At 47.3% G+C, this 60,948-nt stretch overlaps 2 protein-coding genes across 5 annotated transcripts; one reads left to right on the top strand and one right to left on the bottom strand.

The window, feature by feature from the left end:
• Window positions 1–1,921: 1,921 nt before the first annotated feature.
• On the top strand, window positions 1,922–17,453 carry pik3r1 (phosphoinositide-3-kinase, regulatory subunit 1 (alpha)). Of its 3 annotated transcripts, XM_037484107.2 has the most exons (15): window positions 1,922–2,149; window positions 3,047–3,630; window positions 10,381–10,473; window positions 10,562–10,636; window positions 10,820–10,951; window positions 11,586–11,787; window positions 11,894–11,976; window positions 15,412–15,613; window positions 15,703–15,883; window positions 15,990–16,115; window positions 16,196–16,338; window positions 16,415–16,591; window positions 16,681–16,755; window positions 16,833–17,003; window positions 17,102–17,453. In XM_037484107.2, exons 2-15 carry the CDS (start codon window positions 3,294–3,296, stop codon window positions 17,289–17,291), a joined length of 2,187 nt encoding a protein of 728 aa, XP_037340004.2. In that variant the 5' UTR covers window positions 1,922–2,149; window positions 3,047–3,293; the 3' UTR covers window positions 17,292–17,453. The 3 variants fall into 3 exon arrangements, with proteins under 3 accessions (XP_037340004.2, XP_037340005.2, XP_062414709.1); XM_037484108.2 differs by lacking the exons at window positions 1,922–2,149; window positions 3,047–3,630; window positions 10,381–10,473; ... (2 more) ...; window positions 11,586–11,787; window positions 11,894–11,976 and adding an exon at window positions 13,108–13,445 and having other exon boundaries at window positions 17,102–17,450; XM_062558725.1 differs by lacking the exons at window positions 1,922–2,149; window positions 3,047–3,630; window positions 10,381–10,473; ... (2 more) ...; window positions 11,586–11,787; window positions 11,894–11,976 and adding an exon at window positions 14,159–14,424 and having other exon boundaries at window positions 17,102–17,449.
• A 10,232-nt stretch (window positions 17,454–27,685) lies between these two features.
• LOC119227046 (tenascin-like) lies at window positions 27,686–46,472 on the bottom strand. 2 transcript variants are annotated; one of them, XM_037485492.2, is made up of 29 exons: window positions 46,136–46,472; window positions 42,308–42,848; window positions 41,043–42,170; window positions 40,513–40,776; window positions 40,290–40,405; window positions 39,708–39,861; window positions 38,769–39,038; window positions 37,514–37,699; window positions 37,321–37,410; window positions 36,938–37,213; window positions 36,292–36,693; window positions 35,494–35,730; window positions 34,786–35,064; window positions 33,469–33,741; window positions 33,056–33,337; window positions 32,698–32,970; window positions 31,935–32,252; window positions 31,118–31,390; window positions 30,803–30,922; window positions 30,573–30,716; window positions 30,352–30,471; window positions 29,899–30,042; window positions 29,689–29,819; window positions 29,465–29,597; window positions 29,232–29,383; window positions 29,051–29,147; window positions 28,820–28,981; window positions 28,465–28,628; window positions 27,686–28,348 (listed from the first exon to the last, which is right to left on the bottom strand). In XM_037485492.2, the coding sequence occupies exons 2-29, from the start codon at window positions 42,789–42,791 to the stop codon at window positions 28,238–28,240; spliced, it is 6,783 nt and encodes a 2,260-aa protein (XP_037341389.2). In that variant the 5' UTR covers window positions 42,792–42,848; window positions 46,136–46,472; the 3' UTR covers window positions 27,686–28,237. The 2 variants fall into 2 exon arrangements, with proteins under 2 accessions (XP_037341389.2, XP_062414882.1); XM_062558898.1 differs by lacking the exons at window positions 31,118–31,390; window positions 31,935–32,252; window positions 32,698–32,970; ... (3 more) ...; window positions 35,494–35,730; window positions 36,292–36,693 and having other exon boundaries at window positions 27,691–28,348.
• Between the last annotated feature and the right edge of the window lie 14,476 nt (window positions 46,473–60,948).

Below are 60,948 nucleotides of genomic sequence, written 5' to 3'. Positions count from 1 at the left end.
GAATAGAAAGAGGAGGCCGGGGGGGGGGGGGGGGGGGGGTGTATAAAGCTTGGAGCCGAAGAGCTCTACACTAAAGTTAGCCATTCTTAAAGCCTTGAAAACACTGCATAGATTAATGGTTTAGGGGGCCCGATGCAGGCAGAATGAATTCTTTGAAGAGTGGGTCCTGCTGCTGTAACATGAAAGGATTCCTCTGCCATGTACCTGCAGCTTTAGTTCAGCGTCTGAGGGGGTCGCATTCTGATGCCTTTTCTCTGCAAATTCTTCAAAGAGGTTGCAATGTTGTTCAGAAATGTAAATCACATTGCATAATTACATGAATACAAACACAGAAATCCATTCCTGCATAAATGCACTTTCTGCCTGCTTATGCATTTTAATTATTTTACATTTGTACAAGAGTTATTATTTGACTTGAAGGCCAGATTTGAACTACATTTGCGACATGATTCCGCATTTTTTGACCTATATTTTGGGATGCTGTATGTAGCACAGCAGGAGGTCCATGATAGAAGCTAAGGACGTCTCTCAGTATGGTGGACCTCCTAAGTGCTGTTCAATGTAATGTAAGCCAACTAAAAGTACTTGTAGGGAATAATTCAAAAAGCCTACCAAAACAGCTCCACAATAGTTACTTAGAAATAAATAAATGTCTGATTAGGAAGTCAAATGATGTTCAGTTGCAGTACAGAAAACAGCAAATATGTCAAATCGGAGAGCTTTTTCACGTTCTTTGCCAAGAGTATGAAATATGCAACGCTTCCTCCATAGAATATTAATGATGGATCAAGCTATTTTGACATGACAAAAAAAGAACATTCATGAAAATATTGATAAATAATTCTGTGGTTCTGGAATAAGGGAAATTTCACATTTTAAACAACGTATTTAGTGGGGGTTGGAGGGAGGGATTATGTGTGGTGGGCAGGGTTCAAATATCAATTTCAATGCTCTGCAGCCGTTATTTTACACTTTTCTTGTGCAGTTCTTTAGGGGAAGAAATGCTAACGTTGCTAAAACAAATACCTCAAACGTGCATTTCAATGTAAGCTTCCCCACGGCACAGTTTGAATTTCCTGGTTGCTATAGATTTCACATATGCCGCGTATTCTCTGTTTTCTACACTTCTTCCTCTTTTCTGGATGGTGTTGGTCACTGATGCCTATCTAACTGACAAACACTCAGACCGGCCTGCCCTCTTCCAAAGCCGCTTACGGCCTCTTTTAGCACAGCCGAGACAGTCGGGTTTATGCTTGATAGGGGATTTCTGCCAGCAGCCAACCATAATTAGGCCACCCACATTCACAGTCATGCGCCTGTGGGAGATTTTGGATCCTTCCACACTGAGAACATGTAATGATTTATAAAAAAAGCAACACAAAAACTGATAACTTACGGGCTGAATAAATATCCTAAAAAAAGGGCAATGCTTTCCTGGCTGTGACAGAAAACTCCTTTGTATGTTTAATTTTCCACTTTGTTATGGATATGGGGTTTTTCTCACATGATACAATACATCACTTGTTGTTTTTTTTAGTATTGATTCTGAAAACAAACACATAAACCTATTGAATGGTAGTTTTTGTTCTGCAGATGTCTGCATATCTTTGCTTGGGTTGCCAACAGCGTGATATCTTTACATCACCCCTCATTGCTACGGATGCTGCGAAAGTAAACCTCCTAAAGCTGATAACATGAACCAAAAGTACTGGCGTGCAGAAAGTTATGTAATTTCGAAGGCTGTTTCGCGTCGCCCCGCATGAATACATGATCGGGGGCGCGCCCGCCATCAGTGCATATCCGATTGGTCTGCCCGAGTGCCGTCAATGATTGACACAGCCACGGACCAATGGGCGCCCTCGCTTTGTCTCGCCTCTTCTCGGTATCAAAGCCAGCGTTCAGTGCAGGGGAGAGAAGTTTTTTTTTTTTTTTCTGGACGGAGACATTGTGCCGTTATGTCGACGGGCTGCAGTCTGTAACAGTGTGTACTATTCCGTCTAATCCGGATTCTGATGCAAGTGGACCGTTTTATTGAAGCCGTTCTGGTTAACGACATGTTTAGGTTTACCGAAAGTACCCGCGACTCCGAAGTTAACCGACGGGACCGCGTTTAGAGGACTCGTTCTCCGTGTAGATTCTTGCAGACTCGGTGAGTAACGTCGGGCTTAACTTACTCCTGTCTACTCTCACGAAGGTGAACTGCCGAGTGTTATTAAAGGGCAAAAGTAAAAAATCCGCGCTTCGCGTGAGGCCTCTGCGTTCTTTCTAGAAGTTCGTTTGGTCAGAATTAACTTTTAGCTTTTTCCTTTTTTTTTCTCCTCCTCTTTATCTGCCATGTTCTTAAACTACTTTTTAAACAACGTTTCATCACACGACGCGATAAACAATGCCAACCGTTGGTTAATTCTTGTGGTATTCAACTGTTCTAGTAAAAAAAAAAAGAAGAAAAAAAAGCTAGTCGACGCTAACCGATGATTACGTTAGCGAGCTGGCATAAGCTAGTTATCGTAAGCTAACTTAGCTAACGTAGCTAAGGTTAACCACCCTGAGCCCTCGGCAATTTTTCGCTGACATTTCTGCGTCGCATTATCTGACAACTTGATAAAATGTGTTCCCAGTCCGCGAGGAAATGTCTCATAAGGCTCCTGTGTATTTTTTTGTATAGCATTCGCTGGCTTGAATGAAGTTGTAGCGGATGCTAATGTTAGCACCGGAGTGAGCCAGAAGCGGATCCCGCACAGTCCGCTCACCGCTAATCGAGTTTGCGCACGTTACGTAGTGGACGCAGGTGTCGTTTTGCACCCAGGTGAACGGTTTCATCGTTAATTCATAGTGCTGAAGGGGGACCGTAACCACAGTTAATACAACTCATTACAAACCGTTATCTAAAGACAATGCGATCTGTCACCAACTTGCCAAGCGGCATAATACAACTTGGCCATTCTTATCTTGCAAATGTCAGTGTAGGTGCCAGCTGTTGATGTGACTTGTGCTGTAGGCGTCTCGTGCAATGTGTTTTCAAATGGCCTCTTATCTCGTCTTACAGGTCTGGATACTGCTCTCCAGTCTGCAAGCTGCAGGCCATTTTCTGATGGGTACATACTGCGAGGCAGCGCACCAAGAAAACCATAAATCATTCAGAACCGACGGGAACTGTGAAAGAATGAAGAAAAGCTAGATAGTGGCGTCCCCGAAGAGCTGCGGACCGAGCAAGCGTGTAACTGGACTCACAAACAAAAAAGTACTGTGGCTTATTAAATCCCCAAAAGGCAACTTGACGCAAAGTGATCAACATGAGTGCCGAGGGGTATCAGTACAGAGCGCTGTACGAATACAAGAAGGAGCGGGAGGAGGACATCAGTCTCCATGTGGGGGACATACTGCTGGTGAGCAAAGGAGAGCTGGTGGCTCTCGGGTACACCGACGGCCTGGAGCAGAGGCCAGATGAGATCGGCTGGCTACCGGGCTTCAACGAAACCACTAAGGAGAAAGGGGACTTCCCGGGGACGTACGTTGAGTTCATCGGGAGGAAGAGGATCTCCCCCCCCACGCCCAAGCCGAGGCCCCTGCGACCCTTACCTGAAGCTCCAGGTGGCTACAGGGCGGACGCCGACTCTGACTCGGAGCAAGGTGAGCGTGGAACAACTCCACGGGACTTTTTCCCCAATTAGACATCGAACTTAGAACAGTGTTGGACAATCTGACCCTCATCTTCTTGAAGCTGTTTCTTAAAAAAAAACCATCTTGAAAGCCGGATTGTAATCCTTGATATGTCAGAAACCAGACCACAACCCTGTGCTGATATCTCAAATGCCACCTTTTTGAACGTAGGTTCAGAATTCATGTTGCCTGAAAAGTCGAAATGTGATCGCCACACAGCTGGGCCCAATCCGCTTAAATAGGTTGAAATGATTTTTGCTCCCTCACGGGGCTCTTTTAAGCCGTCCTTTAGACTGCCTAGATTCGGCCGCGAGAGAAAAATGCTGATTTTTTTTTGCGGAACAGTTGGGTTCTCTTGACAACAAGTGGCCGTGCCCCCCGAGCTGTACAGCTGTGCTGGATGAGAACCAGCTCGGACCCAGAGGACAATGCTGGCGTTCATCCAGGGCCCGGTACACCGGAGCGTATCGGCCCTGCCTTATGTTACCAGTGGATATCATCTGTGTAGCTCCGCAAAGGCATGTCTTAAGGGAACGTTTTCCCTCCACCAGTGTCTGGAAAGATCATTAGATCTCTATAAAGTGGTGATAAGGGCAAATGGCTCTGAAAGCCTTTGGGGGAGAAGTCAAGATAGGTCGGAAAAAAGAAAAATGGGCCACACCACATCTTCAAAGCTTTCTTGGTTTAGTTTCTTTGCTGGTCATCAAAATCCTTGAGTCACTTTTTATCTACTTTCTATGACTCACCAACTGACCAGAAGCTCGTGATATTCAATCTTTTTTTTTCTTCTCCTGACAAACCATTTCCATTAACAAAATAGTGTAAAGATGATACTTCTTCTTAAGAAGCACTTCCTTAAGTTGTGACGCATGCAAACAGTGCAACACGACTCGCCATGTAACATAACACTAAATACAAGAATACATGTATTTAGCATGTTTTTTTTTTTTTCTTCTTCGTGTTAAGCACATCTAAATATGGCCGTGTAAAAAATAATTACCACAACTCCAATTAGAACGTGCATCTTTTTTCCTACAGAGCAGTTTCTAGTTTCTGCCCCTTTGTGGCGCGATGGTGAAAATTCTCTGCCGCGGTCTGCGGGGCGAGCGAGGCGCTGCATGAAGGGGGCATGCGTTGAATGGCTGTGTTGTGGTTGAGTGGCAGCGAGTGTGAATGTAGCACTGAGAGAAGAAAAGTCTCTGTGTCCTGGGGAGGGAAAGGGGAGGGCGGGGGAAGAGGGAGACCCTGTGCTTGCTGAGCGGTCCATGCAAGGGATAGTGTGCAAAAGGATCAGGAGTGGATCAGAGCTAGGGGCTTGGTGGAGAGGGGGGGGGCATCGGGAGGGTCTCGGGGGGCTTTAAAGAGGGGCTCTGGGATAGAGGCAGGGCTCTTGTTTTTGATTTATTGCCCACTACCAAGGGATCTCACTCCCTTCCTGCTACTCCTCAGCTTTTTTTCTTCTCCCACCTCCCCTCTGTGTGTATAATATATATTTATTTATTTTTGAATGTTTTGATAGTTCCTGCAGTCAACTCTGGGGGGGGGGGGTTGGAGCATGTAGGGGCCTCTCCCCTCTGAGCCACAGGGGTTTACATGAGTGCAGCAGATGTGGAGAGGGAGAAACAGGGCTGGGAAGCTATTCCGCCTCATTCCAGCGTTCGGCCGTACTTTCTTTTTTCTTTTACACTAAAGGGCTCCCTTTCTGGGCCTCTCGGTTTAGAGGATATGCATGTGTTGCGGCCAGCCAAGGGAAAGGAACTCTGAGATTAAAACCCATAGAACCAAGCTCCTCTAAAAGCCTCCTTTTTTCTTATTTGGTTTAACAGAAATCCGGAATTGTTTTGATTCTTTTTGTTTAGTCAAAGTAACAAAGACAAGAATTTAAGAGACCGAAGGGGTACTTTTCTCAATCTTGATTAAGTTCAGTCACCACGTTGGAAATTCACATTCCCACGGCGATGTCTCTAAATGGTTAAATGTTCTGTTTAAAAACTTTTATCCACCGGCAGGGTTGAGAGAACATTCCTCCATCTGTTTGAGATAAAGGTGTGAATAACCGATTGCTTCTTTGCACGCTCTCACAAGGTTCAGCCTTGCATGCCCAGACTTGTTTAGGAAAGTATTTGATGCCATTAGACTCATCGTGTTTTCGTGTTTCTCTGCAGTAAAAGTATCCTGAACATGACCCAAGTACATTAAGTAGACTTAGAGCATCGCTATATTTAGGATGCAGTAGTGTTAGGGTGTTTCAGATGAAGGATTAGGGCATATTAAGAGGTTGAGATAATGTAGTCTTCCTTCCCTGGGCCTCTAACAACAATTGACTTCTCTCTTCGTCCTTTTGCGTACGTCTGTTCAAAGATATGAATACATGCATACTTGCTTTAAGGGATATGGATTCAAAACAAAAAACCGCAAACCAAGCGTTCAGTTTTGAACCCTGAAGTACCCCCCCATTCAGGGGTACCTCGAAAACAGAGAATTGGTTGTACCCTCCTGCCATCGTGTGGATCCTCTTTTCATAGTGTAACTGGTCCCAATCACCTGGTTGATACAACAATTCGACATTGTGCTGCGGAAATGTCTACGGAACAAAAGCAAAAGCTTGTACTCCCCCCTCCCCCCCCCCCCCCCCTTTTTTTATTTGCTCCGATGTTTTGCCCCTCCGTGGGGCTTCAGGCAGCCGGGGCCCAGGAATGTGTTGGCGCTCCTCTGGTGGAGTTCTGCACACTGTGGACTGACTTTTGTAGCTTTGTGACGAATCGGTATTGTGCTAAATGCTGATTGCGGTGACTCGTTGCACAATGGAACGTGGACAATAAACGGGTTTGCGCCCCGAGCAGGACCCCCTGCGGGTTGGCAATTTTACACCCCGTCAACGCTCGTTGTACACGCTGCTTTTGCATGAAGCTAATTTAGGTTTTAGTATTATTACGTTGTAATAACCAGGTGAAGTTTATTGTTATGACCGTTGCTTCGCGTTGGGTCGTTGGTCAGCCAGCGTTCGACGGACGTGGAGGGCACTCGGATTTAGAAAGCAGGATTTAAATATATTTTTGGCCTTAGTCACACTTTAATTTCACAGAGAGGATTGGTAATAAAATGTACGTCATGTTTTTCGTAATCCCTTTAACTTTTAGACCATGAGCTGTCGCTAAGCGTCTGCAGCCTTCCAGTGCGGACGTGACAACAAGGACTCCTCCTTTTTGATTCCCGCTACATGGTCCGAAAAGAGAATTGCTTACCCTGAAGTTTATAATCATATATGTATATAATAATGCTGATGTTGGATCATTGTTGTCTAGAAAAATGTCAGGAATCGCTGGCTTTTTAATGAATATAATAAAATAAATACCTCCTTGACTGCTAGGATAATACACTTAAAATATTTCAGGCCTCAATCAAGTCAACATTGCAATTAGATTTTCTTTTTTGTTCCAAAATGGATGAATTCCTGATTTTGTGCACAAAAGCTTGTTTCATTTCTTGATGGTGTGCAGAGACTTGAGTTTGCAAATCTTCTTTACGAGAGTCGGCGCATGTCTGCCAGCAGGATTAAGAGAGGAGGAGGAGGCAGGGGGGGGCACTTTGATAGACATGAAGTGGTGCAATAAGACGAGAGGTGCGATGAAAGAGAAAAGCACCAAGTCGAGGGGAACCAGAGAAAGGTATTTGAAACGCGTATTCTACGGGGAAAGGGCCGAGGTGGACGAGCTTGTGCTGAAGAGCTGGAACGTTGCATAACGACGAGGACAAGAAAGCCTTGTTGTTCTGACCCGGGGAACTTATTTTTCCTGGAATGGTTCATAATGCAAGTCGGAGCTATTAAGAATAGAAGCGCTTACTTTATAAAAGGCTTCTTGTATCTTCTCCTTATGCATATTCTGCTATGCAATGGAGAAGAGCGATTACAGCACCCCCTTCAGTGCAGAGCACGTGTTGCACAATCACCCCCCTCAAGTGAACTCTCACCATGATGCAAATATAAAACAGATCCACACAGATCAGATTCACTCGTACGTCTATTTGAGAGAGAAAATTAAAGTATCGTCTTCGTTGTGGCAAAAGCTTTAAAAAAAAAAACCTGTAGCCCAGGTGTATGTGTTTTATCTACAAGTAGTAGTTCCCCAGTACACATGCTACATGCCATGATAAACTAATCCCGTTATCTGCAAATGGTAAAGCTGGTTATTTGCGTAGGTGTCCATCCACGGTCTGCTCTTCATAGGGTTAATTGTCAGGCTGTAGCAACAGTCTCCTCATTGGCTGCTGCTTCGTTCATGCAGTGCACCTTGCGTCCTGCAGGGGGAGACATTGCCCTCCTTTTTTTAGAAATGGTTCTAACCTGAAAATGCTTGCTACTTGAGCAGACCTCTCTAAATTTATCCAAAGTGTGTGCTATCTTTAGTGTGTCGGTGGTGACCCACGCCCGTCCTGGCCACAGTCTGCAGTCTGTTGGGCTCAGACATACCGTTTCAGCTGGGGGAGAATGTCGTCCCCGTCCCCCCTCCCTCCCTCCCTCCCTCCCTCCCCAACCCCCCACCAGGACCACAGCAGCACCAGCGGCAGCTGCATTGACTGCCCCCAACTTGCGGTTAACTGACTACTGAGTGGCGGAGGCCTTTTGGGATATCATGAGACGGTCTGCCAAAAAAATGCAGGCTTGTAGAGACATGTCTGCAGGGGCCCCGTCTCCTTCCTCTCCTTTCCTAAGTTGCCCAAACCCCCCCCCCCCCACCCTTCAGTCGCAACACGATCTGCTGCTCTAAACAAACAGAGACGACAGGGGTGCATTGTGTTATAGCTGCCGTGTTACAAATACCATTATTTGGCGTCTTTGTGACATTGATTATTAAGGTACCTGCAGAAAGTAGCATCACTTCAGTGTGTACACGGTTACACAAGATGTGGTAAAATCGCCTACACCTGTTAAAAAAAAAGCTATCGAGTTGTTACCATCTCTAGAATTACCCTCACAAAGGTTCCCCAATCATTTGTATGTGTTTTTGTGCGTGTTTCCATGGTTACTTGTCCCGCCCCCGATGGGGGGGACGCATGTTAGCCGCTTGATCTCGCGCCAAAGCATCTCTAGACGTCGTCACCGACGGCTTGAAACATTTCTGCCATATTTTGTCCGCCACCTGATACAATCCCACCGGTGCCAAAACCATCGTCTGCCGTGCAGAGATGCGAGTCCATCGGCACCGGGGGGGTAAATAAATACAAACCCCCCCCCAAAATGAATCTGTCGGATCGCGTGGGAGTTACCAGGAGTATTGCTTATCTGGAGACATTTTAAGCAAACTGTTGAAGATGGAATTCTTTGATCCTTTATAGATGTGTTGACACATTTATTTATTTTTCAAGCAAGCCTCTGGATGTTGCAGTTTAACAATTTATGGTGGCGGGGGGGAGGGTGTTTTTAAATTTAGACATTTGAGTTTCTCAGAAAACGGAGTGGCTGTGGAATGGCAGCCGTGTTGGATATCTTGTCTGGGAGAAGGTGTGCTGTGGCAGCACGGCGTGTCTTGATCTCTATTTAGGGAAACTCTATCGTTCCATCTCAGACTTCACCGCTTCTGGGAACCACCCCTGCCCCACCCCAACCCCCCCCCACCCCCCTGCTTAGCGGGTTCTGATAATGTCTTCCAGATGACCAGTTGTCCTACACGGAGTCTTGTGTGTGCTGTGGTGAGAGGGACTTTGGTAATCCAGCTTTTCTTCACACGCAACGTGCCAGCCGGTGTGCGTTCCGGCCCTGAGAGGATGTGGATTTGGATGAAGTGGTTCATTATTTGCTTGATTGAACACTCTTGCGGTGGAAGAGGGCCGCTCCTCGGTAATGAGCAGCGCGCACGCATCGCCGGGACCCGGCTGGATGCCCGATTCAAATATCGTAATAATTTTTTGAGGGAGAAAGAAAAATATGTTCCCCAGAAAGGGTTCCATTCATGGTTTCTGAGCATTTAAAAAAGTGCAGGCTCTGTGTTGAACAGTTGAGCCTTTCAGAAAAGTGCCCTTTCAAACTACGCCTTTGCAAATCCAAATAGAATCCATGCCAAGCCCTTCATCCTTTCATGTCCACACCTGGGTGCAAAGTTCTGAAGGAAAAATTGGGCACAAACTTAGCCCTGGCTTACCTCATATCACAGGGCATTTGCTTATTTCCACCAAAACCTCTAACTTCAGTGCTCAGCACCTCCGGTTCCTGAATCGGTCTGTTGTAAATACTTGCTCACTCGAGTAGTTTTTTTAAAGCCGTGCACCTAATCCGGCGGAGTTTCTGCCCTCGGCAGATTAAAAGTTGCAGAAACATTCGTCCCGGCTTCTAAAAGACTAGCGGAACATTTTCCTTTTGTGTACATTTACTTTCCAAAGTGCCCTGAAGCCTCCCGACGCGACTTAAAATTGACCTCAACTGTGTATGAAATAAACTGGATCATCTTCAGAAGTGAGCCAAGTGAAACCAATGTTTCCATAGCAGCCAAAAGGATGTGACCAAAGATTCTCATTAAGTCAATTGCAGAAGCAACAAATCTGCACTGTAACACCGTCAAAGTGATTTAGAACGTTTAACGTTTCAGTAGCTCCTTCATAACACCAGCACATTATTTATTTGTTTCCCCTTTCTATACATCACAAGCACTTACAGAGCCCTCCATTTACAAAAATCAGTTGGTTTGACAATCTGTTCTTGTTCCCCCCCCCCCCCCCTCCCAGGCTTCAGTCTGCTGGACTTGACGGAGCAGTTTTCCCCCCCAGACACGAGTCCTCCGCTGATGGCCAGGCTGCTGGAAGCGATCGAGAAGAAAGGTGAGCCTCCTCCATGAAACGTGTCGTAGCCGTTTCATGATCACCTTTCGATGGTCTCAGTCGATACGCTCTGCTCGTTTGTTTGCAGGTCTGGAGAACCCCACTCTGTACCGGACGTTTACTGCTGGCGGCGGACTGGAAGTCAGACAGTATTTTGATTGTGGTGCGTAGGTTTATCTTCTGTGTGAAGTGCGAGAGAGAATAATGAGTCATGAGTCGGATGAATGTGTGAGGTCTGCACATGCAGAATGGAAATTACTAATATTTCTGAAAGCTCTATACAATAATGGTTTAATAAGCATGACACAGTTTTTGCAGGGTTTTTAAGCGTTGTTTCGTGCTTCAGACCCGGCTTCGCCAGATCTGGATCAGGTGGAACTTCCCGTCCTGTGCGACGGTCTGCGCAGGTACCTGCAGGACCTCCCCCAGCCCGTCATCCCCTCTGCGCTGCACGCTCAGATGGTCCACACGGCTAAAGGTGAGAACCCGCTGACCCCCCCCCCCCCCCCCGCGATCACAGGCGCGCTGTTCACTTCCTTCACAGCAGCGCAGCCAGACGCAGGTGCTGACGTGACGCAACTTGCAATGAACACAGAGTACTGAGCACCAAACCACAAGACCTCAAAGCAGACTTTTATAGTTAACTGTTATTTGCTTTTTAAAAAAAGACAAAGCGCAAAACCCTAGTGCGCGCACACACACACGCACATATAATTAGTGTATTTTGTCACTTTACTTGGTGTTGTCCGTTGCATGTACAGACGCAGCGCAGTGCACTGTTCTGAGGCGCTCGTTCTCTTGCTGTCACATGGCCAGAAACAGGATGTCTGTGGTTGATTGGAACTAAAACAAGCCTGAGAGTTTATCTCTACCATCTCTGAGCAGCCAATCACCTGCGAGTGTACCTTACGCTCATTGCCAACCGCACAAGCTCTGCGGTGTCATCGCCCAACTGCACATGACGTCCTTTTTCCATTTCCATTTTTTTTTTCTTTTCTAAAGAAACACCCTTCTCTTTTGTGCTGCTGTTCGACACGCGATCGGTTTATTTTAATTTATTTATCTTTTTTTTTTTTTAACCCGTCGTGCTGACCTCTCACCTGTTTCAACAGAGGTGGAGAACCCCGAGGAGTGCGCTCTGCTGCTGCGTCGCGTCGGCGGCACCCCGAGCCTGCCCCCCCAATACTGGCTGACCCTGCACTGCCTGCTTAGGCACTTCTCCAGAGTCTGCCAAAACAGCTCCAAGAACCTGCTCAGCGCCAGGGCCCTGGGCGAGATCTTCAGCGCCGTGCTCTTCAGACAGCAGGCCGCAGGGTGGGTGTCAGACATGACAGACACGTGGGCTCTGAAACACGCGAGAGACTTGCACCTGGTTTGCAAAGCACAAACTTTATTTAACTTGCATGTTTTCTGTTTGCAGCTGTGAAGCCAGCTCTGATGCTCACATCAAGATCATCGAGGTTCTGGTGACGAGTGAATGCAGTGACAGTCAGGCAGCTCCAGGTATTTCGCAACTTCATTTTTGGTCTTTCCACAAGTGGTATAAAATGATTAATTGACTCGTGAAATTTGGTATGCATTTTTTATTAATGGGTGCAATGGTTGTATGGGCTGAAAACACAGAAGACGGAACTATTAATAGCTTGAAGGGAGATGTTGAGTCTTGAATCCGCTGCAGTCGTAGAGGGCCGTGGATTAAACTGACATCTACTAAGTTACTTTATGTGTATTATACACACTGTTCACCTGGTAGACGGCGACCGGTGCTTAAACCGCAAAAGCTTTACAATCGGTTTCAAACAACATTGTGTTAGTTCAGAAAATAGTGTGTGTGTGTGTGCGTGCAGCGCTGCGTGGCACAGTTATGTTTTTGTGGTTGTAGCTAAAGGCTCGGTCTGAAGCTGTTTAAACATTTTATTACCTGTTAGGTCTATTTATAATGTTCCTGTGCATGGGCCACTCGGCTGCTGGTAATCTGCACCTGCGGGGGCACGTTGGGACTTAAACCCTGAATCACTCTTTTAGTCACACACACACACACACACACACGTATACACACACAAGAGCCAAGTCCAAGTGTACCTTGCTGGTTTCAGTCCTCTGGTTTACTGATAACAGGGTCACAGGAATAATCGCCTACTCTGTAAATACACACGGACAAATACATGTGTATGTTCCATAGGCGTGTGTATGTGAATGACCCGAGTGTGTGTGTGTGTGTGTGTGCGTGTGCACGCACACACACACACACACACACACACACACTCGACTGTCTGCGTGCCTCCTCCCAAGTTACTGCGTGCCTATTTTAAGTAAGCGACAAAAAGTCCCACTTAGATCTGGTTGGCTGGAAAGTCGGCCTGCTCCACAGAGCGCTTCTTGTTAAGTGAGGCCTGCCACTCTCACCCCCTCCCTCCCTCCCTCTCTCCCCCCCTCCCCCCTCACCACCAGTCTCCGTCCTCCCTGTGCCTGGATCTCCACATGTCCTCCCTGCCTCAAAGTGCCCAGCTCAGCAAATATTTGAAACTTTGCAAGTTAATCATATGACTGAACTCCCCCTGCCTCCTCCTTTACAAACAGAGCGAGCTAGAGAGAGAGAGAGAGACAAACAAAAAGAGACACACACACACACACACACAGCATGAGGGGCTGATTTCAGAACAGGCAGCAGTGACACCAGCGCAGCAACCGCTAATCATTAACTACACACACACACAGAGAGAGAGAGACGCACACAGCAGGAAGTCAGACACCTGCCTCACGCCGAGCGGATTACCTGGATCTCTTTTTAGGAGGCGCATTAAAGCCGTTACCGTTTTTATTTAAAAATTAAGTTTTCCCGTCAACTATGACATGGAGCTTAACTGGAGGAGTTGAAAGTGACTCTGTTGGATTTAATTTACATTTTGGGACTAAAACAGAAGCTACAAAGGAGGGACTGTTGATTCCGCAAAACATGCACAGCTTGCAACGTAAGTGAGATGTTCTGCCTCTTTATTCACTCGTTCATTTCGTTTCTTCTGCTCCTGGAAAACAAGACACAAAATACCAGAGCTTACAGAAAGACTGGTTTTTGTTTCCTCAAAGCCTGCAGTCACAGGCGAGCTTTGGGTGTGTTCTGTTCTCACAGGCTGACTTTAAAACTGGGCTTTGCTCAGAGGCCAGTTCTGAGAAATTTAGTCAAGATTTATTTTTAGATTGGACTTAATGTTTCAACACGACTGCCCTTATTTTAAATCAAATAAGTATTTTAACCCTGCGTGTTTAGGCAGCTTTATTTGCTGGAGCCTTCGGGTCATTTTATTTATTTATTTTTTAAATACAGTGATTTGAAGTGAATTCCCGAGTTGGACCTAGAAAGGACTTTCACCTCTACAGAGAAGCCAGTCTTTTTTTTAAATTTTTTTTTTAAAATTTCACTCAGGAAATGGAGCGCGTTGTCTCCGCCGTGCCGAGCGTCACGCTGGGGGATTACCGGCGTATTTCGGAGCCCCCGGGTGCCGCTGACCGGGGCCAAGCGCTATAATTCAGCTGCGTACGTGCTGCTGCAGCAGAGCTGGCTTTGTCTCGAGTGCCAGCAGTGGGCCGGGCTAAAGCTCCGCACGACGACGAGGGGGGGAGGAGGGGGAGGGGCCTGGCAACCTGCAGGAGGGGTGGGGGGGGGGGGAGGAGGAGAAGAGAAGAGTGAGAGCAGCGCAGCGCAGCTCGACAGAGAGCGAGAGGACGACTGAGGAGAAGCATGGAAACAGACTGCAGGTGCGCTTGTTTTTCTGCACGGAGGCTTCTGGAATGGACGCACCGGGTGACGCTGAGCGTTAGCGTGGTTAACAATTGAAGCAGGGAGGTTAAAAAAAAAAAAAAAGAAGAAGCTTTTGGGATGACCTCATCACTCTTGGGAGAGGAAAGATGCAGGAGTGGTTGGTGACGAACCCCCCTCTGTGATTGGCTGTGGTAAGTGATGTAACACGTTACCGAGCAGGCTGCCCTTAAAGGCTTTTCAAATGGATGTTTAGGCGGTTCTGTTGGGAACATGCAGCCGCGTGTCTGTGGAAGTGTGTCCACATGTTGGGGGTTTGAGAATTCAACATTTCTTGCAATGTGGAGAGGAAACGCGACGAGAAGTGCAGCGGAAACCGTGAGCTGTGGTGGCGATGGCAGTTTGCGTTTTTCACAGATTGTGGAGGTTTTCTTCTGCCTTGTAGCAACGTGGCACTTGGGTCACTGGCTACGGTCCTGCAAGGTGCATTGAAGCAGAAAGGGTGGTCATGCAGAGGGGGGGGGGGGGGAAGAGACGGGGGCGGGGGTGAACAAAGGCAGTGCAAATGTGTGTGTGTTAAAAATAGCCCCGCTACCTTAGCTCTGCCACAGCTGGCCGTCGTCTACTGCAGATGTAGCTTGACTATTTTAAGCAGTCGTCAAAATGTTCCATCGCTTGATTGTCGGCTGGAAATCGACATCGAGGCGAATCTGAGTCCTGCTGCCGCCTCAAAGCTGCATTAGGAAAAGGAGATCTGCTGGTCAGGTTGTAAGTGCGGAGTTAATGTCAGTTATCTAACAGAATCTGGTTATTCGGGATTAACGCCGCTATTCGCATTAGATCCATTTACAGCCCTTTTTTATCCCTTCCAGTATTCACAGGGCAGCGTTTAGTGAGCTTTTTATTCCTCCTTTTCCTGAATGAAATTCATTCTCCCTGACTCATGCTTCGTTTCCCCTCCCACCGCCTCGCTCCTGGAGAGGGGCGGCATTTTTTCATTCCCATTTAATCAATGGGAGGCGGGGATGGGGGGGGGGGGGGGCTTGTGTTCGTGATTCACAGCATCTGCAGGACGCCGGACTAAAACCCGACTGAGCGGAGTCCAAATTGATGTCTCCAGTTGCTGTTTTTGACATTTCAAAGCATTTATTAAAATTCTCTCTTTCTCTATTTTCTCACAGCTCTACCTCCGAAGCCCCCCAAGCCCGCCCCCGTGACCAACAACGGCATGAACAACAACATGGCGCTGCAGGACGCCGAGTGGTACTGGGGAGACATCTCGAGGGAGGAGGTCAACGAGAAGCTGAGGGACACGGCGGACGGCACTTTTTTGGTGCGAGACGCCTCGACGAAGATGCACGGAGACTACACTCTGACTCTGAGGTACGTCTGTGACATCACTTCCTGTACGCTACTCTCGCGGGGGACGTGGTCTTAACCCGCCGGGTCTTTTTTTTTTTTTCGGTCCACAGGAAAGGAGGCAACAACAAGCTCATCAAGATATTCCACCGGGACGGGAAGTACGGCTTCTCGGACCCGCTGACCTTCAGCTCGGTCGTCGAGCTCATCAACCACTATCGCAACGAGTCGCTGGCCCAGTACAACCCCAAGCTGGACGTCAAGCTGCAGTTCCCCGTCTCCAAGCACCAGCAGGTGAGACCCCCACCCTCCCCCCGCGGTAACCACCGGCAACGCTCAGATTCCAGTGATTTATCCGCAACTTTGTTCCGAACGCTTTTCTTCTCCTTCCCCCCCCCAGGATCAGGTGGTGAAAGAAGACAACATCGAGGCGGTGGGGAGGAAGCTGTGTGAGTACCACCAGCAGTTCCAGGAGAAGAACAAGGAGTACGACCGCCTGTACGAGGAGTACACCAGAACCTCACAAGTGAGTACCGCCCGGCCCGAGCACCCCCCCCCCCGGAGCCGCCGCGCTGCACACGAGCTCACACTGCGCTCTGCTTCCAGGAGATCCAAATGAAGAGGACGGCCATCGAGGCTTTCAACGAAACCATCAAGATATTTGAGGAGCAGTGCCAAACGCAGGAGCGCTACAGCAAGGAGTACATCGAGAAGTTCAGGAGAGAAGGCAACGACAAGGAGATCCAGAGGTAGCGCTGCGCAACAATACAACAACAAAAAAAGTAAAGAATGGCGTGTAGATTAAACGTCTCTGCTGCTTCTCAGGATCATGGGCAACTACGAGAAGCTAAAGTCCCGGATCAGCGAGATCGTGGACAGTAAGCGGCGCCTGGAGGAAGATCTGAAGAAGCAGGCCGCCGACTACAGGGAGATCGACAAGAGGATGAACAGCATCAAGCCCGACCTCATCCAGCTCCGCAAGACCAGAGACCAGTACCTCACGTGAGTCCAAAACCTAACCGGTGGGGGGGGGGGGTAGAATCTGATTGGATCCGTCCTGGTTTCTAAGGGTTGCTCTTGCTCTCCTGTAGGTGGTTGACCCAGAAGGGGGTCAGGCAGAAGAAACTCAACGAGTGGCTGGGAATCAAGAACGAGAACACAGAAGAGTGAGTATCCTTCTATGAACCATTCCCCCCCCCCCCCCCCCCCCCCATGAGGCTAACGCCGCCTCTGTTCCTTCCAGTCAATATTCTATGGTGGACGATGACGAGGACCTCCCCCACCACGACGAGCGGTCCTGGAAACTGGGCAACATCAACCGGCCGCAGGCGGAGGCTCTGCTCCAGGGGAAGAGGGACGGAACATTCCTGGTCCGAGACAGCAGCAAAGCCGGCTGCTACGCCTGCAGCGTCGTGTACGTATCCCGCCAGGAACATGGTGCTGCAGTCACTGTTCACTGCGAGCGGCTCGTGACCCTCCTTCTTCTCCTCCTTCTTGTTGTCTCCTTTGCAGCGTGGAGGGCGAGGTGAAGCACTGCGTCATCAACAAGACGTCCTCTGGTTTGGGCTTCGCCGAGCCGTACAACCTGTACGGCTCCCTGAAGGAGCTGGTGCTGCACTACCAGCACACGTCTCTGGTGCAGCACAACGACTCTCTGAATGTGACGCTAGCGTACCCCGTGTACACCCAGCAGAGACGCTGAGGGAGGGGGGGGGGGCTCGCCTTTCTCCTTGCCACGCCACGATTACAACAAAGGTCGCCGTTTGGGCCCCCTCCCACCCCCCACTGGGACTTTGAGGATGGAACATTTCAGTGACTTTGCCTGACCACGAGCCTGAATGTGCATCTCTTTTCCCTCTTGCTTTTTGAGCGGAGGAGGAGGGGGGGGGGGTGGATGAGATGAGGGGGGGGGGGGGGGGCGCTGCTGCTGCATTGGAGGCCTTTTCCTAACGGTGCTCGTTCTTCGCCAAAGCTTTACCGGCCGGGAATGTTTAATCGCATCAGATTAAGTCTTCAAATGGAACTGTGCTCACTGGCCACAACGCTGTTTTAACCCCCCCACCCCCCCTCCGAGTGTGTGTGTGTGTGTGTCTGTGTTCCTGCACAAGTGTTTAAGTGTGTGTGCGTGAGTATGTGTGTTAGTGTCCATGTGACCAAAACCCATAGAATCAGGAAAATGTGAGACATCTGGGCAGGTTGTGTAACACATTTGCTTGTGTTAACTGTTCAGTAGCAGACCGTGGATCAGCTGATAAATGTAGCAAAATGGCACTTTTTAAAACAAAGTTTAAATTTTTCTTTTTGGGGGGAAAAGACTCTTGGACTTTAAAGAGAAAGGCACCCCGCCTTCGTACTGTTGAGCATTAGAGTGCAGGTGAAACTATGAATGGACTCACTATTTCATGTACATATGTGAAAATGTGCACCGTCATGAATCAGCGTGCACCGTACCAAAAAGGATCCGATCCTCTTTAGTTCTGATCTGCTATGCAATTCTTTCTGTTTCCTTCTGTTGCAACCCACAATATAAGCTTGTGTTATTGCTATTTCCTGTGTAAATATCCAAAAGGATATTGAGTCAAAATGCCATTAGTTTAAAAAAAAACATGATTTCTAAAAGATAATAATAGCAACATACACTTTATTCTAGATTACTTTAACTGGTATAAAGATGGAAGAGATGAGTTTTTTTGCTTCAAACTAATGTTCTCAGGCGGAGCCTCTTGAGCTGCTTCTGTCACAAAAGTACTATTTTACAGAGCTACATGCAGCTCTCTGAGGAAGAGACGATCCCATGTGTAACGTCACCGTGGAAACCACAGGTATAGATTTATTTTGTTATAAAATATATACGTTCCCACAAGAATATATCAAAGCAAAACCGATGGATATTATTAAAAGATCAATATACTTCTTCCACTTAGTATTTTTCTGTATCAGAAATTCACCGTGTGTACGCGGGTGGATCGGCTCATTTCAGATAGTCTTTAATTTCCCGGAGTGCCCACAGCTCCACTCGCTTCTATTCTTCGCTTTTAACGGTACGAACCCACCACGAAAGCCCGTCATTCTTCTCGATCATAGATCGGCCCGTTGAACATTATTTAGATCCATTTTGTTCCCAAACTAAAACGTAACCGTGCTCAGCACAGCTGTTAAATATATCTTAGAGTAACAAGTTAACCTGACTAAATATTGATTAGTTGCTTTCAAAGTCTCACGTCTCCCTCCATACGGACAATAAATGCTCTTCTGGTCTCGTGCGTATTGTTCCCTCGGAGCTGCAGCGAGCTGCTGAGATGTTTTAAGACTGATTTGACCAGATTACTTCCTCCACAGCCGTTGTCATGGATACCGTATCTTGTTGTTTATTTCATTTTATTTTACCGCCCGCATCAACTTGTTTTTATTGTCGAATGTTTTGGACGAGATGCACCATTATTTTCTTTGCCTACGGTTATCTTAGGTGTCTTTTTCTATTATTTGAAGCTCATCTTTTTGTGGGTGTCCCAGAAAAAAACAATTAGATTTAAATCCAGTGTTCCCCAAATTATGCTTCAAATCTGTATTGGGCTTTGTTAAAGAAATAAAAACACTTTTTACGTAATGGGTCTTATTCTATTTTCTACTTGCTTTAAAACGTTATTCACATGTAATCAAATTTTCAACCTGCTGTTCTCTTTTATAACATTTGTTTTACGCTACATGACGACTCATGATGTCACCACATGTTCTACATCACTCATTTCCACTGGAACGAGGAACCGGTGTCGCCTTGCTGTGATTCTTTGTTCCTTTTAAGGTGATCGTGAAGTGGAACTTTGGCTGCCAGCACACTGGAGACGGTACAACAGATCTACTGATACACAACCAGTTTGTTTTGAGTGACAGCTGGAGGACGTCTTTGAAGTGTCAAATCAGATAAATCTGTTTTTTTTTTTCTTGGAAGTGAATGGATGTATTTCCACTCATAAAATTCCATTATCAGAAGATCCGATGACAGATTAATGGGCGTAATCTGCTTAGAGTTGAACTAAAAGGACAGTCGGTCGAGGTGTTTAAAGGTGAATCACCTTTTGTCTTTGACGCCTCGAGGAGGAATTCTCCGTCTTCTGGGTCCACAGAATGAAACGTAACGTAATGCCGTCCGACCGGTCGGAGCGCTGCGAAAGGGAAGCGGGTTCACGGCTTATCTCTGCGAAGATAGAGGCAGCACATGTTCTGGTTAATGTTCAACAGGTGCATCGACGAGGTCTCAGGGAACAAAGTCCGTCGAGTGCTGCCCTACAAAACGTATCGACGGAAACCAAAACATTTCAGACATGGAAATGCCCGAGAACATTCGTCCTTTCACTGATGGAGACGTTTGATTCGCATGATTCCCAGAGGTCAATCTCACATGAAACAAAACAAAAAAAAAGATTAGATTAGATGCAATCTACTTTTTTTGGAAACTGGCGTGTTCCAGGAAGCAGGTGCACATCTGGAACACCTGCTGATATAAGGATACAGAAATAGGACCATGTAGCCTTTACAGGAATGAGGGCAATTACAGGGAAAAACTAACTCCAAGTGGTTGGAAATGTGACCTCTGAGAAAGAAAAAAAAACCTCCACCTACAGGACGACGTCTCAAACTAAAGGAGAAGACCTGCGGTTACATGCTGCCGAGCGCATGCACCTGATTGTTAATCAATAACCGCCTTTGGCGCGACTGCCATCAAGGCAACGCAGGGGTTTAAGACCTTTGACCTTTAATAAAAGCTGATTCATAAAATACGATCCATTAAGGAATCATTAAAAGAAAGAAGCGCGGCAGACGGGAGGAAGGAGAATGCGGCGTCCAGGGGCCGCGTACATACATGTATATACATATACATACATACACACACATATATATATATATATATATATATATACTAGGGCCAGGACTCGATTAAAAATATGAATCTAATTAATTAGAGGCTTTGTAATTAATTAATCAAAATTAATCTCATTTTAATTGCATAAATATTTGACCTGAGAACAGTGAGAAGTAATTTTTTTCACATGGATTTTTATTTTTGTTCAACCAATTCCAGCAGACAAGTGTAGAAATAGCATATTTAGAAATATAGTACTTTCAGAAATTCAGGTAGCCTATAGGTAAGTAGACCTTGTGTAAACTAGGTTTTTTTAAGTAGACCAAAACTTTCAAGTACATTCAGAACATTGGTTATTTTTTCAGACGTGGACTTAGTTACCCTGGTCCTTAAACCAGTCATGTGGTGCAGCCTTCGTTCATGTTCACTGTGGTTTGTTGTCTGAAGTCATGGACGCTACTTGGTGCTCCAGTATAATCGGTCCTCCAAAACTCATCCAGTGAGAAACGTTCCGCGGTGCAAAAAATAAGTTAAAATGCGTAAAAAATGTTTAATGTGTTATTTTTTGTGTAATTAATTAATCTTAATTCACATTGTAATTAATTAATCGTAATTAACGCGCTAAAGTCCCAGCCCTAATTATACACATATATACACATATATACACATATATACACATATATACATATATACACATATATACATATATATACATATTATACATATTATACATATATATACATATTATACATATATATACATATTATACATATATATACATATTATACATATATATACATATTATACATATATATACATATTATACATATTATACATATATTATACATATATACATACACTCACCGGCCACTTTATTAGGTACCCCATGCTAGTAACGGGTTGGACCCCCTTTTGCCTTCAGAACTGCCTCAATTCTTCGTGGCTTAGATTCAACAAGGTGCTGGAAGCATTCCTCAGGGAGTTTGGTCCATATTGACATGATGGCATCACACAGTTGCCGCAGATTTGTCGGCTGCACATCCATGATGCGAATCTCCCGTTCCACCACATCCCAAAGATGCTCTATTGGATTGAGATCTGGTGATTGTGGAGGCCATTTGAGTACAGCGAACTCATTGTCATGTTCAAGAAACCAGTCTGAGATGATTCCAGCTTTATGACATGGCGCATTATCCTGCTGAAAGTAGCCATCAGAAGTTGGGTACATTGTGGTCATAAAGGGATGGACATGGTCAGCAACAATACTCAGGTAGGCTGTGGCATTGCAACGATGCTCAATTGGTACCAAGGGGCCCAAAGAGTGCCAAGAAAATATTCCCCACACCATGACACCACCACCACCAGCCTGAACCGTTGATACAAGGCAGGATGGATCCATGCTTTCATGTTGTAGACGCCAAATTCTGACCCTACCATCCGAATGTCGCAGCAGAAATCGAGACTCATCCGACCAGGCAACGTTTTTCCAATCTTCTATTGTCCAATTTCGATGAGCTTGTGCAAATTGTAGCCTCAGTTTCCTGTTCTTAGCTGAAAGGAGTGGCACCCGGTGTGGTCTTCTGCTGCTGTAGCCCATCTGCCTCAAAGTTGGACGTACTGTGCGTTCAGAGATGCTCTTATGCCCACCTTGGTTGTAACGGGTGGTTATTTGAGTCACTGTTGCCCTTCTATCAGCTCGAACCAGTCTGGCCATTCTCCTCTGACCTCTGGCATCAACAAGGCATTTCCGCCCACAGAACTGCCGCTCACTGGATGTTTTTTCTTTTTCGGACCATTCTCTGTAAACCCTAGAGATGGTTGTGCGTGAAAATCCCAGTAGATTAGCAGTTTCTGAAATACTCAGACCAGCCCTTCTGGCACCAACAATCATGCCACGTTCAAAGTCACTCAAATCACCTTTCTTTCCCATACTGATGCTCGGTTTGAACTGCAGGAGATTGTCTTGACAATGTCTACATGCCTAAATGCACTGAGTTGCTGCCATGTGATTGGCTGCTTAGAAATTAAGTGTTAACGAGCAGTTGGACAGGTGTACCTAATAAAGTGGCCGGTGTATATACATATTATACATATATATATATATATATATATACATATTATACATATATATATATATATACATATTATACATATATACATATTATATATATATACATATTATACATATATACATATTATACATATATACATATTATACATATATACATATTATACATATATACATATTATACATATATACATATTATACATATATATATATATATACATATTATACATATTATACATATATACATATTATACATATATATATATATATACATATTATACATATATATATATATATACATATTATACATATATATATATATATACATATTATACATACATATATATATATATATACATACATATATATATATATATACATATTATACATATATATATATATATATATACATATTATACATATTATACATATTATACATATATATATATATATACATATTATACATATTATACATATTATACATATATATATATATACATACATATATATATATATACATACATATATATATATATACATACATATATATATATATATACATACATATATATATATATATACATACATATATATATATATACATACATATATATATATATATACATACATATATATATATATATATACATATATATATATATATATATACATATTATACATATATATATACATACATATATATATATATATACATATTATACATATATATATACATACATATATACATATTATACATATATATATATATATATATACATATTATACATATATATATATATATATATACATATTATACATATATATATATATATATATACATATTATACATATATATATATATATATATACATATTATACATATATATATATATATATATACATATTATACATATATATATATATATATATATACATATTATACATATATATATATATATATATATACATATTATACATATATATATATATATATATATACATATTATACATATATATATATATATATATATACATATTATACATATATATATATATATATACATATTATACATATATATATATATATATACATATTATACATATATATATATATATATATATATACATATTATACATATATATATATATATATATACATATTATACATATATATATATATATACATATTATACATATATATATATATATACATATTATACATATATATATATATATACATATTATACATATATATATATATATATACATATATATATATACATATACATATTATACATATATATATATATACATATTATACATATATATATATACATATTATACATATATATATATACATATTATACATATATATATATATATACATATTATACATATATATATATACACACATACTGGGATTTTCACGCACAACTATTATTATCCTACTTTCAGCAGGATAAAGCGCCATGTCATAAAGCTGGAATCATCTCAGACTGGTTTCTTGAACATGACAATGAGTTTGCTGTACTCAAATGGCCTCCACAATCACCAGATCTCAATCCAATAGAGCATCTTTGGGATGTGGTGGAACGGGAGATTCGCATCATGGATGTGCAGCCGACAAATCTGCGGCAACTGTGTGATGCCATCATGTCAATATGGACCAAACTCCCTGAGGAATGCTTCCAGCACCTTGTTGAATCTATGCCACGAAGAATTGAGGCAGTTCTGAAGGCAAAAGGGGGTCCAACCCGTTACTAGCATGGGGTACCTAATAAAGTGGCCGGTGAGTGTATATATACACACACATATATATGTAATGTGCTCATCACGTTAATTTCACTAAGTGATCATTGAAGTCTTACTTTCTTCCCCGATAATTATTCATCACGCGGGGGGGGGGCCTCTTCAGCCGTCGCCGTGGAAACGCATCACTGCGCTGGAGCGCGGCGGTTTGAGCAGTTTCAGAGAGGAAACCGGTGGGCGCAGGACGGCGTTCTGCCTGAGCTCCTCTTCAACCTCGGCCTTTTGCGTCTGTGTTCATTTGTTATCGCATCGCCTGTTCTTTCCATTGACCTTTGACCTATTTTATTTTCCGCATGTTCTTTCCCTTGACCTTTGACCCAGGTTTCTTTTAGCTCCTTCCTGCTCCAGTTCCTCTGAACAGCTCGAAATCTCTTGGTTAAACAACGCAGCCTCTCGAGCAGCTGATGGATCCGCGTTCAGCCGTCGCCTCGCAGATGGGGATTTAGAAACATTTCAAATGTCAAAGGGCCGCAGAGGAGCCGACCTCGGGGTCAGAATGCCGGGGGGGGGTGGGGGCGGCGCTTTGTGGCAACGCTAATCCCGCCTCATCCAGTCGGACCCTAAAATAAACCCAGCGCTCTGAAGAATGAGCCGTAATCCCCGTCACCTACGAGCTGCTGTGCTGAGCGTCACAGTCACAGTGCTGCAGAGCCGAAAGCAGGGTGGGGGGGGGAGGAGGAGGGGGGGGGGGGGGGGGCAGATATCATAAAAGTATTTATGCAACATCGTATGCACACACAAACCCACGGGAGCAAAAAAGCTTTCAAATGTGAAAAACAGTGGAACATAATGGGATGTGCGTTAATAACTCAGAATTATGCAATGCTACGCTTGTAGCTTAGCATAAAGTCGAGGGGGGGGGGGGAAACATCTTGCCTGCCCCCGTCGGAATGTAAAATGAAATCCATGTACCTGCACCTCTACACACAAATTATGAGCAGGTTAATAATAATAATAATACTTTAAGTGCAACTCGTTTTGTGTGCAGATTAAACAAAGCGTAAAAACAAAAGCCTTCTTTTCCAGTCTCTATGCTAAGCTAAGCTAACTGGCAAAGTATTCAATGAAGGAAGTAGTTGATAAAAATGTAATAAATGCAAAAGTAAAAACGTATTTAGACTTAGCATGTTTAAAAATACCATTAAGCAACATGTAATTTCTCCTCACAGATCTATGCAGACGACACGCTCAAAGGTTTCTTTGTTAACATTTCGTTCTTGGACCCCAAATACCTGGAAAGTCCAGATGGCAACTTGATGAGGTAAAGAAATTGGGATCTGTGTGCGTGTCGGGAGAGCGATAAAGCAGCTTAAGGCGGTCATACGTGGGATCCGACATGCATGCTTTCAAACACGGCCGCAATCCTCTTACTGGACTCGACGCGCATCTGCAGCGACGTGATGAAATGCGTCTGAATGCAGAGCCACGAGAAGGCATCACAACAAACAACCACAGGGGCTGGAAAAGAGGCAAAGCTCTGAAGACCAAGCGATTCCCGCGGGGAGGGGGGGAGGGGAAGGGAATCCGGCCTGGAGGCGTCATGTGATCACTCGGCTTTTCTACACGCAAAGAGTCACATCGACGCGTTGTGATCAGATCCCTCCAGTGATGAACTAAACGAGTGAACCGGGGGGGGGGGGGGGTCCATGCGTGTGTGACGGATGGCTGCAGCCCGATCACAACGATCAATGACTGCGCGTCCTTCTGGATTAACAGAGTAACGTCCATGTTGTTTTAATCCCTGCAGGGGGACCGATTATCACAATCCTTGTATTAATCAACCGCTCAGTAACTTAGTTATTTATAGAACTTATTCGTTCCTTACAGTTCTGGGCATGCTGGGAAGTAGTTTCTAAAAAAGCAATGAAGCCAGATCGTTAAAATACTCTTAATACTAGTCAAAGTACCTTTATCACAATATAAACTACAAAGTCCATTTCAGTAGATAATTACATGATTTAGGAGCTACTTTAAATGTATTTTATTGACTTGTACTGCAGGGAAGTTTAACCAATAATGCTTCAGTGTATTTATGTTTTTTATATTAGTAAATGATTAGTAACCATTAGATTTTTTTCTGGATTTCCATTACAAAACACTGCTGTATCAGTTATTACACACACATTTAACTATTTATTTGCATATGAAGACTTCCACATTATTTTAGTGACATAAAATATACCACAGCACATGTGGTACACCATGAAAACACATTTTAAAAGACCATTCAATTATTCATGTTGAATCTCCGGGGCTGGAATACAATATTAAAAAGGTGTCTAAATGATGGCGGGGGGGGCGTAAGAGGAGCCGTCGCCCTCCATGATTTAGAGACTCTGCCCCCGAGGACCAATTCAAATATAGCACCGACTCTCGGGAACAAGTTTCCTTGAAAAACGCCGTGACGAAGGCAGGCAGGGGGGGTGGGGTGGTGGGGGGTTTCTCTGTAGGTAACGGACCTTTGCTCCTCTACCTTCTGTTGACAAACAGCCATCCATCCGACGCTGAACGTACCTTTAACTAATAATAACTAATAATAACGAATAAAACGTCATCCCGCTGAAGGCAGAAGGCTCCGAGCTGATAAAACGTTGTGCAAACACACAGTGTCACAACGTGGAGCCGTTCACAGAACTGTTGGCTAATTTTGGTTCCCTTGAACTCAGGGAGGGTCCTCGTGACCCCCCCAACCCCTGGCTTCTAACGTTAGTTACTCTCTCTAGTGAAGATACATGAGATGCTTCAGGGTTCATTTGATTTTACAACACAGGGTTCTGTGTTGTAAAAATCATAAATAAATGAATAGTTGAACCACTCAATCTAAACTGAGCTTAAAAGCATTTAAATCCTCACTTTATACACACAAACCCTGCCAATGCATGCGGTAACCTTAGCGGCTAAATGCTAGCATCGGCGCTCATAAAATGTCCACCTAGCGTCTTAGTATTTGCAGCCATTTAGTCACAAACTGAACGAAGCGTCATCAGGATCAATGAATCCTCTCGAGGAGGCGATGAGTCGACTGTGCAGACGGGAAATGAACATCTGTACGGTGGATTTGGGCTCATTTCGGCATGAAGGCCCAGCAGAAAGCGCGTGAATATATGGATTTCAGACTCGAGCCGTGACCCCCGAGGCCTTGTTTAAAAACATCTTTGGGGGGGGGGGAATTCGAGCTCCGCCATTGACATTCGTGGAAATCCAGGCCGGGAGTCATTTCTAAATGTGGAAAAGCGTCTTCTGAGAAACCTCCAGAAACCTCCTTCCGACCTCGAGGAGCAGCGGATGCTCGAGGAGGCTGGAACGCACCCGACGTGACGAGGGCGTCAAAACCAAAACACGCCACGAAGAAAAAGCATGCGGGGGGGGGGGGGGGTCGGTGGAATGAACGATACGTTTTGCAGTCAGAGGCGACGCTGCCACCAAGTGGCACCAACGTGTAAAACAACCTCTTTCCTCAAAGAGCTCACACACAACTATCCAACTAAGATCTTTTATTTGTATTGAAGGTTACAAAGAGTCTTTCTATCAAAAAAAAAGAAAAAAAATTAAAGTAGGAATTCAGTGGTATTAGTGGCCTCTTTGTAAATACATACTTCATAGAGTTCAGATAAATTGTGCCGGAGGAAATTGACATTTAATTAACTTTCAGTTATTTTAGGGGGTGTGACGCCCTCTGACTATGTGCCCGTTGACATGTTACCGCTTCAGTGGATCCACTTACACAATTCTACAAGGACTCCCCCCGTATGACGACATATGTTTGGCCCCAATGACACTCGTGTCCATTTGGGCTCAAACTCTTAAATATACAAAGCACACGTACGCAGCGGTTCCAAATTGGGACGCTACGAATGATTGATTAATGGCTGTTGGAAGTTATGGGGGGGGGTGGGGGGGTTCCACGGGTCTACGATCGTTTTTTTCTGCTTTCAATATTCCTGAAGTCGGCCGGCCTGATCTTCATCTCTGCGAACGGGATGGAGTGCTCGTGGCCCCTCCAGTGGAACCAGTTGATCCCCTGAGAAGCAAACGGGGGGGGGGGAGACATTCAACACGTCAGCGTCCCAGGGAATTCTAACGCGTGCGGGGGGGGGGGGGGGGGGGCAGCGGCGGCGTGACGTCGGACGTACGCACCTTGCTGTGGCTGTCGTCGCCGTATTTCCCCATGAGGTTGACGCGATGACAGTTTTTATACCAAAAGGCTCCTTTGTACGACAAGGCGCAGTTGGTGACGGCGATGTCGTTGTCGTTGTCGAAGGTGGAGAAGGGCCGGCCCTGGTGGTACGTCATGGAGTCGCCTGGGGGGGGGGGGGTGGAGGTGTAAAGGAGATGTTTGAGGGGGGGGGGGGTTAACGCTGCTTTTCCTGTAAGTGCGCTTTGCGTAAAAGCTAAGGGGAATTAGCTTAGCTTAGCATGAACAGCTATGCCAACTCAGAGTAGGCCTCGGGGGGGGGGGGGGGGGGGGGGGATCGTGCAGCGCGGGACCCACCTGCCGTCCCGCTGTACGCCCCCACGTGCAGTTTGTAGCGCGTCTTGGGCTCCGCGACGGTGAGCTTGTCGTACTGCGCGTAGGCCGACTCGCCGTTGTCCCTCAGGTCCACTCGCAGCTCGTAGTGGCCAGAACTCGTGATTTTATGGAGGTTGGAGAGACCTGCAGAGAGTGTGATGTGTGATGCGAGTCTGCAAATAATCAGATAAAGGGCCCAAGACGCTCTCTCACCCAGCCAGAACTCCTCGTTCATGTTGCCGAAGCCGGCCGTGTAGTTCTTCCAGTTCCTGAAGAATTCCAACTTTCCGTTCTGCCGCCTGAGGAAAACCTGCAGAGCGCCGAGCGCCACGTCATCATCGTGTCACTGAACATCAACCAACGGACCCCGGTGGGCGGCTTGATTTTCGCTCACCATCCACCCGCCGCCGTCCGTGGTCATGTCGCAGTACACCTGGACGGGCTGCCCCTGCTCCCCCCCCACGTAGACGGTGTGCAGGCCGGAGCTCGTCTCGCCGTTCAGCAAAACCTGGGCGCAGTCCTTCGGGCGTCTGTGCGGGCGTCCCACTGCAGGCACACGGCTTACGGTGAGTGAGGCGAACCGCGGCGCGCGTCCTCGGCGCCCGCGGCAGCCCTTTCCGTCCTTACCGGTGGTGAAGGCGGCGTCCGCGTGGCGACTCCTCTGGGATCCGGCGATGGCCTGCAGCCTCACGCTGTACTCCGTGGAGCCGGCCAGCTCCGCCATGACGTAGGAGGACGCCGTGGGGCTGAGCACCACCTCCTGCAGTTCATGAAGCGGTTTTGTTTCTTTATAACCGGTTTTCGTTTTACATTTGGTGTGAATTGGAGAGAGCGCCGGTCGGCCTTCGTACCCTGACAGCGCCGTCGGCCGGGTAGAAGCTGAGCGTGTAGCCGGTCAACGCCGCCTGCGGAGGCCTCCACGTGAGGGTCGCGCTGTCCGTTCCGACGTCCGAGGCCGTGACATCACGGGGAGGATCAACGTCTGGAACAACAACAACATGGCGTAGGTTTACGGATGATCAGGACGCAGAGGGGATCAGTCCACGTCCCGGCGGGCCTACCGGTGGTGAACTCCGTGCCGGCGGAGTCGCTCCGGCGAGCTTCCTTGGTGGCGTGCACGCCGACGGCGTAGCGGGTTGCGGGAACCAAGGAGCCCATCTGGAACGCCACCGTGTCCCCAGAAACGTGCTCCACCACGTGGGACACTGCGAAAGCAGGACACGCCCACCCATCGATTAACCACACGTCACACCAGGTGCGTGTCCATCACACACACACACACACACACACACACACACACACACACACACACACACACACACACACACACACACACACACACACACACACACACACACACACACACACACACACACACACACACACACACACACGTTTTGCTGTTTTACTGCTACTTTACTAAACTACTGCCATAGCGACGCATGTCCTTGTCTCAACCTGCTTACAGCTGGAGGGAAAAGTATAATAATATTTTAAATAAATAAATAACACACCGGAATCAGCGCTGTAGGTAATGACGTAGCCATCGACTGTTGCCACGGACGGTTGCCACAGCAACAGGGCCGAGGTGTCGGTGACATTAGCCATTCTCAGACCCTGAGGCCTGTCCAAAGCTGGAGGACACACACACACGATTACAATTTCCACGAATCGACTGAGATGCAGAAGTGTTGCGTAATGGAGGAAGACGAGGAGGAGGAGGAGGGAAGCCCACCTGTGATCACAGTGTCGGTGGTGGGGTCGCTCTCCTCGAGTCCCTTCATGGCACTCACGGTCACCTGGTACGTTTTCCCGGGGATCATGTCGGGCAGCAGAGCCTCGAACACGTCTCCGCCCACGGTGACCGACAGGGGGCTTCCTGTGGGGGGGGCACAGTGTAACATTAAAATGCGAGCTTAGTCGTTTGGTTTCTATCTGCCGGTGTCCACTGGTTGACCTTCCCACCTCCTTCGGGCACGTAGGTGATGCGGTAGCCGTCCACTGGGGAGCGAGGCGCGGACCAGTGGACCACGGCGGAGGAACCCGTCACGTCAGAGAAGCTGAGTCCTCTCGGGGTGCTCAGGCCTGCGGAGGAATAATAATTTTTTTTTAAAAAGGGTGAATTAAAGTGAAGATGACGCAAACAAGGAACTTGGGAGGCTCCCACCCGGGCGGGCGAGGCCTAGAGCGGGGGGGGGGGGGGGGGGCGGCGGAGAGGATCGGTGGTTAGTTCCCGGCTCACCGGGGGCCGAGGTCGACCTTTGACATGCGAGCGTGTACCTGTCTGGGCGAGCCCAGTGACCGGTTGGGAGCGCTGGTCCAGCGAGACGCCGTAAAGCTCTATTTCGTACTCCGTGCCGCTGGCGAGCCCCGTGAGGACCTTGGTCCGCTCGCCGCCCCCGGCGCCGTACTCTCGCGGCCGGGCCGCCCGCTTGGCGTCTCGTACTCGGATCACGTAGCGGTCGAACAAATCGCCGTCGGCCGCCCACGACAGACGGAAACCGTCCGCCGTGACGTCCGAGACGAAGAGATGCTCCACCTCCGGCTCGGCCTCTGGTTTGAAAAGGGGGGGTTGGAGGGGGTTCAACGACGAGTCGGCAGGCTTCAGGGTGGCGGTCGCGGGGGTTACGCTCAGGCGCCCGTTAGTGTAAAGAAAGTCAAGATGCTTTGTTTTAATGTAGATGTTTATTACACAGTCTTTGAAGGGAGGGGGCCGGCAGAGACGAGGCCCCCCATGCGTCTCCCGGGCAACCCGTGCATTCAAAGGCAATCGAACAAAAGGAGATTAGAGGTCAGACCGTTTCATGCTCAGAGTGTCGCGTTGTTATCGGTGTTTTCCAGCGTCTGATCGTCTGGGTTTTTTATTTTATTTATTTATAATCCAGCACGAAGGGAAGATGAAGTGAAGAAGCAGCTTAAATAAACTAAAAGAATCAGGAGATCAAAAGAAAAACACATTTCAAAATATGAAAACAGGCAAAAGACGCCTATTTTGGGGGGAGGCACGGGAGAAACATTCACACCTCTTCTTCGAACGAAGCAGACCCCCTTGAGACGGAATATAGACGGGATTTTCGGGAGCGCCGCGAGGCGGTACCTGTCGCAGCCACTGTGGTCAGAGGCCGGGAGAGGAGGCCCGACTCGGACACGCCGGTCAGCCGGACCTCGTAGCCTATGCCGGTGATGAGGCCCCAGACGTCCAGGTGGCTTTGGTTTCCTGGCACGGTGAACTCCTGAGGCTCCAGCAGCCAGCCGGAGTCTGTCACCACTACCTGAAAGTGCCTGAAGCCGCCACTAGAGGGGGCCGATTCCTCCTCCTTCTTCTCCTCCTGCTGCTGCTGCACCGCCCACGACACGCGGAAGCCGTACGGCGTTACGTTGGAAATAGTCAAGTTCTCCACTTTAGGCAAAGGAGCTGGAGAGGGTTTGATTTGGTTTTGTGTGGGAGGGGGGGGCACAAGAACCCGTCAGGAGGACAACGTGTGCAAAGATTGCAAAAGCATATCACAAAATCTGTTCTTCCCGTGAGAGTTATAAGATCTGAATATCCCCTGAATATTTAGTTTCGCATGCCACCTCTTTCAAAAAGGCCTTATTTTATAGCTTGGATTTAACATCTGGGTGAAAAAGATGTGACGCTTAAAGAGCTGCATCCCAAGACGAAAACACTATCACCAACATATTTTTAAGTCATGAACTGCAGCTAGTGGCCATTAGTGGTACTGCACCTTAAAACAGGTTTGTTTTTCGCTTTTGGCCCAAATGATCAAATCAATATTTACCCAGTAAAGTAACAAAGGACATTAACTCGATTTAAACTTATAATTTAGTGCATTAAGTCTAAATTGACAGAGAACTACCTGTGACGGCGTGGGCTAACACGGAGGGAGTGTGGCGCCCGTGAGAGACGCCATAGAGCTCGATATCGTAGGCCGTGGCGTCCGCCAGGTTAGCGACGGTAACGTTACGGGCCTCGCCGGGCAGCCTGAGCTCCAGCGCGTCGGACCGCCGCTCGCGGTCACTGACCCGGACGACAAAGCCGTCGAAGTGGCCCGACACGGCGCTCCAGGACAAGCTCAGGTTATGCGGGCTCACGGGCGCCGCGGCTAGGGGCCCCAACCGCGGGACGTCCTCTGAACAGGAAAATGAACAAACGGTTTGAATCACAACGTGCGTAGCCGCTATACAACGATGAAGGGTAGAGTGTAAACGCGATACCTGTCGTGGCCACGGCGAACAGGGGCGGCGTGCTCCGGCCGCCGGCGCTGGCGTAGAGCTTTACGTCGTAGCTCGTGCGCGCCTTGAGGCCGGCCATGACCGTGGAGCGCGCGTCCCCCGCCAGCGCGCGCCCCATCGCCTGCGAGGGCAAAGCAGACTCTCTGACTTCCACTATAAAGTTATCAAACGCCTTGCCGCCGCCGCCGCCGGCCCGCCACGACAGAGAAAACCTGTCCGAGGTAACGTTAGACACGACTAGCCCGGACAAATCGGGCTCCTCGGCTACAAGTGGGAGGGGGAGAGAAAAAAATATGAAATATGTTCATTGTTTGGACTGTTGGGCATGAAGGCTCCGAGGCGGGTCTGCAGTGCACGTGTGACAATAAATGACCCTGTGACCCCCCATCAAATACCTGTTGATGCGACAATACTGACGGGGCTGGTGCGGGATCCCTTGGAGGTGGCGTAGACGTAGGCTACGTAGTCGGTGCTGGGCCGGAGCCCCGTCACCTCCAGGGACTCTACGCCGCGGGACACGTTATATTCCTTTTGCTCCGTCAGCCAATCGGAATCGATCACCTCCAGGGTAAAACCGTCAAGTTCCCCTTCAGTGCCGTTCCAGGAGATTGTAAAGCTCTCTGACGTTAAGTTTGAAATATATAGTTTTCCAACCACTGGTTGGTTCACTGAAGGGAGAAATAATCGTTAGATTTTCATTAAAAAAAAAAAAAAAAAAAAAAAAAAGACTATTTGCAGAACACATTCTAAAAGAGGTAAATAAATGACTGAAAGCTGACTGGTTTGATTTGTCACATTAAAGCGTGTGACACTGGACCCACAATCCTGCCCATGAAGCTTGAATCATTAAATCCATGCATATGTTTTTGCATAAAGTTGTACATGTCCACTTGACTTTTAACAATCTTTGCAAACTATAATAATAATATATGTCAAAATAGCTGAAGAATACTGCCTGCACGTGTTTTTTAAGAATGTGGCAAAGGAACATAAACCGTATATAAAATATCTTTCATGCTCATGCAGAGATAAATTCTGTTGCAAAGCAGGAGAGAAACTTTTAAAATCGTATTTTCTTCGTGCGAGTCAGTTGATGCAAAACATGCAGCAGATTAATTTTTTTTTTACCTTAGTTGTTGTTGTTAAAAAGGAAACGAGGAGATTTAGATCGTAATCAGAATGGACAAACTCCTCTCAGAGGACTGACGGGGGGGGGGGGGGGGGGGCCTTGATTGTCACTGGCACCCGGGAGGCGTGCGAGCGAGTCCTCGAGCAAACGCTCCCTCGAGGCCAATCGATGACTCAGAGCGAGTGTTGATGGGATCGAATGAGACGGCCGCGCTGCGAGGGGTCGCTTTTGCTTTTGCAATCGTTGCAGCACATCAGCGTCAAACCGCCCCCCCCCCCCACCACGATGCAGAGGATGGTAGGGGCGAGGGGGCTTCATGCACTTTAGAACTGGGCTCTCAGTTCGACGGAAACAGCGGCCGGGGGGGGGGGGGGGGAGCAAAGAAAGGCTCGGGGGCCCAAACCAGAAATGAGGTTATTATGTCGCTCTCGCTTTCATGCAGCGGCGGCGGCGCGCGTCGTGCTTCGCAGACAACGACTGAAAGTTACATTTTAAAAAGAGAAGAGTGGGGGGGGGGCCTAAGAGGTTAAGAGGCCCCCCCCCCCCAAAAAAAAACAGCTGCAACGGTGCCAGTTGCAGGTACCTGTGGTGGCTTGGGTGTACTCGGGCTGCAGGAGGGAGCCGCGGTACCTGGCGTACAGGCCCACCAGGTAGCGGGTGTGGGGGCGGAGCCCCGAGAGGACCAGGCTGAGAGCGTCCCCGGACAGGCTGAGGCTCTGGCTCTCCTCCTCGTTCTCCAGGTTCGTCACCTCAATGACGAAGCCTTCAAAGTCCCCCCCGGCGGGGAGCCAGGAGGCGGTGAAGCCGTCCCACGTGATGTCAGAGGTGGTGAGGTTCACCGCCACGCGCCTCCTCGGCTCCTCTGGTAGATTGACAGATCAGAGAGGGGGGGGGGGGGTGTCAACCGAGACGGACGGCAGACATGAGTCTGGCATGTTAAGCCTCGCGATGAGAAGTTGGGCCACATAGCCACGGAAATCAGGATTAAAGTGTAAATAGCAACAACCCAACGGGAAAAAGTATCAGAAAAGTTTGAATTATCCTGAATATTTATGTAATGTTGTGATTTTGACTCTAATCTACATCCTTAATTTTGAAGAAATAATATCTTGACTTGACACAATGTTATAATTCATCTAGGAGCCATAAGGGATGAAAGAAAATTGGCTCTCATGATAAAAAGCAGCCATCCTGAAATGTTTAGAATATGAAAAAGTAAAGATGATGATGACGGCGACGTGTTGTGACGAAGGCCTGCAGACAGGGAAGAGGAAACATCTGCTCCGTGTACCTGTGGTGGGAAACACTAAAGATCGCTCCCCTTGCAATGTGATATCATATCGCGTGGGGGAGGACAATCCCTCCACACCCGGTTGCGTGGTCACATGATCCCCCGAAACGTCCACCGGGCCAGAGCTCTCGCCGGAATTGGGGGGGTTTGGAAGAAGGGGGGGATCTGCGCTTTGAGCAGCTGTTGTGGCATCTTGGACGCTCAGCATGAGCACATCTGGAGAGGTGGGCTCGGGTGCTGGTGTGAATAAAAAAGTGCAGGTTGAATGAACGAATCGGGTTAAAAAGAAGAACAAACGCGTTAAGTCCAAATGACTCGGTCCTTAATAACCTCATTCTCTCATTTCCTCGTCTCTTATCACATTTCTTCGAGGACCGCAAACCTTTGTCATCAAGCAGCAGCTGGGCATTAATGGCTCCGGAGTCAGCGCCATTAACGCTTTGAAGCCGTCTGGTAGTCCACCGGAGCGGAAGTGCACAGGGGTCTTCAAGTGGACGTTGAGGCCATGCACAGCCATTTTTGGTTTCCTGCCGTTCTAAAAGACCTTCAGAGTCACTTTCCCTGCATGCGAGTGACGTACGAGGTCATTTTCGGCTGCACGGTCGTTAATTTGTGAAGGTAAATGCAGGCGATGAGTGATGCACATGGAATTGCCTTTTAGAGGACGAAATGCTTGCTCAGATGAGTTGTTCTGTTTGCTTTCATCACGTCATGCCGGCATGCAAATCATACCCCAAAAACAACTCCAAGCAACCCCCCATACCCCAAGAGTCCGTAAACTAAAAGACAAGCTTATACCTGTGACAGCGACAGCTTCAAGTAGCGCAGATCTTTGGCTACCAGTAATCCCATAAAGTGTTATTTGATATTCGGTGGACGCATTCAGGCCCCGGACGCTGGAGCCAGTGGCCTCTCCAGGGAGCCGGGCCTCGCTCGCATCCCACAACGCCCGAGCGTCTTTACACTCTACCGCCAGACTACCGTGGACGCCGCGAGCCTTTAGCCTCCACGTGAGGTCAAATCCGTCGGGCGCGACGCCCGAGACGGTCAGCTCCCCGAGCTCGTCCTCGGGCTCCGTCCCGACAGAGATCGGGGACTCGGAGGGGTCTAAGAACGCGGAGCTAACGGCATTGTCCTCCGAGCCTCTGGGAGACGAGCGCTCGCGGTCGCCCGAGTCAGCTAAATAAAACGTGAAAGAGGCTACAAGGAAAAAAAAAAGAGGCACAAATCAAGAGAGTGTCGCATTTTGCGTTCATTGGCAGCTTCAAATCTCTGAATGCAACACAATGCTGAATGAACACTCATTTTCATACATCTACACCTCTGAAGAAATTGGTGCAGCAGACTTTGCTGGAGGAATCAGTTTTCCTCCTTTGCGAGGCATGCGTCATTATTCCCAGCAACATACTGCGGGGGTGGGGGGGGGGAATAGATCCGTACCCACCTGTGGATGCAGATACAGTGACCGGTGGGCTCCTCTTGAGCCCCCTCTCCGCGGCCAAAGTCAGGTTGTAGCTCATCCCGGGAGTCAGGCCGGACAGGACGTAGCTGGTGGCCGTGGCGGGGATCTCCACCTCGCCGACCGGGCCGTCCCCCCCCCCGGAGGAGGAGGAGAACTCCAGCCGGTAGGCGCCCACTCGGGCACGAGGTCTCCGCCACCTCAGGGAGAGGGAGGTCTCCGTGGACTCCGTCCCCTCCAGGTCCGTAGGGGGGTCGATATCTGACGAGAAAAAAAAAAAAAACAGCAGGCGCGTGAAATTGCCTTCATTTTGTGTGTGTGTCGGAAGGGGGGGGGGGAGGGGAGGAGAGGGGGGGGGCTGTTCTCACCGGTTGCAGCGTTGGTGGTGGCGGGGAGGCTCTGCCTCTCGTTCTTCGTGGCGGTAACACCGATCCCGTACTCCGTGCCCGGGTGTAGCCCTGCGACGCGGGAGAAACGGAAAAGGGGGGTTAGCCGGGGGGGGGGGGGGGGGGGGGCGTGGCCTCACACCCGGCGCGGCGTGGCGGCGGGGGGGGCCTTTACCGGTGATGGTGGCTCTGGTGGTTTGTCCCGGGCCTCGTGGGAACAGCTCCTCCCCGTGGGTCGCTCCGGAGATGGGGCTGTACTTCACCAGATAGCCGCCGGCGTCGGCCCGGCTGTTGGTCCACTCCAGGGTGACGCTGTCCTCAGTCTGGGACACGGCCCGAAGGTCCACGGGGGGGTCCAGGGCTGGCGAGCGGGGGGGTAAAAAGCAGAGGTGGGAACAAGTCACTGCTAGGCAAGTCACAAGCAAGTCTCAAGTCATTGCCCTCGAGTCCCGAGTCAAGTCGAGTCAAAGACGAAGCAAGTCCCAAGTCGAGTCACAAGTCACAGCCAACAAGTCTCAAGTCGAGTCACAAGTCGTTCCATTATATTTTCGAGTCATTTCGAGTCCTTTTATTATAGTGGGGACGGGGAACCCTGGGTGATGGTGCGCTGCCTCACAGACCTAGACTACGAAGGGAAGGGTAATGGTGGATCGACTGTGACTGTGTTATAGTACTGTAACGCTCACCCCAATGCTGCAGCGTAAATAAGGAGGCGATGACTGGCTTGCAACTCCGCTGCATTTATTTATATAAAACAACTCAACTTCGGTCACTGTTGGCCGTCACCACGCCGAACGAACACTTCCGCATACACGGCCCCCCAAAACTCGGGTTGTCTCGCGTAACTACAGCTGGTAACGGAGCATAACGTGAACACATGCAACATCTGCATAACTGATTAACTAATAACTTTAACTCAGCTCATTACAGTACTTTAAAACGGACGTTGACATAATGTTGGCGAGGATTTCCATCGGAGTCTGAATCCGGGTTCAAAAATCCCGATTTTTGTAACCATGAACGAGCTGTCTCGTTGATACGGTCAAATGGACTGCAGTGATTGGATGTCGTGCAGGCAGCGCGCGCTCTCTGCATACAGGTGGCGCACATTTTTTGACAGATGCAGATAAACAGAGCGGCGCGGTGGTGTGAAAATGTTTTCCCCAGTTTTCATGGGAAGTAGCAAGTCTTCTCGAGTCAAAAGGCTCGAGTCCAAGTCAAGTCACGAGTCATCGGTGTTCAAGTCTAAGTCGAGTTGCAAGTCTAAGTCGAGTTGCAAGTCTTGTCGTGTCGAGTCTCAAGTCATCAAATTCATGACTCGAGTCTGACTCGAGTCCAAGTCACATGACTCGAGTCCACACCTCTGGTAAAAAGAGCTCACGGTTCTCTCCGGACTGTTAAAGCGAATATGCGACCCCGCCGGGACTGACCTGTGGTGAAGGTGGCGACGGCCGGGTGGCTGCTGAGGCCCCCGCTGCTGGAGACCAGCGACACCTTGTACTCGGTGTCCGGCCTCAGGGCGCCGAGGCTGTGCTGCTTGTCCGCGGGGGGGACGTCCACTCTGGTTTTGTCCGAGGGTTCGGCGCTGGGACCGTAGACCATGGCGAGTCGGTCCGTGGGAGACGCCGGCTGGGACCAGACGACCAGAGCGGAGGAGTCCGTCACGTCCTTCACCTCCAGCTGCCGGGGGCCGTCAATCTCTGGGGGGGGGGGGGGGGGGGGGGGGTGATGACGTATGCATTAAGCTTATTTTATTTCTTTTCCTCTAGAAGGAATGACGTAGCTTCTAAATAGTCACAAATCAAGAAACGTCTCAGTCTGCTGCGTCGGTGTGAGACATTAACTGTCCTGCCAGTTCTTTCCCCTCGTGAGAGTGGACTCTGCTCTCATAACAGAAAGCAATAACTTGGGTCAGAAAGGCCGACGCCATCATGAAATATTACGCGTGTTCCGCTCTCACTCGTTCACATGTGGAGGAGACATATTTCCTCCTTGTAAAAAAGGACCTCTGAGGATCTAAAGGTCACGAAAGGTTCAGAATTACCACAATCCTTCATTTCTGGAAGCCACGTCTAGTTCAACTGCGACAAATAAATTACAACAGCGATGAGAACGACTTAACGGCTTTTCCACACACGATAAAAACGGTTTGACCGACTATAATGTGGTAATGCAGGAGAGTCGTTGCTCTTCTGTTAGACAGAACTATGGAGAAGTAGGAGGGATTTCCTGTTATCCTCTTCTTTTCATTATGGAATTTCATAGTATTGATTTGAAACTGGATAATTTGAAACATTTATGATCTCACCGTTTCATTCTCAATATTACAAAGTGCTGAGATAATGTTTGTCTATGAGCGTGAGACTCACTGGTAGTGACTCTCTTGGATGTCTGGGGACCTCTGGTGTTGTTCTTGACGACGTTGATGGAGACTTCGTACTCCTGACCCGGCCCGAGGCCTGACTGGACAAACCAGTTTTGAGAAGGCGGAAGCGTGCTCGCCACTTTTCCATTTTCTTCCTTCTGCAAGGACACAAAATGTAAAACATCCTGTTGAGGACTGGAGAACACATGACAAGACGTTCTTTAAGAACAATCCAGCTACCACACGTTGATGAGGACAGAGGACTACATCAGCCCATTAACACCAAGGTCCTCAAAGGACATACATGTCCTAAAGAAATGCATGAAACCTCTGCAGTATAATTTAAAAAGGCCTCCCACTTATCAGCTGGCAAAGTAATTCATTTCCTAACCATGAATTCCAGACCTCGCCCTCACTGGGTTTCTTTTTTTTTTCTCCACATGTCAGAGCAATTTGAAATGGTTAGCACTGAAATAAATCCATGTTTCGCAGAGCCTTCCAATAAGCCGGCTCGGCTTCAACGCGTCTCACTTTTCGCCGCGTCGCTTAATAAAGTCCCGGGGCGAGCGGAGACGAGCAGACTGACCGTGTTGCGGAAATAGATCTCCCAGCCGTCAAAGGGGACGTCCAGCTGGTCCCACGTCACCTTCACCGAGCTCTCTCTCACCGATTTGAATATCACGCCCTCCGGCCTGGGAAGCTCTGGAAGGACGGGAAACAAAAACATCGCCATCGTCAGCCGAGCCACGTCGACTTGGCTTCTCTCCGGTAACTGACCTCCAACCGGCGTGAAGGCGGCCGCGACCTACCCGTGGCCACCCTGGCGCCGACAGGCACGCTCGTCTTGTTGCTCAGGACGGCGTAGACGTTGATCTGGTACTCGATGCCGGGTTCGAGCCCTTTGACGGTGGCCGCCGTCTCGTCCCCCGGCACGGCGAGCTCCATGTGAAGGCCGCCGGGGCCGGTGGGCGCGTAGGTCACGAGGTACTCCGTCACCAGCATCTCGTTGTTCCACGACAGCGCCACCGTGTCAGAGGTCACCTCGCCGACACTCAGGTCCTTTGGAGGAGACACTGAGGGGGGGGGGGGGGGGGGGGGAAGAGCAAAGGGGGCGTTGACTTGGACGTGTCCTCATGCCTTTAAATCACTACACAGAGTGAATGCAAACTCCAGAGACACATCTGGCAGCAGTGTGAAAAGAACAAAGTGCAAACCCAAAGGCCTCTTTCATGTCGACTGAAACGGTTTCTCTCCAGATGAGTGAGTTTTGTGAATGAGAAGAAATGACATCACTCTGGGGTCAGATTTCTAGTGAACTCGTTTCAGGCCGCGTTCTCACCTCCTGAGCAGTCGTCCCCGATGAAGCCTTCGTCGCAGACGCAGCGGCCGCTCTCGCAGCGGCCTCTGTCCTGGCAGCCGTCGAGGCAGCTCAGCTGCGCGCAGCTCTCTCCCTCGTAGCCGCCGTCACATGCGCAGCGCCCGTCCACGCAGCGGCCCCTGCCGTTGCAGTTCGCCGGGCAGGCGAGCGCCGAGCAGTCGTCTCCCGAGTAGCCGTCCCGGCAGACGCAGGCGCCGCCCACGCAGCGGCCCCGCGCCAGGCAGTCGTTGGGGCACGCCTTCCGGCCGCAGTCCTCCCCGGAGAAGCCCTCGTCGCAGACGCACTGCCCGTCCGCGCAGCGGCCGCGGCCTCGGCAGCCGCCGGGGCAGCTCAGCTCGCCGCAGTCCAGACCGGCAAAGCCAGCGCGGCACGCGCAGCGGCCCTCCACGCACTCGCCGCGCCCGTGGCAGTTAGAGGGGCAGGTCCTGCCGCCGCAGTCCTCCCCGGCGAAGCCCTCCTCGCACACGCACTGGCCGTTGAGGCAGCGGCCGCGGCGCAGGCAGTCGCTGGGGCAGGAGAGCTCGGCGCAGTCGTCGCCCTGGAAGCCGACGTCGCAGGCGCAGCGCCCGTTGACGCACTGGCCGCGGCTGTTGCAGTCGTTCAGACACGCCAGCTGGCTGCAGTCGGCGCCCTGGTAGCCCGGGTCGCAGATGCACATCCCGTTGAAGCAGGTGCCCCGGTCGTTGCAGTCGTTAGGGCAGGCGAGCCGAGAGCAGTCGTCTCCGCTGAAGCCGGCGGCGCAGACGCACGCGCCGTCCGCGCAGTAACCGTTGCCGCGGCAGTCGTTGGCGCAGGTGCGCTCGCCGCAGTCCTCCCCGCCGTAGCCGGCGTCGCAGCGGCAGGTGCCGTTGTGGCAGAGGCCGCGGCCGTGGCAGTCTTTGGGGCAGGCGAGCTTGGTGCAGTCGGAGCCCGTCCAGGGTGCGTCGCACATGCAGCCCCCGTCGACGCAGCGGCCTCGCTTCCGGCAGTTACCGGGACACTCGGGTTTGGTGCAGTTCGGTCCCTTCCAGCCCGGCTCGCAGACGCAGCCGCAGGTTTCGGCGCTGTAGTTTCCGTGACCGTGGCAGTAAGGTTTGGTTGCCACCTCGCCTTTGATAAGAAAGTTAAAAAACAATTACACTTATACTTATTCAATTACAAGGTTCAGGTTGATCTTCTGATGTCAGCCATTGTCTTATGATTTCAGAAACCACTCGAGTTCGCCGCGTGGTTCAGTTGAGACCTACCCGTGACCTGAGCGCCGCAGCAGGCGGCGGCGGCGCCGTGGCACTTATCTCTCAGCGCCGAAACCTCTCCCTCCAGCATCTCCAGGCGGCTCATGAGGTCCTTCAGGCCGGGCAGGTCCTCGCTGCAGCCACAGGCCCGCCGGGGTACGTTGATGCGGTGGGTGAAGACGATCTGGTTCTCCCCGTCGACCGCGTGCTCGACGGGGTGCTGGGCGGCGTGCTCGCCCGCGTCCCGGGGACGAAGCCTCGCGCCCTCCGGGGCGTCCAGGTCCACCGAGCACAGGGAGCTGGCGGGAACGTTGATGTTGTAGACGTGGCTGAAGACCAGGGGCCGCTCGGCGCTCGGCAGCGTGAGGTTGTGTTCTTCGGCGGGTTGCGGAGTCTGACGCCGATGACGTAGGATTTTCTTCACGAGCCCGGCGTCCGATGAGCTGAGCAAGGCGGCGAGGAGGAGGAGGCATCTCAGAGCGCCTCGCGTACCCATGCTAATAAATATTTGAGCCTCTGACCAAAGGCCAATCCTTAGTTAAGGGGAAGAGTTCTGGAAAACAGAATGAAAGGGATTTAATCACTCACACGCATGCAATGATTTGGCAATTCATCAATAAATAATTAATAAAACCAACCGTCAGATCCAACAACTGACCGACTGAGTTGATGTGAGGTGTAGCAATACCGCATGTACCTTCCCAAAACCAAAGCGGATACATGATCTGATATAACAAGCCCCAAAAGGTTTTTTAAGCTGAACCAAATGTACTCATTATTGGACGGAATCCAACGTTAAGCTATTAGGAAGTAAAAGAAAACCTAAGATTTTACTGCAGTTTTCTAACTCCCACTGCGACAAATGACATTGAAATGTGTCGGGTCCATAGGAACCAGGAGCCCTTCACACTACGCAAACTGACTCCTGGCATCGCTGTGGCCCACCCAAGTGTTTCCTTTTGTCGTCTAATTATTATTTACTGTTTGTGCTAGATTTCTAACTCAACACCACAAGGGTAAAGAGAGAAGCCGTTAAAACCCAGGCATCCACAGCTGTGCTGGCACGTCCATGCCCCCCCCCTTCACAGTGCACATATATGAAGAGCCCCTGCACATGTGTAGCGTGACACGGCATACGGGACGTACCGGACTGCGGCCTCCTGCTCCCCCCCCCCCCTGATGAGGTCGTCAGCTGGACATTAAGAGCGCTGCAATTTGTGGGAGCCGAAGGAGAACTAATGACAACCTTCTTGCTCAGGCGTGGGAAAGCCTGCCTGGAGTCTCCAAAGCGGATCCGAGGACGCATGCTGAAAATCAATTGAACAGACCGACCGAGTGAGTCGGTGCCTCGGGTCCACGCGCCTGCCATGTCTGGCAAATGTCTATGAAAAAGGGGGAGTTTCTTTTCGGATGTCAATGATGCAGGATTTCCTTTGGGTTTTGGTAGCATCTGACATGCTCAGGTTCTCATGAAGGCTTGTGGAAGCTTTGTTGAGACCATGACGGGCCTAAAAATATACACAACACTACACTGTGCGTTCACAGTATGAAATCCCTTTTCCCATCTCAGAGTTCCCCCGCTTGCCATCACGTGAAATTAAAACCAACCAACAGCCGCCATGGGAATCTCTACCATCCATCCCAAACAACTCTGAACACCTTGCAGAATATCAGAATCTAAAGTAAGTGCACATTGGGCCTGTGTGAATTTATCCATAGTTCCAAACTATGAAGGAGCTCTTTACATTGTGATGTTTTCTTTCGAGAGAAGCAGCAGAAACAGAAGCAGGAAGACAAATGGTTTCCTTCTTTGTCACCACAGTGTTCCCATCAAACCCCTTCCCTCCCCTTTTGAGCCAACCTCATTCTGCCCAGATGTAAACCTGCGCTTGAGTTTCACAAGTCCTCGCACATCTGGCCAGTGGTGGGATTAAAAGGTGAGTTGGGGCTGGTGTTGTAAATCAGGAAACCGCCTGAATGGTTCTTATCTGCTTCTAGGGAACCTTACAAGACACAAAGAGACATAATTTGCAGCCTACGAGGTCAAAAGTGAATGCTATAAAAACTCCTCAGCACCTTTCAGCTGAAGTCTCCAGAGCTTCAAAGCGGCTTTTTCGGGGGGTTTCCAATACCTGAAGTACGATTTATTTGCAGCGTTTCATATTGTCGGCATAATGTCTCCAGTAAAAAGCCACGGAAACATCTTTTGGAGGAGACTAGGGACAGAGGACGTCCCATGTGACTACGGAACATGGGAAGACAATTTGGAGCGATAAATTGAAATAAATATAAGCTGTTCTCTAAGCTATAATCCAGAATGGCTGTAGCTTTAAACCTCTTCCCTCATGCTGGCAGCCAGAGGGGAACTTTTCAGCGTGAAAAAGAGAAACTGGAAATGTTGGCCCCGCACTGAGGACATCTGCTTTTCTTAGTCAAAGAAAAGAAGAATTTATTTTTAGAAAAAAAAGGCACTGAGGTTCTTATTTGGGGTCCAGGTGAAAAGGTGCAGCCAGCTGAAGAGTGACGAGGGTGTGGGGGGGGGGGGGGGGAACAGCAATGGCACCAGCTCGTTGCACTCCCAACAGATGAGGTGAGGTGTTCCTTTAGGGAGAATAAACCTGAGCTTTATGTGAACAGGAAGAAGACAATTTACAATCACAGGGTCGCGCCTCAATCAACGACTCAAGAGGTTCAAGATTTGTAAAAAGGAGACTTGTGTTTCTTATTAGCAGAAACGATTGATGGATCAATGCAAAATCAAAAGATTTTGATAGTCTGCTATTAAATCCCTAAAAAACAGTTGGTTAAACTTTACAAATGTGATGATTTGCTTCTTCTTTCATCAGTGAAATCAATCTCTTTGGATTTTGGACAAATCCAACTATATATAATAAAATACAGCGTATCTGTTGTTATTCTGCATATCGTAATATGCAGTCAAAATATTTGCAATCAGATACTTAGAAAACAGCCCCACTGATCAACACGCCTCAAATATACTTATTCAGGATATTCTGTGAACAAACCTGGTCGCTCAGCAGACCCTGCGCTCCCACGCGTTTCCACCTGAGATGCCACAGAAGCGTGAGGCCGGGAGCGCACGGGGGTCACCCAGTGGTCACGCAGAGGGAAACGCAGGTTTCTGTTCCAGGGAGAGACTTCTTGTGAAAGCGGCGGCGAGACGAGGGAGGAACTGGATGATCATGGTCCTCCTCAGCCGAAACATCCACAAGCTAAACCCCCCCCCCACCACCCGGGCTTGCGTTGCCATTAAGCAGAGCTAATGGACTGCGTGGATGGAGTGGTTATTTTCCCCCCCCTCCTCCTTGCCCACAGCGGCGGTTGCTGCCGTGCACTTTTCCCTTTAATTGAATCTCAGTGATGGAAAAACGAAACACAATGAAAACAGAACTGCATTGCAGAAGGTTAGTTGAAGCGAGCTGCAAAACTGCACCACAGGAAGCAGACACTGCAGGCACACAGCTTGCACTCAAACCAGTGCATTCTTATTTTTGGCGTATCGATCCACGACCTGACAGAAATTTGAGAGAATATTTTTGGCTGCCGATTAAAGCTTCCAAAAGTTCTACTCCCTCAGCAGTGAGCTCTGATCCTGCATTGTTTGCTCTGTGTGTGTGTGTGTGTGTGTGTGTCTGACTGAGGAAGGAGTTTCAGTGCACAGAATGTACAATCAATGCCTCGTGGTGTCATAGTAACCTGCAGCACCCTCCTAAACAAAACGCTATGCAACCACTACTGAACACACCTCGATTATGAATACAATTATCCAAGGAAAAGTCAAGAAAATTGACTTTTTGTCACACGAGTACATCCACCCACCTGTCAGCCGCCCTCGCAGGTCGGATGAGGCGCTCCTCAGAGTCGTCGCGCACTCGTTGAAGTCGAGAAGAAGAAAAAGAAGAAAAAAAAATAGATGCTTTGCTCTCGTTGAGACCGCAGCCTCTCCAGCGAGGTGGCAGCTCCCGTCAGTCAGCGCTTTTACTGAGACGGAGAGAGAGAGAGAGAGAGAGAGATATCTTTTAAAGTGTGAGCAGTAGTTTAGGTCAGACCCCCATTTGCTTAAACTCCAACCCTTAAATAGCCATCATTCTCCCTCCCTGCGCTGCTCTTTCTTCCCTCCCTCTGCTGGAACTAATCAGGGCTGCTGCCTCCGAATGAGATGCCGGCGTTACTGCGAGTCGTGACGCAGCCAGCAGCGGTTGGGCCGGAAAATTAAAAAAGGAGGCAAGCCGGGGAATGAGAGGAAAGTGAAGTCCGAATGTAGACAGCAGGACAGACGGGACATTTTCCTTCAATGGCTTTGCAAAGAGTAAAAAATAAAAATAAAAATCACATTTGAGGAAATCCCTACTGAAAACTACTCTTCATTTCCACACTTTTCAGGAATCCGTCCCAGCGCGAGTGTTTCTGCCGCTCTGTCACAGTGATGGATGCCCACAGCAGCTGAAGCCACATTTCATCATCGCAGTGCATGCAAGCAATGTTAATCGAATAAATCTGGGGCACATTCTCAGATTTGAAGAGTTCCAGGGATCGCCTGGTTGGTGATGCATGCGTTAGTAAAAAAAAAAAGTGAACAAAAAAAAAAAGATAAGTGTGGAAGTGAAGCCGATTTTCTGATTTGCTGCGGGAAACGTTCCCCTGCTCAGACACATGTACATTCTCACACGGGATGAGCAGGAAGCAGACACCAGCCATCTTGGGTTAAAATGAAAGGGAGCTGTATGTGGATTCAGTTATTTCCAAAAACCTGAATGTAACCCTGCAGGAATCCAAGGAGCTCAGTTTGGGAAACAGGCACCATACGGAGGCCCTTTACACACAGTTTACACTTAATATGATTAGATGAGGATGTAATCTCCTGTGAGACTAGCTTACATGTACATGAATCCTTTTGATTGAGCAGAACCATTCAGATTAGGCAACTAATTCTATTTTTGTTGTTGATTAACGCGCCAATGTTTGTTTATTCGATAATTCCTACAAAATGCCTGGAGCTCAAAACGAACGCATCGCTATTCCAAAGCCTTCTTTTTTTAATGCTCGTTTTGATCGACTAACCCAAAGATAATCAGCCAATTATCCCTCAAGCGGAAGATAAATGTGGAAAATTTCCAAATCTCAACAGAACTTTTCGATCCTTTTAGCTGTGAAGCAATGAGTGAATTCTTCCAACTCTTGTGCACTTAGTACGATATCACGGATGGATTTTACGTACATTCAAACCATAAACGTTACCTCCCAGTTACATTGTTTCATATGGACCGTTGGAAAGTGTGTGCAGAACAGTGTGGAAACAGACATGTTAAATAGACCACTGAAATAAGGTTGAATAGGGCCCAAAACAAATTCCCATCAGAAATGCAACTTCTGAGCGTGTTTTTGCACGGACAAAAAGGAGGAGCATCAAACCAAAAACAATAAGGCCTGACTAATCCCAGCTAAGTAGATTTGTCACTTTTCATTGCAAAGCCCGAGACCCTGAAAGAAGAAAACAAGCGCCTTTGCTTCCTTTACTGCAAACCAAGAACTCATGAAATCTGCCACCCTCCGTTAAATTGAATATTCCACCTGGATCCTGTGGATCTGGTCTGAGAAAGTGTGTGGAACCAGGTGAGCAGGTCCCACTGTGCCCCCCCCCCCCTTTAACATCCGGGCCTCGCCGTGCGTTTTCTCATGTACTGGCTTCACGTTGCCACAGCAACCGTAAACGAAATGTTTGGCGCCTCCAGTAAAGCATGTAAAATGAAAAGGCCACTAGCACCTCTGAATTAAACTGTGAATAATCACAACAAACAGAAGTGAAACACCTTCGTGAGTAAATGTACCAACCAGATGTTTCTGTGGAGACTCTGGAGGAACTTAAGAAAAGCTCCAGTTTCTTCTACTGAGCCATGATTCATAACAGAAATACGAGTGTGGTGGAACAATAATGTGCACGACAGCAAGACCAGTTTCAAAAGTGAAGATCAAAGAACGTCTTAAATTGAACAGAAAACAGATTGTGAGAAGTTGGAAACTTTGTGGTTAAATCGAAGAGCCGGTCGACACTTTTGATCTTGTTGTCTAAGTTCAAAAGGAAAAGAGTCCATCTTCTTGAATTGGAACATTTGCTGTTTTCTGTGATAGTAAACAGAATACAATTCTTTGATCAAAACGCTGATTAATGGAAAAAATAATCAGTAATTAAAAATAAAAATATTTGAGACACTTCATTTCCCGTTTCAAGAAAGTCAGACAACTTTTTCGTGCCTTGACGACCTCTAAAATCACATTTGCTCTCAAAAGACTAAACACAACGTGGCAGTTTATACGGTAGAATTCTTTTCTTAGATCCAATAGTTGCCTTCACGCTACTCGGTTCAGACCTCTGTAATCTCAACAGGACGAAAGCAAAGTGTCTCCAGTCTGCACGGGGCTGTAATAACAGACCGCAAAGGCTCATGGGTAGTTGCCCAGATCAACCGTACAGTTAAAACGAAAACACGAGGTCAGTAAATTGTTTTTTTTTCTTATTCATAGGAAATATGCACCAAAAAAAATTGTACACATGTTTATGTAAATAGTCAATATGCAATGTGGAAGATGCCCAAAAGTCATTTTTTCATGCAGACGTGGACCAAAATGTTTGCATTTTAACGTGAAATTATAAAGTTCTATAATTACCGAGTGTTTGTTGCAAGTAGGAGTAAATGACCTCTTTGATCTTTTGTTAGTTAAAGAACACATGAGCAAAGGGAAGAAGAATGAGGACATGAAGCTCTTTAAATAGTGTCATTTTTGTTTAGTGGTGAAAGTCTGATTCAGGTTTGCAGGTTTGAGATTTCCTTCAGTGAACTTTGAGCCCACATGCGTGGTTTAGATGAACCGCCATTTTCCTTATAATTTATGTAATTGTACTTTGGGGAACATCTTGTATCAACATCACACTTGTGCGTTTTTCCATTCGTGAAGAGTTTTTCGAGTTGTTAGAAATGTTCCTCCGGCTCTGCGGCGGAGGTTCCGTCTTGGTGTTAAACCACATTTTGATCTTCCAGATACAGAGGTTTTGTACTGAAATTAGTTCAAACTGCACTCTCTGACATATGTATATACTCTATTAAAAAGGAGGCGAGTTACGTATTCTGACAGTTTGTAGATAAAAGACAAATCGAGTCTTTGTTAAATAATCAGTTTCCACACAAATGACACTTTGTGTTTTGAGTGTTGTCAGACAACTTGAAGGCTGCTCAGGCTTCATCCTCCATAAACAGAGTCATGTTGTAACACATCTTTCTCCAGACTTTCACATTGGGAGTTTCTCTGTCCCAGATTTATTATAAACAAGCCGTCAGTGATCTCATCATGAGAGGCGACGCAGCAAGAAGCGACTTGTCTGATGACCTCATTAGTCTTATTGGCTTTTAAAACTCGATGCGCCCGGCAAACACTTCAGTTCCGTGACCACAGCAGCTCGCCGAATGCTCGCTGGGTGAAAACAACAACAACAACAAAAACAACTGTAAACACATTCTAGTTCATCAAACACTTTTAAATGACAGATATTGCTGCAGAGACCCAGAGAGCGAGCGTCTCCTGGGACGCTGAGCAGACGTCACGACTCACACAAACATGAACTAATATGGTCTCTGAAAAGAGCACGGCGAGCCCCTCCCTCCGGGAGCGACCACGGCCCGCGGCCGCCGCCCCCCCCTCCCATCCCATCCCCACCCCCCCCCTTCTGCAGGGACGTCCTCTCGGTCGAATGGGCTCTAATGAGCTTGTGCGCTCCACAGATTAGAGGATTCAGCGCAGGGCGGCATTAGTGGGAGGATTATGGCGAACGATACCGGACCATTTGTTGAGGAGGATTAAAGGATTACGCCAAGCGACGTATACTTCATATCACTAAACGCATTACACGGGTAAAGATGTTCGCCACCAAGCATCAAAACTACACAGGGCGGAATGTATTTCACCTTTAAACTGGGATATCATTAGTTAATTAATTGGTTTGAGCGGGAATGATTTGTTCGACTCCGCTTCTTAACATTTCATCATTTACCGCTTTTTTACAGTCATCAACTGTAAAGTTCGGTCTCGTATCAAGATTCACACCGAGATTAATATGTAAGGATAAAGCAAGGCAGCGGTATGAGATGAATACATCCACATTTATTGTTGGGCTTAAACTCTACGTGATGAGAGATCTACACTCGACTTTTGTACCCAATTTAACGGCAATTTCACTCAGTTTGAGACAACTTTGTCCTAAAAGGAAAAAGTCAGGTGATCAAAGCCAACGGGGTTCACCCTCTGGAGACCAACCCAAAAGCGTTTGAGATATTTCAGTGGAGAAGAAAGCGGTGGACGGGCCATCCCAATAAATGAGCTCACGTTATCTTAATTCATATCGTATTCCTAATTAAACACAAGGCCCGGCTTTGAAGCTACAAAAGGAAACGCGTGTCTGGAGTTGTATTCGAACGCGACCCAATTTGCAGAGTTTAATGGTTTCATTGAGTTGGAAAAAGTTATGATTGTCAATTAAAAAGCGGACAAAGAAATGAAATCGGAAGTCTTTGTTTTCAAGCCTCATGCTCCAGTGAACCCAGTGTGGTAAAGGAAGGATGCCAACCACAAGGATAAGAGTAGACCAAAAAGAGTTCATAAATGACCTCGAGCGCCCACCGAGCACGTGGCTCCACGGCCCGGCTCCGCGTGTCAAAACAACGCCGCGGCTCGCCAACCTCGAGAAGACAAAGCGCCGCGCGCTCAGACGCAGCCGAGTCGCACGCCGCCGCCGCCGCCTGTCTGTCTGTCTGCTGTTTACATCTCTGCGCCGTTGTGTTTGGGATATTTTCTATAAACAGTGAAGCTTCTCGCCGTTAAATAACGGCCCTGCGGGGAGAGGGGGGGGGGGGAATTTTCAATATCCGCGGATTTATTTAGACTAAAGTGTTTTATTACATTTTTTAATTGTGACATCGGTGCAGAGCAACGAGAGTTGCATCACTGCTTTGGATCCTTTTCATGGCAGCAATAATCTTTGCATCCATCAGATTTATTTGCTCAAACAAAAATATGGATAGAAGCACAAAAACATGTTTAGCTTTGATAAGATTCTATACTTTCTTTTCAATTCATGGTAATGTTTGGATCACAAAGCTCCCGCTGGTGGAATCTAGTAACAAATAATAACCAAAAATAATAAGAATAAGTGCAGCTTGATCTTTATCTGCAGGGTTACGGTTAGTTTATGATGGGGCCTCTGAACTTGTCATTTTGTGACTTTAAATGCCGAAACCGGTCCCGGATAAGTTCGGGTATCACTGCAGCCGGTTTCAGGGCAATCCCCTTATTCCATTCAGCTGAAGCCCCCCTCCCCCCACACACCCCCTCATTGTGGGACATGGCTGGTCTTCACAGAGGCGACTCAGTCTGGCCTTAGTTAGCAGCTACTCAGCGGCTCCATGCACAGCTGCAGGAACCCTGCGGTCTCGGACGGATGGAAAACGCGTGGAGCACGAAGCCACCGCTCTCCCTCTTGTGACGTAGTCTTTCATTGAGAAGCGAATAATAAAAACCTCTGTGAGGAAATGTTAAATGCGGAATAAGAAAAGGTTGATACGAAGCCCTTGAGGCTCATTTCCACAGTGAACGCGTGACTGAACTCGGCCCCATATCGAATCTCTTCTCTCATTATTGATCTAAAGCTGAGCTACAGCGTGTCAGACTTTGTTAGTTATAGAACCCGGAGCTTTAGGAACCCTAGAAAGTGGTTAAATTCATATTATTCTATACATATTCACTACTTTTTTCAACATTGTGCCAATATATATATATATATATCTTAATCTCCATTTGGTATTTGTAAGTCATCTTTATCCTTAGTTTAGTTGAATGTTTACTTTAAATATAAATATCTTTATATCATATTCATGATCAAACTGGCGCCGCTTTTCTCTTACATAAAGCTTTGTGTACTTTAATCTGACCAGGTAAAGTTACAGTATTAAAGACACGCTTTGTATGCCCGTAAAGCAACATTTGTTTGTATCTGAGGTCCGGCGCGTTGCCTCGATCACTGAACAAAAACTCAAAAGGCAAAAAGTAGCGGCCGTGTTCCAAATCGTAAGCTCGCATCCGAGAGGAAGCCAACATGTGACATTTTTTGCTCGTGATTCTATTTGTATAAAATGTGGTAGGAAACGATAACGCGGCACAACCAAATATTTAGCACATGAGGTCCTGTTATTTACAAGACTGTTTCAGGCGGATTTGGAAAACAGGGGTAAAAGAAAACTAGGTGCGATTCCATGGCAACGCCATCCAAAGGTTTATTACTCCAGTGAGGGTCATGCCTCGCATTTTCTACAAAGAATGTTTCCGAGCTAAAAAAAAAAGCAAAAGCACAGAATTTATTAATAATTCAATACACCTAAATATTTTCTAGTTTCAAACAGCTTAATGTTGTACCCGAACATCTCCAATTCTGCTCCGAAATGGAGCCAAAACAACTTCACAACAGGAAGATTGTACATCACAAACAAATATTAAATATTAATATTAAATTATAATATTAAATATTAAATGCTTTACACCACGAGCCCAATAGGCCGTAGCACCAGAACCGCCTGCCATTGATGAAAAGTATCACGACACGCGCCATCGGCAAAACTAATGCTAACAATTAGCGACCCTTGCTTACTAAACGGACGCATTTGATTTAACTTCATTCTAAAGCCTCCCTGACTGACTCAGTGAGGTAAGGACCAAGAACGCGTTTTCTTGGCCTGGTATCTCAATTTTTCATAGGACTCGATTTTATCAAAATTATTATTTTTTGTTTGTGTTTATTTCATCACCAGTAACGTAAAAAACGATTATTACCCATCAGAACACTCAGCAGGTCCCCTTTAAATGTGTCCATTGACAAACTAGTTCCCAGGGTTATTACACTTTTTATCATGCGTGTGCCATTTTCAGAAAAGGGGCCCAAAAACCGCGTCGGGGTTAATTAAGGTGTCTGTTGGGGGGGGGGGGGGGTGGGCGGGTTACGGGAGCATCGCAAGTCTTGAAGAGCCGATTCATGCAGAAAACAAAGGATCCGCTGAGATGGAGACGAGCGGAGAGGAATCCACGGAGCTCAAGCAGCTGCTTCGGGATCCAAACAACAGGAGAGGAGACGCTCATCGTGCTACCGGGAAACATTAGTTCAAGTCAAACTACTGGATAAACATGTCCAAACACCACGGTGACAAGGGTCCATTAATCCGATTCATTGCTGGAACGCAAATGGAATGTAATCAAAACGTACCAAAAAAAAAAAGAAAAAAGCTGATATCAACCTACCGTGATTTAGAGCGATCAACATTGATTCCACATCGGAGCGGTTCCCCAGTGACAGACGTACTAAACCGGAACCTACGAAGCAGGCGGAATGTGGCAGAATTTCTGCTTTTCCTTTTCAGTATCACTTCAAAGTGGATATTTGGGTTTCGGACGCAGTAAAAAAATATTTAAATGTATGCAAATCGCCCTTCAGATGTGGGGAGCAGATCAGGTTAAATATAAATGATGCAGCTGCATCGTGGAGTCATATCAGAGGCTGTATTAATGTACTCATTTCTGCAACAATCAGTAACTGATAGGCGCCAGCGAGCATTGGATTACATAAAAGGTCATTGAGGATTTACCGCTGAATATCCAATGCCACAAAATACATCTGAAGCTGGTGGGAAATGTGACATTATTTTTGCAGGCAGTTGGTCTTTAACCAAAGTCAAACCCCGATGGAAGAAGAGTCTGAGGATCAAAGGGAGCGGGTTTCATGCGGTGAACGAGTCGAGGTCGGCATCAACCACCAGAAGGAATCCACATCCTCACTCGGTGGCAAACGGGTCGTCCGATGAGTTTTCACTCTCGTGCTTCCTGTGTTGCATTTAGCGTCAGCTTGTGTTTGTTAAACTGACCCCCCCTCCAGGAGAAAGTGAACGCAGTCTCTAAAACCATGGTGAGGGAGATACAAACATCTCAGAGAGAGTGATGGAGCGGGGGGTAGGGGGGGGGTGGCTGTGTTAAACCAGATGTTAAACCAGCCAACTGCTGTTTCCTCTAAACAACTAAAGTTAAATTACAGCTGTGGGATTCTGAAGAAAATTTCTTTTATAACGATGAAAATGTGAAACAGGTTTTGTTTGTTTTTCAAAATCCTAAACAAACTTGACAATTTTAAATAGTTACTGGGTATTGGATAACATTGGGTTTCTTCATGTTTCACAACTTGGTAATTGATGTACATTATTAAAAAGTGTATGTGCTATGTATGTAATGGTACACGTTGCAAGCCAAAGAAATTCAAAAACTGCTTTGAATGGAGCACTCAAAAAAAGAAAAATGGTGTGAAACTGTGGTGCATTCAACAAATACAGGCTTTAGATTTAAATATTATGTACAACAACATCAAATGTAAACCCTCAAGTACCTCAACATTACACCCAAGTACTTGAGTAAATGTACCAGCTTACATTCCAGCACTATGAATGTATATATTTGTAAATACTCAGACTAAATTCAATCGCCCAGAACAATGACATTAATATTCCTGCAGAACTGTCCCTGTGAATAAATAATAAAACCAAGTAAAAGTCTTAACACCTACCTAAACCAGGACGTTTGTCCTCGAGAAGAGTCCTCCTGAACGCAGGTCAAGAGTTCATCCCAGAGCACCATCACACGCCATCCAGCGCCTCCACACGCCATCCAGCGCCTCCACCGCCTCCTAGTGCCTCCACCGCCTCCTAGTGCCTCCACCGCCTTCTAGTGCCTCCACCGCCTTCTAGTGCCTCCTCCTAGTGCCTCCACCGCCTCCTAGTGCCTCCACCGCCTCCTAGCGCCTCCACCGCCTCCTAGTGCCTCCACCGCCTCCTAGTGCCTCCACCGCCTCCTAGTGCCTCCACCGCCTTCTAGTGCCTCCACCGCCTTCTAGTGCCTCCTCCTAGTGCCTCCACCGCCTCCTAGTGCCTCCACCGCCTCCTAGTGCCTCCACCGCCTTCTAGATACTGAACACTAAAACACAGAAGCGAACAATTGGATCCATCTAAAGCGCCGTTAAATGCGTGGTGTTGGTTGGCTGATGTGTGCGCGGGTCATTTGCCTTCCCCGCAGGGGGGGGAAATAAATAAATAAAAGAGCCAAAATCAATACCGGTAATAAGCCATCAAGCGAACAAAAGAGGTCAGTGCTTCCAGACGGCGAGGGATTAGAGCTGGCGTGCTCCACTGGGAGGGAAGTCCCACTGACAAAGGCGTCTTCTCGTATCGGACGTCTCCCCGAGTGGACTGAAGCTCTGGAGGAGACGCTGCTATGGATGAACAGCGTGGTCACGGACGCCCGCTCGGCGCCTCGGGACGACTCTGACGAAGGAATTCTTGGAAAGTTGACCTTTGGTGCAGCAGTACAGCAGAAAAAACTGCTTCTTTGGGAAATCCTCGGCTTGTTGTGTAACGACCAGGACTAAAAAGTGAGAATCTGTGCAGTGATGCGCGTTACTCCACCACAGGGGGTCATTGCGAGTAAATCTTGTTTCGCCCAGTTCTCCTAAAGTGTTACCTCAGGAGTATCATCAGTTGACTCAATGACCCAAAAGAGAAAAGATTTAACTGCTTTTCCCTGTTGCATGAGTCATAACGCCCACTGAACATGTCAACGATTCCTCCATCGCTGCAGCGCATAATACTGTGGAGGCCTAGAATGATAAAAAGCCGAGTCATCCAGTAATCAGCACTAATTGCAGAGGTTTATCGAGGCTCAGACTCCTCAAATGCTTTTCTTTGTTTAGCACCATAACAAATTAGTCATTTGATTGTGAGTTGGACAAAGGGAAAGATTGTGACCCACATTTACAAGGAGTTTTCTCCTTTGGTTTCCAGGGAGACCTTCGCCTGAGCATCTGTACAATTGCTGACCGGAGTTCTCACAACAATACGTGCGCCTTGGAAGAGATTGACAAACTGCACCAGATGACGCCGAGCTGTTTGTGATGGGCGTCAGTTTATTCTGAAAGACGTCCAAACCCACGTGCACAATTCCTTGGTATCGTATTGCAGACGTGTTCTTTGGTGCTGAAATCAAACGCCTGTGATTTATAACGTGAGACGCAACACGGGACAACAGAGTGGACGAAAACAGCAGACTTTTAAAAAGGAAGGAAGCCCAGGTAAAAATGAGTAGTTTTGAGATCACATCATCACTGCAGGACGACACCAAGACAATTCTGATGGATTAAAGCAAAGTTACTCCTCGTGTTTTATGGATCAGCTATAAGCCATATTCAAGAACAGATAAAACCCAATCCTAGAAGCTTTTTTTCCCCTCAGAGGCAGAGAGCTATCGAGAGATAATGTGACTGATTAAGTAACATGTGAATTCCAGCGTTAAAACCACTTCTGATGTGAAGGTCATGATCTGGTCACTGGCCTTTTCTCTGGCCAATTTAGCTGTGACGACAAACAGATTTGATGATGCTCTAAAGAAAGATGAGATTATCTGAACATCTTGATATGGTGGAGGGAGCAATGTGTAAATTCATAGCGTGAGGCGATATTACCTCTCCTACACAGAGGCCTCCTGTCAGAGGTTGAGGATGTGCAGAGAGCCACAGAAGCGTGCGTCTGTGTCCCGTCTTTTTAATTACGTATTGACAAGAGCCCGGGGAGTGACCTCATTTCAAAGCTAACCAGTGTTTAGTCGGCGGATGTGGGGCGCGGCAATAAGCTAGAACGTGATACAGTTAGTCATAAACATGCAAACACTATATAAATATACATATATGCCCTTGATGTCTGATTTTATTATAAGCCGCCCGCTCCTCAGAATATAATTAAGTATTGAAAGCAGAATTGCATTAACGTGTCCGAGTACATTGGCTCTGCCACTGAGGGTCAATCGGACCTCAACAGAATAGCAGCAAGTCCCTTGGATCAAACGTGGCCTGCATCACCATGTTTGGGAGATACGAAGCCACGGACAAACCCGCCCATACTTTGGTAGTGTTCATGGCTTGATTCTCACATGAATAAATCCTGATTTTCACACCTACACAAACAGCAGCCCGGGTTGTCCTTCTTTGCCTGGATTCACGCCACTAAACTTCAGCCACGGCTCCCCCACCTGAAGCTCAGCCAGAAGACTGAATATGTTCCACTCAGAATCCCAACATATCACCATTTGAATGGGTTTTGTACTTGTTGACTCAGCTGCTGTGGTTCCTGGGCCTCTGCAGACACATTGATGTCCAGTGGGGTCCACCGAAAACCGACTGCGAGGCTGCTTTCAGGGGCTTCCTCGCAGCTACAGACTTTCCCGGTGATTTAGAGACGAGGTCTTGGAGTGAGAGCAAGACGTTCCAAAGTATGACGACTAACTAAACAGAGCAACTGCAGGTGTTCCTTCTAATCCGCTTTGACTAAGCGCCAACAAGCCTTCGAGACGAAGGCATGCCATCACCATCGTCGCTATGAAAATACATCTTGATCTCAAAGAGGGGGGGGGGGGGGGGGCGTACATCAGCCATGACAGCACAAGTAAATGTTTGGAATACAGAGGACACTTAATACTGTGAACAAGAATAGAGTATTTTTCAAAAGTTGCAGTTGTGAGAAAAGGAGTCTGAAGGGTCTACAGCCATGCTAACGTGCTAACAAGAGGCTTGCTAACGTGCTAACAAGAGGCAGGCTAACGTGCTAACAAGAGGCAGGCTAACGTGCTTAGTTCCCCCCCCCCGTGTCAGCATACAGCCTTTTGCTGCAGGACAGTAGAGAGAACTCAGCTTTAACAAACTTCAGCTTTAATTGCAAATGTCACCCTGCCTCTGGAGGAAATGTGAAGTGATGACAAAGAGAATTCGCATTCATCCTGTGGGCACCGTGAATTTACACTCAACACGTCATCCGCAATCCTCCCCTAAATAGCCCGACTGTGTTCCTTCCTGCAGAGCACCTCCCTTTAAATGAATGCGCCTCATTAACTTTAACGTCAGTCTCCAGCCACAACCTTTCAAACAGCCACATATCTGAGGAGTGAGAGGAGAGTATTTAAAAACAGTGACATCATCGGGCCTGAGCCGTTAGTGTGACGGAGTGGAGCATCGCCTGCTCGACCTGAATCACTAGGAGGATCGTAAAAAGTGGAAAGGAAGAAATAAACTAAGCAGTTTATCATCAGGGGAAACAACTAATTATGGCGAGTACTTAAGCGTCATAAGATTAAACCAATAAATCTTTAAAGCATTTAGATATGATACAATATTCAATGGCATGTCAGAGGAAAAGGTGATTTTAATTGTTTTCATTTGAAGTGATATTTTTTGTATTAAAATGTTCACAAGATCGTTAGCTAGTAAACACGGTCGCAAGATTTAAAATTGCTTGTAAATGTTTTATGTGGAATGGAAATAAATTTCATGAAGCACGGTCTTGGTGGGAATCTTGAGTTAAAACCCATTTCAGTTTCTATTCAATGCAAGTAGGAATTGTAAATTAGGTGTTGAAAAAAAGTAAGGTTTCTCCAAACATTTTGGGGTATTTCTGGAGCTCAAGTGTATGGTTAGCATATCCTTAGTGTGACTGTGAACTGACCTAAAACAGAAGGACAAGTGGAGATTTTCAGCCAGAAGTTCAGTAATCTCCTTTGAACTACATTTCACTACATCTTTCCACCTTATGCATCAATGCAGATGCAATACAAGAAACAAGGGGGGGGGGGGGGGGGGCTGATCCGAACAACATCCTCCCGAAAGAAAGGACCACACTGGAAAACATCTGTATAGATTCAACCGGAGTGTTTATCCCTTGCTCCCCTGCTCCGGCCTGCAAACATCCTCGTGTCGGCACGGCGACGACAAATTAAACAGAACGCTGCGCTTGTCCGCATCCTTCCAGAATTAATGTGTGCGCACATTGGACAACAATGTGCTCAACTTGTCAGAGAAAGACAATGTTCTAAGAGAGGAAAATCTCTCACGAAACAAAAAAAAACAGGGGAGACAGAAAGGAAGGAGAAACCGTTTAGGAGAACAGAGGGGAGGGGGGGGGGTCGCTGTATATGGACAGAAGTGAAACAGGTGTGTAGAGAACGAAGAACATTCTGGAGAGAAGCCTGTGTAGCTCAACTTGCATTCTCTGTAGTGACCAGCAGGGGGCGACTCCTCTGCTCCCATAGTAGTCTATGAGAAAATGACTCTACTTCTCTCTCGATTTTTTTCCCCTCAGTCAACATTGTAAACACGAGTGTATGGTCCCGGTCAGTAGTTTCAAGTCTTCTTCAATGCAGCATGATGTTCAATTAGTAAACTTTGGTGAATTTAGAGTCAAACAGACCATGATGCAGGGGATGCTTTAGGGCGGGGCTTACTTGATTGGCAGGTGTATATTGCAACCGCATGCAGTTTCTCCGCATCACTCCGAACTCAACAAACTCGCTACTTCAGCGACTATAGCAAGGTCGTACATAGTCTCTGACACACTTACAGGATGAGTAAAATGCAATGTCCAAAATGATCTCCAATTATATGATACTTGAGCATTAATTTAGTTGGGGGACTGCAACAGAAAATATTGTTCACATTCTTGGCCCCTGTAAAAAAAAAAAAGTACTTATCTTGATGAAGTGATGCAGTTGACTCCATCTCATCGATCCGAGCCACCGACAGGGGAAGGGAAGCTCCAGTTATCCGCTAAAATAAAAATGGTTTCCGGAAGCAGCGATGCTACTAGCTAGCTCATGCTAACGACCAACGGACCGAGAGGGGGAAAAAAACACGAGACAGCGGCGCGCAGACGCGGTTATTCCGTCTTCATAGCGGCCTTTCGGCGATGTCTGAGGTGTTGGTCTCAAGCTAAGTTGTTTTATGAAACATGTATTCAAAGTAGCGGAAGCTACGCGTCTCCTCCGGTGAGGCAACAGGTGAGGCTTTAATTAGCCGCGCCACGGAGAAGGGAGCGCTCGATTTAAGAAGCGGAACGTTTGGAGTCACGTGGGAGATACGCTAGCACCGCACTGTTTTTTTTTATGATAATACATATTTCTATATTAATGAGAAGAAAATGTACCAAATTAATTAATTTACTATTAATAATTTTGTATTCTATAAGATCATCACATGTTTTCTGTCAACTAAGCTTTTAAATAAATGACGGGGAGTAAAAAGAATACTTTTTAATGTTTTTCTTTGAGTCAATGTGTCTTTAAACCACCACCTTGTCATTATTGTCATTATTGTTATTGATTCTTATCGTGAATATAATTTTAAAAGTTGTCAAAATGCTGTTGTTGTCAATTACAAAGAGGTCATGGGAAAAGTTTTCTCGCTCTAATCTGAAAACAAAGCGTTGTTTTGGGGCCCAAACTGCCCACCTTATTCTTGAAGAAGTTCACTTCCAGTAAATCAAAGGACTTTTAAAACATTTTTAAATATTAATTCCTCGGGGCATTCAGAGGCTGATCATTTAGCGCCTTCCTGTGGGCACAGATGGGAAGTGACTGTGTACGACTTTAGTTGATCCAGTATTTCACCAAACAAGCCGAGGATACACAAAAAATAAAAATAATTACACATTTGTGTGACAGAAATGTTTTTTCCATCGTGCGGA

The sequence above is a fragment of the Pungitius pungitius genome, chromosome 18 (genome assembly GCF_949316345.1).
Source record: "Pungitius pungitius chromosome 18, fPunPun2.1, whole genome shotgun sequence".
In the NCBI taxonomy this organism is placed as follows: Eukaryota; Metazoa; Chordata; class Actinopteri; order Perciformes; family Gasterosteidae; genus Pungitius; species Pungitius pungitius.
Note: the sequence above shows the minus strand (reverse complement) of the source record. Positions and strands in the feature narration are given on the sequence as shown.

Coding starts and splice junctions, on each gene's coding strand:
- pik3r1 (XM_037484107.2), top strand. CDS start 3,294: ATGAGTGCCGAGGGGTATCAGTACAGAGCGCTGTACGAATACAAGAAG. Junction 3,631..10,380: donor CGACTCTGACTCGGAGCAAG/GTGAGCGTGGAA, acceptor CCCCCCTCCCAG/GCTTCAGTCTGCTGGACTTG. Junction 16,339..16,414: donor AACGACAAGGAGATCCAGAG/GTAGCGCTGCGC, acceptor GCTGCTTCTCAG/GATCATGGGCAACTACGAGA.
- LOC119227046 (XM_037485492.2), bottom strand. CDS start 42,791: ATGGGTACGCGAGGCGCTCTGAGATGCCTCCTCCTCCTCGCCGCCTTG. Junction 35,065..35,493: donor TTTAGTGTTTCCCACCACAG/GTACACGGAGCA, acceptor TCAATCTACCAG/AGGAGCCGAGGAGGCGCGTG. Junction 29,384..29,464: donor GGACGCCGCCTTCACCACCG/GTAAGGACGGAA, acceptor GTGTGCCTGCAG/TGGGACGCCCGCACAGACGC.